Source organism: Mustela lutreola, chromosome 1, assembly GCF_030435805.1.
Source record: "Mustela lutreola isolate mMusLut2 chromosome 1, mMusLut2.pri, whole genome shotgun sequence".
Classification (NCBI taxonomy): domain Eukaryota; kingdom Metazoa; phylum Chordata; class Mammalia; order Carnivora; family Mustelidae; genus Mustela; species Mustela lutreola.
Genome location: NC_081290.1, coordinates 273,941,550 through 274,013,638, shown reverse-complemented (window position 1 = coordinate 274,013,638; position 72,089 = coordinate 273,941,550). Strand labels below are relative to the sequence as shown.

General features: G+C 35.7%; 4 protein-coding genes and 1 pseudogene across 4 annotated transcripts; all 5 read right to left on the bottom strand.

Moving 5' to 3' along the window:
• Positions 1-2,939: 2,939 nt before the first annotated feature.
• LOC131822306 (olfactory receptor 4A16-like) lies at positions 2,940-3,851 on the bottom strand. Its single transcript, XM_059158770.1, has one exon. It carries the CDS (start codon positions 3,849-3,851, stop codon positions 2,940-2,942), a length of 912 nt encoding a protein of 303 aa, XP_059014753.1.
• A 17,303-nt stretch (positions 3,852-21,154) lies between these two features.
• Positions 21,155-22,072, bottom strand: LOC131822290 (olfactory receptor 4A15-like). Its single transcript, XM_059158769.1, has one exon. The coding sequence runs from the start codon at positions 22,070-22,072 to the stop codon at positions 21,155-21,157; it is 918 nt and encodes a 305-aa protein (XP_059014752.1).
• Positions 22,073-33,457: 11,385 nt separating this feature from the next.
• LOC131822274 (olfactory receptor 4A47-like) lies at positions 33,458-34,377 on the bottom strand (annotated as a pseudogene).
• A 17,857-nt stretch (positions 34,378-52,234) lies between these two features.
• Positions 52,235-53,152, bottom strand: LOC131822258 (olfactory receptor 4A15-like). Its single transcript, XM_059158767.1, has one exon. The coding sequence runs from the start codon at positions 53,150-53,152 to the stop codon at positions 52,235-52,237; it is 918 nt and encodes a 305-aa protein (XP_059014750.1).
• Positions 53,153-63,692: 10,540 nt separating this feature from the next.
• LOC131822248 (olfactory receptor 4A47-like) lies at positions 63,693-64,622 on the bottom strand. The gene has a single exon (XM_059158764.1). It carries the CDS (start codon positions 64,620-64,622, stop codon positions 63,693-63,695), a length of 930 nt encoding a protein of 309 aa, XP_059014747.1.
• Positions 64,623-72,089: the final 7,467 nt, after the last annotated feature.

The window sequence follows — 72,089 nt, the reverse complement described above, 5'->3', positions numbered from 1 at the left end:
TGCAATTCAGGAGTAAATACCTCTTGATGCTGGTGAATGACTTTTTTAATGTATTGTTAGATTCAGTTTACTAATATTTTGTTAAGGATTTTTGCCATCTATGTTTATTAGTCATATTGGCCTATAGTTCCCTTTCTTGTGGTATCTCCATCTGGTTTTGGTATGAGGGTAACGCTAGCCTCAGGGAATGAACTGAGAAGTTTTCCTTCATGTTCTATTTTTTTTTTCTATTTTTTAGTTTGAGAAGAATAGACATTAACTCTTCTTTAAATGTTTGGTAGAAAAAAAAATAAATGTTTGGTAGAATTCACCTGTGAAATCATCTGGTTCTGGACTTTTTTGGGAATATTTTTTTTAAAGATTTTATTTATTTATTGGACAGACAGAGATCACAAGTAGGCAGAGAGGCAGGCAGAGAGAGAGGAGGAAGCAGGCTCCTCGCTGAGAAGAGAGCTCAATGTGGGGCTCGATCTCAGGACTCTGGGATCATGACCTGAGACGAAGGCAGAGGCTTTAACCCACTGAGCCACCCAGGCGCCCTTTTGGGAATTTTTTGATTACAGATTCAATTTCATTGCTGATAGCATGTCTGTTCAAATTTTCTATTATTTTCTGATTCAACTTTGAGAGGTTATTTGTTCCCAGGAATTTATCCACTTTTTCTACGTTGTCTAACATATTGACTTGATTTTTCATAATATTCTCTAATCCTCTGTATTTCTGTGGTGCTTGTTGTTATTATCCTCTTTTATTTCTGATTGTGTTTGTATGAATCCTCCCCCCACCTCTCTCTCTCTCCCTCTCTCTCTTTTTATGAGTCTGGCTAAAGGCTTATCAATTTTGTTGAACTTTTCAAAGAATGAGCTCCTGCTTTTACTGATCTGTTTTATTGTTTTTTTATGTGTGTTTATAATAGTTTTTGTTTTTATTAACTTTTTTATTTTAACTCCAATATACTTAACACACACTGTTATATTAGTTCCAGATGTACTATATAGTTATTCAACAATTCTATACATCATTACTCAGTGCTCACGATGACAAGTGTATTCTTAAACTCTTTCACCTACTTCAGCCATTCCCCCAACCACCTTCCTCTGACAAACTTTATTTTAAATGAGTACCCTCAGTTAATTTTATTTTTTTTCAAAAAGAACATTTTGCTTGAAGCATACTTGAGAATACATGGTTCTAAAAGATATATCTATATGTCTGTGTGTGTGTACATATGTATATATATATATATATATATATATATATATATATGTGTGTGTATATGATATACGTTATATAATTAAAATTATATATGTAATTCCTCCCAAGAAAAAATAGAATATATGTACTTCAAGTACATACAGAAAAACTCCTTGGCTAAAACACATAAGGAGGGGCACCTGGGTGGCTCAGTAGGTGAAGCCTCTGCTTCTGGCTCAGGTCATGATCTCAGGGTCCTGGGACTGAGCTGCCCATTGAGCTCTCTGCCCAGCAGGGAACCTGCTTCTCCCTCTCTCTCTGCCTGCCTCTCTGTCTACTTGTGATCTCTCCCACCTCTGTGTCAAGTAAATAAATAAAATCTTTAAAACACATAAAGAGAGACATAATAAATATTACAAATTTAAGAAGACTGAATCATACCATATTTCTGCTCTAATCTTTATTATTTCCTTCCTTCTCCTTGTTTTGGGTTTTGTTTCTTTTTCTTTTTCTAACTCTTCTCAGAGATTATAAAATTTAAAAGTGAATTGCATATATTATTCAGCATGCGTGAAAAAATACTTAACAAAAATTTAAAATAAGAAAAGATCTAAGTCTTTTTTTTTTTTAGTTAGAAAACTCTAATAAGGCATAGATAATGTTCCATATTACAATGAAAGCAATTCCATTTTATTCCTAGGTTGCCATGTTCCAGGGTGGACTGCAGATGGAAAAACCTGTTATTGGTATTTTTACATAACAGTGAAAAACAAAATTTGTTTATATTAAAGCAAATCATTACTAAGTTTGTAAGTACAAAGTATTTCAGTTGAATACAACTTTGGGGGAACACACTATTATGAAAAATAATGCATTTCTTTACCCTGATCTTCAGTATCATGCAGACAAAATAAGCAGTTCTATCTACTCTTTGAAGAATGGTAATAACGTAAAAAAAGCTAATGAGGAATACCATGAAAATGTTTATAACTTGGATTAGTATGGTTTTCTGTGCTCAAGTAAAGAATTAGAATATTTTTATTATTAGCTGTCCCATACATTTTCATCCCAACCTGTGAAAACATCCAAATCCCACTTAACAAAATTATTCATCGACAGTGTCTAAAACAAACACAATATCATCTTCCATATAAATGGTATTGAAGTGCAAAAGCATAAGCATTAACCTGAGGAACAGAAATAATCTTAAAGACAGGATGCATAACACAGCTACAGAAAGTTGCCATGCTGATAGAACATGCTGATAGAATAATGAACATTAAAATTTAGAAGGCACTCCTTTGGCCCTAGTAATTTGTTCTAAGTATTAGCCAAATTGCTTTCTCATTAATTTGGGTGATAGCAAATTTTCAAAGGCAGTTTGTTTTTCACATTTTAAATTAAAAAAAAAAAATCTTGTTTCTGAATTCTCATTTCAGTATGTCAAGATAAATAAGACTACAAAGTGAAATTAATTTTATTTTTACTTACAATAGGACAAATACATGTGCCTTTTTTTATACCTGTGCCTTTTAGTCATCCTCCAGAATTTACTGATTAGATTGATTCTTACCTCAAAAGACAGTTTATTCTACTTTTTGATGTCTTTGTATAAATTTTTAAAAAATATATCTCTAGAGAACCCATTGAATTGCTTAAATGTATTATTAGAATTTATTACCTTTTTCTTGCTTTATAATTAATGTGTGTTCACTGTAGGTGACACATTCTTATTCTTTCTTTGGTTAAATTTTACACCAGAATTTTTTCATAGCATTTTTCATCTCTGAATTTCTTAAAGTGTATATTAAAGGATTTAACATGGGGGTAATCACTGTATAAACCAGAGTTATGGATTTATCAATGGGAAAGTTGGAAACAGGTCTAACATACATGAAAATGCAGGGAACAAAAAAGAGGACAACCACTGTGGTGTGGGAACTGCAAGTAGACAAGGCTTTGCGCCTCCCTTCAAGACTGTGGCTTTTAAGAGAATTGAGAATGACTCCATAGGAGATGAGCAGAAAGATAAAGATGACCATACAGATTGCTCCACCATTGGCAACCACAGTGAGGCCTATCAAATAAGTGTCAGTACAGGCAATTTCTAATAATGGGTACATGTCACAGATGAAGTGATTGATGACATTAGGGCCACAAAATGGGAGGCCATACACAAAAAGAAGCTGAACCATAGAATGCACAAGACCTCCAATCCAGGCTGCCACTAACAGCAGGATGCAAACCTGTCGATTCATAACAGTCAAGTAATGCAGTGGCCTACAGATGGCCACATAGCGATCATAGGCCATCACCACCAGAAGGAAGACCTCAGAACCCCCAAAGAGGTGTTCTAGAAAGAGCTGGCCCATGCAAGCTTGGAAGGAAATGGTTTTTCTGTCCCAGAGTAAGTCTATAATCAATTTGGGTGAGATGACAGTGGAATAAACAGCATCCATAAGTGACAGATAGGCGAGGAAAAAGTACATGGGGGAGTCCAGAGAGGGGCTGCCAAAAACTGTCACCACAATGAGTAGGTTGCCCACCATTGTCACAATGTAGATGAGGAAAATCATGACAAATAATGTTTTTTGTCCCTCAGGATCCTGAGTGAGGCCAAGAAGGACAAATTCTGTCACATTATTATTATTTCCCATGAACTCTTTCTATAAGGCCTGTTTCAGGAATGAGAGCTCAGGAGAACAAGACCTGTAATGAAATCATGAACATGACCATAAATATGTCCATTGTTAAGAGCACATCTTCACTGTTATGTCGTTTTCTATAGCAGTTCACACACAATAAATATTTAATGATATTTATTGCGTTCTTCCTCCAAAAAGTCTTTCCTTGACAACCCGATTTTTCTTCAGATGATATTTTTGGCTGGAAAGTAAGTTCTTTCTCTAAGTTTTAAAGGAGCATCTACAGAAAAGAATAATCAAAAGCCCAAATATAGTAATAGATTTACATTGTATATCTATATTAATTGAATTTATATTTATTTATATTATATTTTTATTTATATTATTTTATGTATAATACATACTATTGAAACTCTGTCAGTTTTCAGCACAGAAATCAGCAGTCAAAACCAAGGACATGATTCCTGCTCTCCAGAAATTTACTTTTGGTAATGGCAATAAACTACACAAATCAGCATAGAGTCAGTCCTTTGAGGCAGTAGTATTTGCAGTAAGTACCTTTAAAATGTGATTTATCTAGCACCAAAAGTAGCATCTTCTTAATAATTCACTTAATACTACAGTATCCCATTACTAGATGTTCAGATTAGACTAGATCCCATTACTAGATGTTCAGACTAGACTTTGACATAACAACTAGACTGAAGTGTATCCAACAACTACAAAATTATTTAGTACATCATTCCCTTTCACAATGACTTGGTCTGATTCTCTATCAGCTTTTTAAGGAGTTGGGAGTTCTCTCCCTTTAATTTTTGCCTACCTCACAATTCTCAACACACATACACTATCTAGATTTTCAGCAAATATATTTGAACTAAGATGAACTGACCTGCAATTTTCACAAATTGTTACATCAGTCCCTGGTATTTTTTTCAAAATCCTTACGGTAAAAATAAGTTAGTGAGGGAGGAAAAACTAATGATGTATTATGTGATGATTAATTGAACATAATAAAATTTGTTTAAAATGTCATATAATAGAAGAGGTGGGACTGCCTGAAAATTATCACAGATAGTTGGACAGGAAAGGATTCTGAGATTACCTAGTTCAATCACTTTATTTTCCATTGAGCAGACTGAGACAGACTTGTAATTACATTTAGAAGTTTTAGTTTTTGATGTAGTGTTCAACAATTCATTAGCTGCGTAAAGCACACAGTGCTCATCACAACACATGTCTTCCTTAATACCCATCACCTTGCTGACATTTTTTTTTCTTTTTTCATATTCTTATAATTAGATAAAAATTTCTGAGCTTATCACTGTTACTTTAAAAATGCTATTCAGTGGCAGATGGGATTTGATCATTGCAAAGACCAGATAATGACTATGAGTCTCTTATTCATATTTAAGACCCAAAACAACCTTATAGAAAGAACATAGCACAGTGACGAATAATGTGGTCACCTAGAACATGCCTGGCACCTGGTAAAAGCTCAGTAAATTATAGTATTATTAATGTTCTTGAATATTTCACTATTAAATTACATCAGAACAAATCATCTGGATTTTTGTCAGTTTGACAAGAATAATAGACAACATACTCTTGATAAAAAGAGAATAGTGCATCCATAAGTCATGAACCCCTTTTTTGTGCATAGGATAAGGTTTTATGCTGTAGGAATTACCTATTTTCTTGCATATGTGTAGTAATAATTATCTATGATGAAATGTATCTTGACTAGATGCAAACATAAATCTAGAGGAAAAAAAGGTAGAAAAGAAGTATCAAATCAGGAAGGAAAAATTATATTTAAGAAATGAATATCCATAGGTTAAAAAAAATATTAATGTGATAATTAAATAACCTTAGTATTCTTTAAAAAATCTTATTCAGAAAGATCTCCTTTAGTGAGAGAATACTAGAAGCCAAACCCCCTGAGGCTTACAGGGTCACTCAGGAGGCCTTTGGGGGAATCATAACAATTCAATGCACAGTACTTCTCAGTAAAGGAGGGAAAAAAGGAAAATTCAAAAAGAATAAAAACACTCTTTTCCCAGAGACCCTACATCTGATGGTAAGGATAAAATTAAAAGAGAAAAGAATTGTACAGCCTCAGATACACCTAAACTTTTAGGTTATTCAATGGTCAGGAAAATTGCAGAATTACTAAACCTCAAATATAGACAAGTTGATTCTATTCCCATGGCCATGTGCTGGAGAAGATTGAGCTTTCCTTAGTAGCCACGTATGATGAATAGTACACATACCTCATTCACATGATTATTCCATTTGGTTTAAGAGTTCTATCACTGTTGAAGCTCTAGATTGACAAAGCCACACCTATTGAAGAATATAAGGTTATAAGGCAGTCTATATCCAGTTATTATTTTTCAGTCCCTACTTTCTTCAGGAAATAGTGTCCTCTTGTTAATACCCGATGTTGGATTTCACCAGGATAAATCTTCTATTAGCCAGTTAAATTATTCACATGTAGAAACTAGGTATTCAAACTATTTTCCACAGTTTAAGTCATTGAAGATTTGATACTATAAAAACTGACAGATGGTGTTCCGGGACTTTAATAACTAAAACCGCTGAGTTAACATGGCTCTATTTTAAAAGCATAATTTACATAGTTTCTTATAGATATGTCTTTAAAAGGTCAATTAAAATCCCATGGTACAAAATAATATAGTACTTTATAATTATAGCTTTATGTCTAAGTGGCCAAAACTTACTTACCTGAACATGAGTTTCTTCATGAATATACACAAATATGGTTTCTATAATAAATTTAAGATTAATACATATCAGCCCACATCAAGCTTCCAGAAGAGAATATTTATTCTTTTATATTCCAACACACTTGATATGATATGCAATTCTTAAATAATCTAATGGTAATTATAAATATTGGCATATTATGTAAAATATAATAGCCCATGAACCAAGGTTATTTATAAATCCATTAGTTCATTTTAAACTAAAATAAAGTCTGTTTGAGGTTCTCTCCCTCTGCCCCCCTACCTGTGTGCTCTCCCTCTCTCTCTCTCTCTCCCTTTCTCTCTCTCTCTCATAATAAATAAAAAAAATTTTTTTTAATGTTTTACCTTTTCCCCTTTGTTATTTGTCAAATTGACAATAAACATTTGTCAGGCTACAATACTAAAACCAAATACATTTATATACACTGGCTAATTTCAGTTTTGCTAGCTTAATTCAGAATTCCTCCAATGAAAATATATGGTATATAAGACACTACCTATAGTTAAGTAAATCACATGAATTTTCGTTGAGTATACCTTGGCTGTTTTAAGGACTTGGGTCTTTTCTTTGGTCTTTAAAATCAGTGCTTCTTTCAGTGTGGATAACTAGATAATTTGCATATCTGTGTGTGACCATAGAACATATAATAATGCTTGGTTAATCAGTACATCTAGAAATGGTTCCAAGTGGTCACATTTTCCACATTTCCATGCAGGCTTCCTATCATCTCAGTCTTTCAGATGAATGCAAAACTATCCATGTGGATGTCTAGAATATAAACACACTTAAATACAATAAATATTTACTGTGCAAAAATAGTTGAACTACTCACTTGCTGGGAAAATGTCATCAGGGAAAGAAAAAGCTGCTATGTTTGAAAACTATGCAAAAATTGGCCTAATTAGTAGAAGTTAACTTGGCCAAACCCTTATCTGCCGATACAAAAACCCTCAATTTTTTAAATAACCTTAAACTAGTTACTTAAATGAATCTCTTATTAGGCAGTTATGATGAGGTAACCCAAAAAGTATTTCATTCATGTGTTTGGACATTAATATGTCTCTGTGCCTAACAAAGTAAATTCTGGAATTTGCTTCCCAGAAGATCAATGACTGAGCAATGTTTCACATAGTAAGAGAATTCTTTATCTATTCAGTCATTCAAAACATATTCCTAAGGCTGCTTCCATAATGAAAATCATGTTTCTACCTTTCCCCAGCTTCATCCCAGAGAACCGGAGTCTCCCATATGTTTGCACAAGCAATGAAGTATATCTATGCACAGGAAAATATATCAAGGAAACATCTAGGGAATGAAGAGAAACTCCGGCCTAGGCAGATATTTGAGTTGTCAGAAATCTCTTGGGCCATTATAACAGGAAAATAGTCCTTCCATTTATATGCACAGAACACAGCCTATAGCTTTACACATCACTACTGTTTTCAATGAAAGAGAATGTAAGACCATTATAGATTAGCTTATTAGAATATTTGGAACAAATTCAAATACAGTAAACTCCTCTGGACAGTTTTCTTCACAGGGAAATCCCTAGAGAAAAAAAAGACTAAGTTTTTGCCAAGAACAATTAGTCAGGTAGTAGTGGTTAAGCAATGGCCTTTGACTCAAGTCATGATCTTGGAGTCACAGGATGGAGTCCTGGCTCCCTGCTTAGCAGGAGTCTGCTTTTCCCTCTGCCCCTCAACCCACTTGTGCTCTCTCTCATTTTTTCTCTCTCAAATGAATAAATGAAATCTTTTTTTAAAAAAGTAGCAGACAGTCAAATATGTGAGAAATCTCTAATTTGAATACAAAAAAAGATTAAAGAAATAATAAATTGTGAGTTTCATATAGCAAAACTAAGTAAGGCAAATCACATTTAAACCAAAGGGAAAGGATAACCAGTGTTGGGTTCAGTAATCCAATCATGTTCTCAGCCAAAGAAGTCCTATCTCTAGCTGTTAGCATCTCTACTAAGAGGCCCTGGTTCAGAGGCAGATGGCCTTCGGATGAGGGAAGCTGCTGAGGTCGAAATTGAAACTAATTAAAAGGGAAGTAGTCACAGTTCTGTAGGTCTGTGTTGGAGTGGATGCAGTTGACCAAGACCTGAATCTATGTCACTGTAATGATTTTCAGTTCATTAATTCAATCCCTTATTTTTAGTCCAATATCCACTGAGTGTTTCTACAATAAACAAATTATTTTCCAACAAGAGCCTGTCTCTACACCAAAACTCCAGGGGCTTCCACTTTTATTTGTTTTCCCACAGCTAACAGTGAGCTCCACTGAGCATCTTCATCTCCACATATCTTGAGTTGTGAACTGTGTTTTCTATTTCATAAGGATCACTGATAATGAGTGATTAAATAACTATATGAATCAGTTGAAGATCTTCCTTACATGCTAAACCACACAAAAAGTTGCTTATTTCAGCTTACCTAAATTTATGTATAGCTTTATACTTATGTTAAAGATTAAAACTTTAAAAGCAACTAAGCTTTTAATTTAAGAAGTTACAAAAAGAAGAATAAATTAAAGCTGGGGAAGGAGGGGGAATGTAATGAAAGAAAGATCAAAAATCAATACAACTCTATGGGCAAATAATCTTCGACAAAACAGGAAAAAATATACAGTGGAGAAAAGGCAGTCTCTTCAATAAATGGTGCTGGGAAAACTGGGCAGCTATATGTAGAAGAATGAAACTCGACCATTTTCTTACACTGTACACAAAGATAAACTCAAAATGGACCTCAACATGAGACAGGAATCCATCAGAATCCTAGAGGAGAACATAGGCAGTAATCTCTTCAATATCAGCCACAACAACTTCTTTCAAGATATGTCTCCAAATGCAAAGGAAACAAAAGCAAAAATAAACTTTTGGGACTTCATCAAAATCAAAAGCTTCTGCACAGCAAAGGAAACAGTCAACAAAACAAAGGGGCAACCCACGGAATGGGAGAAGATATTTACAATTGACAGTACAGACAAAAGGTTGATATCCAGGATCTATAAAGAACTCCTCAAACTCAACATGCACAAAACAGACAATCATATAAAAAAATGGGCAGAAGATATGAACAGACAGTTCTCCAATGAAGACATACAGATGGCTATCAGACACATGAAAAAATGTTCATCATCACTAGTCATCAGGGAGATTCAAATGAAAACCACATTGAGATATCACCTTACATCAGTTAGAATGGCCAAAATTAACAAGACAGGAAACAACATGTGTTGGAGAGGATGAGGAGAAAGGGGAACCCTCTTCCACTGTTGGTGGGAATGCAAGTTGGTGCAGCCACTTTGGAAAACAGTGTGGGGATTCCTCAAGAAATTAAAAATAGAACATCCCTATGACCCTGCCATTGCACTCCTGGGTATTTACCCCAAAGATACAGATGTAGTGAAAAGAAGGGCCATCTGTACCCCAATGTTTATAGCAGCAATGGCCATGGTCGCCAAACTGTGGAAAGAACCAAGATGCCCTTCAATGGACGAATGGATAAGGAAGATGTGGTCCATATACACTATGGAGTATTATGCCTCTATCAGAAAGGATGAATACCCAACTTTTGTAGCAACATGGACGGGACTGGAAGAGATTATGCTGAGTAAAATAAGTCAAGCAGAGAGAGTCAATGACCATATGGTTTCACTTATTTGTGTGTGGAGCATAACAAATAGCATGGAGGTTAATGGGAGATGGAGAGGAGAAGGGATTTGAGGGAAATTGGAAGGGGAGGTGAACAATGAGAGACTATGGACTCTGAAAAACAATCTGAGGTTTTGAGTGGGGGGAGTGGGAGGTTGGGGGAACCAGGTGGTGGGTATTAGAGAGGGCACGTATTGCATGGAGCACTGGGTGTGGTGCAAAAACAATGAATACTCTTACGCTGAAAAAAATAAATAAATTTTAAAAAATCAATACAAAAGAAAACATAAAATAAACAAAATAAGCAAGAATTGATACTTTCATATTACAATGATAAATTTCTAGCAAAAGTGATCAAGAGAAAATTACCAATATCAACAATTAAAAGCAGATGAAATCATACATATGCTTTAGTTTTTGACATGGTAATAAATGGTTCTTATTAAAAACATCATTGTAATAAATTTGATACCTTAAGAAAATAGGTAAAATAAAAAATACAAGCTTCTGAAAAAAGACTAAAAAATAAATCAAAAAGCTAAATACTCCTGTATCTTTCCAAGAAATGGACTGTCCTATTTTTGAAGATTTTATTTATTTATTTGACAGGCAGAGATCACAAGTAGGCAGAGAGGCAGGCAAAGAGATGGAGATGAATACCCAATATGGGGCTCTATCCCAGGACCCTGGGATCATGATCTGAGCCAAAGGCAGAGGCTTTTTAACCCACTGAGCCACCCAGTTGTCCCTGTCCTATTTTTGTAAATGGGATTATGTCATAGAAAACCCTAAGGAATCTACACAGATTACTAGAATTAACAAGTGAATTTAGTCAGTTTTTAGGACACAAGATCAAAATAAAATATTAAATTACATTTCTTTGTATTCATAAAAATTGAAAAATTACAAAATGTTAAAAACCTTTAACATCAGTATCTGAAAACAAATTTACTTAGGAAAATATAAACAACATCCCTCCACTAAAAATTATAAATATTAACAAAACAACATTTTGTGAACATTCCAATAAATTAATACCTTGTATTCAAGAACTAGAAAATTCAGTATTTTTAAGATGTTATGCACTCAAAGTGATCTGTAGATTCAACACAATTTATGTGAAACTCCCAGCATGCCCTTTCAGAGATGTGGACAGTTGTATTTCACAACAATATATAGAATATCTTCCATCCCACATACCCTTCTGTAATATGACTTTGCCATCAATTGTGGACTTCTCCACCAAGGATCATCACCTAATTCTCCATCACCTCAAATCTGGGCAGGTTATGCCCCTTCCATGACCAGTAGAAAATGGTGAAAGTGACATGATGCTCGTTTTGGAGGTAACCTGTAACTGGCTTGACTCCTTTCGCTTTCTACAACTGAGATCTCAGAGCACTTTGTAAAAAGTCTGACTGTCCTACTTGTGGTACTGTTTCTAACTGGATAGGGAGAAGAACTCTGTGAGTTCCTTCTAGTCCTCATTTCCAAGACACTTTGAACATGAGTAAAACTGTGCCAGATCCTGCAGACCACTCCGTTACCAGCTGAATATCACAGAGTGACTTCAGTTCATGACACATAAAGCCAGAAAAAATACACAGCCAACCTCTGCCTGTATTGCTGCTCCACAAAATTTTGAGGGAAATTAAAATAGCTGTTATTTTATGTCATAAAACTTTGGAGTCATACGCCATGTAGCAAAAGATAACCAAAACAAACAGTGGAACCTGAAATTATGGTGCTTCCATAACAAAATGTAAAGCATGTGGTGGTGGTTTTGGCACCAGAAGTGATGGAAGCTGGAAAGGTGTCAAGGCTTCTGTAAGGTAAATCTTAAAACACAGGAAGAATTGTGTTTGGACACTGAAGAAAAAGTGACTTGTGTTACCAAGTGCCACAAAAGGTGACTATCGCTCACCCATAAGAGTGCGGAAAATGGGGGGCGCCTGGGTGGCTCAGTGGATTAAGCCGCTGCCTTCGGCTCAGGTCATGATCTCAGAGTCCTGGGATCGAGCCCCGCATCGGGCTCTCTGCTCAGCAGGGAGCCTGCTTCCCCCTCTGTCTCTGCCTGCCTCTCTGCCTACTTGTGATCTCTCTCTGTCAAATAAAATAAATAAAATCTTTAAAAAAAAAAAAAAAAAAAAAAAAAAAAAAAAAAAAAAAGAGTGCGGAAAATGGGAAATATCCTTGAATAAGCAGGTGGATTTGACTAACATTTCCAAATAGAATACTGAAGTGCCAGCTGTTTTCTCAGCAGCGTATGGTATGTTGAAGAATGGATAAAGAGAGATGAATTAAAAGAGGACCTGTTAAGTTCTCAAGCAGAATTCAGGAAAAACATGAAGGGAGACCAGAACTACTGGATTCAAGTAGTTCTTGAGTCTCATTCCCAGCCTCTCCAAAAAAAACAAAAAGCTTTGAAAGCGAGAAAAGGTACCAAAATAAATATAATCTCAAAGTTGTCGATATAAGACCCTAGTGAACACTTCAGAAAGATTTAAGGTATGTCTAATAGTCTCTTAACTATTAAAAAAATGTCTAATATATAAGGGTGTTATCCCACGGACTTCTTTCAGCCCAAACCTGAGAGGAACCTGTCTCCAAGTATTTCTGGGTGATACCCTTATATAAACTTTAATGAAAACATATAGATATTTTTATGATAATTGCACAAAAGGAAGCATATGGCCTTTCCTTGTAGACCAATACCCTTGGTTACATTGTCCACCCTCAAATTCTATGTAGGGCATATGGAAGAAATAGCATGTTTCTAGTTTATAGAGTTTCTTTTTTAAAGTAATAAAATAAAATTTTATTATTCATTTGTTTATCATTTAGGTGCTTCTTTATTTATGTTTTCTCACCTTTATTAAAATATGATTGATATATAACATTGTATAAGATTATGATGTACAACATAATGATCTGATATATGCATATATTGCAAAATGATTACCACAATAAGGTTGGTTGATACAACAGCACCTCACAACCAAAATTTTTAGGTGGAATGAAAGCACTTAAGATTCACTCTCTCACCCTGGCCCGACTTATCAAAAAGAAAAGAGAAAGGACCCAAATAAATAAAATCATGAATGAAAGAGGAGAGATCACAACTAACACCAAAGAAATACAAACTATTATAAGAACATACTATGAGCAACTCTACGGCAATAAATTTGACAATCTGGAAGAAATGGATGCATTCCTAGAAACATATAAACTACCACTACTGAGCCAGGAAGAAATAGAAAGCCTGAACAGACCCATAACCAGTAAGGAGATTGAAACAGTCATTAAAAATCTCCAAACAAACAAAAGCCCAGGGCCAGACGGCTTCCCGGGGGAATTCTACCAAACATTTAAAGAAGAACTAATTCCTATTCTCCTGAAACTGTTCCAAAAAATAGAAATGGAAGGAAAACTTCCAAACTCATTTTATGAGGCCAGCATCACCTTGATCCCAAAACCAGACAAGGATCCCACCAAAAAAGAGAGCTATAGACCGATATCCTTGATGAACACAGATGCGAAAATACTCAACAAAATACTAGCCAATAGGATTCAACAGTACATTAAAAGGATTATTCACCACGACCAAGTGGGATTTATTCCAGGGCTGCAAGGTTGGTTCAACATCCGCAAATCAGTCAATGTGATACAACACATCAATAAAAGAAAGAACAAGAACCATATGATACTCTCAATAGATGCTGAAAAAGCATTTGACAAAGTACAACATCCCTTCCTGATCAAAACTCTTCAAAGTGTAGGGATAGAGGGCACATACCTCAATATCATCAAAGCCATCTATGAAAAACCCACTGCAAATATCATTCTCAATGGAGAAAAACTGAAAGCTTTTCCGCTAAGGTCAGGAACACGGCAGGGATGTCCATTATCACCACTGCTTTTCAACATCGTACTAGAGGTCCTAGCCTCAGCAATCAGACAACAAAAGGAAATTAAAGGCATCCAAATCAGCAAAGAAGAAGTCAAATTATCACTCTTCGCAGATGATATGATACTATATGTGGAAAACCCAAAAGACTCCACTCCAAAACTGCTAGAACTTATACAGGAATTCAGTAAAGTGTCAGGATATAAAATCAATGCACAGAAATCAGTTGCATTTCTCTACACCAACAGCAAGACAGAAGAAAGAGATATTAAGGAGTCAATCCCATTTACAATTGCATCCAAAACCATAAGATACCTAGGAATAAACCTAACCAAAGAGACACAGAATCTATACTCAGAAAACTATAAAGTACTCATGAAAGAAATTGAGGAAGACACCAAGAAATGGAAAAATGTTCCATGCTCCTGGATTGGAAGAATAAATATTGTGAAAATGTCTATGCTACCTAAAGCAATCTACACATTTAATGCAATTCCTATCAAAGTACCATCCATCTTTTTCAAAGAAATGGAACAAATAATGCTAAAATTTATATGGAACCAGAAAAGACCTCGAATAGCCAAAGGGATATTGAAAAAGAAAGCCAACGTTGGTGGCATCACAATTCCGGACTTCAGGCTCTATTACAAAGCTGTCATCCTCAAGACAGCATGGTACTGGCACAAAAACAGACACATAGATCAATGGAACAGAATAGAGAGCCCAGAAATAGACCCTCAAATCTATGGTCAACTAATCTTCGACAAAGCAGGAAAGAATGTCCAATGGAAAAAAGACAGCCTTTTCAATAAATGGTGCTGGGAAAATTGGACAGCCACATGCAGAAAAATGAAATTGGACCATTCCCTTACACCACACACAAAAATAGACTCAAAATGGATGAAGGACCTCAATGTACGAAAGGAATCCATCAAAATCCTTGAGGAGAACACGGGCAGCAACCTCTTCGACCTCTGCCGCAGCAACATCTTCCTAGGAACAACGCCAAAGGCAAGGGAAGCAAGGGCAAAAATGAACTACTGGGATTTCATCAAGATCAAAAGCTTTTGCACAGCAAAGGAAACAGTTAACAAAATCAAAAGACAACTGACAGAATGGGAGAAGATATTTGCAAACGACATATCAGATAAAGGACTAGTGTCCAGAATCTATAAAGAACTTAGCAAACTCAACACCCAAAGAACAAATAATCCAATCAAGAAATGGGCAGAGGACATGAACAGACATTTCTGCAAAGAAGACATCCAGATGGCCAACAGACACATGAAAAAGTGCTCCATATCACTCGGCATCAGGGAAATACAAATCAAAACCACAATGAGATATCACCTCACACCAGTTAGAATGGCTAAAATCAACAAGTCAGGAAATGACAGATGCTGGCGAGGATGCGGAGAAAGGGGAACCCTCCTACACTGTTGGTGGGAATGCAAGCTGGTGCAGCCACTCTGGAAAACAGCATGGAGGTTCCTCAAAATGTTGAAAATAGAACTGCCCTATGACCCAGCAATTGCACTATTGGGTATTTACCCTAAAGATACAAATGTAGTGATCCAAAGGGGCACATGCACCCTAATGTTTATAGCAGCAATGTCCACAATAGCCAAACTATGGAAAGAACCTAGATGTCCATCAACAGATGAATGGATCAAGAAGATGTGGTATATATACACAATGGAATACTATGCAGCCATCAAAAGAAATGAAATCTTGCCATTTGCAACAACATGGATGGAACTAGAGCGTATCATGCTTAGCGAAATAAGTCAAGCAGAGAAAGACAACTATCATATGATCTCCCTGATATGAGGAAGTGGTGATACAACATGGAGGCTTAAGTGGGTAGAAGAAGAATAAATGAAACAAGATGGGATTGGGAGGGAGACAAACCATAAGTGACTCTTAATCTCACAAAACAAACTGAGGGTTGCCGGGGGGAGGGGGTTTGGGAGAAGGGGGTGGGATTATGGACATTGGGGAGGGTATGTGATTTGGTGAGTGCTGTGAAGTGTGTAAACCTGGTGATTCACAGACCTGTACCCCTGGGGATAAAAATATATGTTTATAAAAAATAAAAAATTAAAAAAAAAAAAAAGATTCACTCTCTCAGCAACTATTTCTATAATAAACTGTTGTTAAGTACTGAACCCCGCTATATGTTAGCTCCCCAGAACTCACTCATCTTATAGCTAGTACTCTTTGACAAATATTTCCCATTTTCCTCTACCCTTCAGTTCTTGCCTCATATACATTGGATTTTTAAATTCCACACATAAATGAGATCATGGAGTATTTGTCTTTCTCTGTCTGACAATTTCACTTCAAGAGAAAGCAAAGAGAAAGAGAGATCTCAATGTCTCTCATGGTGCTGGAGTTGGTAGGACTGTCTTCTTTTTGATAGCTGAATGACTTTCTTTTATATTCTCTTATATATACATTTTCTTTTTCCATTCATCCATCAGTGGATGGTTAGATTGTTCCAATATTGGTTATTGTGAGTAATACTGCCATGAACTAGGAGTGCACATATCTCCTTGAGATGCTGATTTCATATTCTAGGATATACTCATAGAAGGGGCATTTCTAGATCATACTGTAGTTTTATTTCACTTTATTGAGGAATCTCCATGCCATTTTGCACAGTGGATAAAAAATTTTACATACCCAACAACAGTGAACTAGGGTTCCCTTCTCTCTACATCCTCTCCAGCACATTATCTCGTAATTGTTTGTAACATCCATCCTAACAGGTATATCCCACTGTGGTTTTGATTTGCATTTCTCTGATGATTAGTAACATTGAGCACCTTCCCATGTTCCTCTTGACCATTTGTATGTCTTCTTTAAAAAATATATATTCAGGTCCTTTGTCAATTTTTTGACTAGTTTCTTGTTTTGATTTGCTTTTTTCCTATTTAGTTGTATAAATTCCTTATACATTTTGGATATTAACTCCTTATAAAATAAATGACTTGAAAATATTTTCTTCCATTCCACAGATTGCCTTCCTTTTGGTGCAGAAGCAGTGTGGTTTTAGAACTTGAGATCCTGAACTTCAAGATCATGTCAGGATGGGATGAGATCTTAACTGGCCTAATCCCTTCTGTGTCTTCCCTCTGGAAACCCTGAACTGCTATTTTACAAGTCTCACATAACTTACTGGAAAGACAGACTACATGGGGAAAGAGAAGGAGCCAGAATATACCAGCCTTCTCTCCATCCTGCCAAGGCACAGCTAACATGAGTAAAGTCATCTTAAACACTTCCTAACACCCTAATCAGCTGAATACCAGAGAATAACTTCAGTCCATGCTACACAGAACTGAAGAATTGTTCAATCAAGTCCTCAACAAATTCATATCAGTCAGATACAGACCTGTGTGTAAAAATAGCCCTGTGTGTAGATAGATATAGACCTGTGTATGATCATATCAAATAATACACACACACACAGACACATATATAAGACATGTATTCCTATGGGTCGTCAAATACTCCCACTTTTGTTGTTAGATATAGGTCTCTGTATGTTTACATGTAGACACATATATGAAGTGGGATACAGACCTACAGATCATTGACTATGTACCTACATGTGGTTATACAGAGCTACATAAGATCAGATACAGATTTCTGTGGTTGGATACATATTTGTGTATTGGTGAGTGTAGGCTTATGACCATTTGCATACAAACAAACACCAGTGCCTATAAAAACTGTGCTCTAACTCATTCCAGCAAAGACATGGAACCCTTTCTAATTAGCTCATTGAAAATGTGACTCAAATGTAAATAAGACAAGCTCCTTCTTAAATAAGGAAATCAACAGGCAAGATTTATATACTATGGAAATGATTGCAATTTTTATTGAGACATTGATCAAGGCTTCACAATTTATGTCTTATTCTGAATGGGAAAATAAGATATGAAAACATGCCAGTTTCCTTAAAATCAATGCAGAGTGTCATATAAAACTAAATATACCTTTATGGGAGGATCAAACTTCACAAAATAATCCTAAAGTTTATCAGGAAAAATTAATATTTAGAAATTGCAAAAGACTTGAAAAGGCTGAGAAATTAAGGGATATTATCCCTACCCAGTATAATACACGTTAAAATCCTTGGCTATTGACATAGAATGTTAGTCGTAGGAAAACACACCAAAGGAAAAGAAAGAGGAAGAGGAGGAGAGGGAGAGACAGCAGAAGAGGAGGAGAGGAAATGGGCCCCAAATCAAACATACTTATTGTATAAAATTTGACATATTAAATAGAAAAATTTTAAATTATTATGAAATTAATAACTTTGGCAGATTATTTTTCCTGTTAGAGGAAAACAAGCTTAGATATATCCTCATCACAAACCAAAATAAATCCTAGATCATTTGAAAAGAAAACTTTGGGGGGAGTTATTTTTTAAAAAGATATTAAAATTTATAATTTCATTGAATGACAGTAAATGACATTTCCCAAGTGATGTGCTAGAAGAAATCAAAGTAAAAGAATATTAAAAGATGACATCCTTATTTAAAACACCCATAATTATAATAAAACAACATACTGTAGCAAATATCAAAGAAGATGAAATGTTTGTTGCAAATGTATATAATGAAAAAAAAGACTCAAAATTCTCACTCCAGTAGTTCCACAATTTGAGAATGCAAGTAACTGACAAAGTTCATTAGTGGATTCAATGTCCCAGACATTGTGCAAATACAAAGTACAAAGACAATTAAGTAACATTCCCTGCCTTACGGGAACTTACAGACCAATGAACATAGACAGTTAACTAGGATTTTTTATCTCAATACTTGAAATAACACTAAAAATTTGGAAATTAACTAAATGTCTACTTAATTCCATTTGGGTTGCTATAGCAGAATACCATAGACTGGCTTCAGCCTCATTTATTTCTCATGGTTCTGGGGTTTGCAAGTGTCTTGAAGTCCAAGATCAAGACACTTGCAGATTCTACCATCTGGTGAGAGCCTGCTTCCTAGTTCATAGATTACTATCTTTTTTTCTGTTTCCTCACATAGCAAAAAAAAAAAAAAAACAAACAAAAAACAAAAAACAAGTGAAGTCTGTGCTGTCTCTTTTTACTTATTTTTTAAAGATTTTACTTATATGTTTGAGAGAGAAAAAGAGAGAGAATAAGCAGCGAGAACAGCAGGTAGACAGAAAAGGAGGCTCCCCCGCTGAGCAGGGAGCCTGATGTGGGGCTCAAACCCAGCCTGGGATCATGGCCTGGGCCAAAGGCAGAAGATTAACCCACTGAACCACCCAGGCACCCCAGGGTATCTCTTTTTATCCTTTTTTTAAAAGATTTTATTTATTTATTTATGAGAGACAAAGAAAGGGGCAGAGAGAGAAGAAAAGAAGGGAGTCCCATGAGGGACTCAGTCCCAGGGCCCTTAAGTCAGGATCTAAGCTGAAGGCAGACCCTTCACAGACTGAGCCACCCAGGTATCCTGTGGTATCTCTTTTTAAGGAGACACTAGACCCATTCATGAGAGCCTGCCTTCATAGCTTAATCACCTCCCAAACCCTCCATCTCTAAATACCATGTAGTATATAGGATTTGTCTCGTGAATTTTAGGGGGAACACATATATTGAGCCTACAGCAACACCCAAAAGATGATGACTTCATTATATAACTTCTGATAAAATCAAATGTTTACTATCAATAAAGGAATAACGTCATGTTTGGGAAGACTTTGAGATGACATAAAGTATCTCTAGGTAATACTAAGTGGGATAAAAACAGGGATATAGAGTTTTTCATACACTGTGACTTAACAGTGAAAGGCTCCATTCCCCAAAGCCTGAGTACCTCATGAATCCAGACTAAATAAGGGGGCAAAACCAGGAGTTTCATTGTCCACATGCTTCCTACACTTTTAGAAGCTGATAATATTTTCTTTCAAACCTCATTCAGAGATAATGAAGCTTAAGAAAAAGGTATCCATTAAGGAAATGAATATATATTATGGCCTCTTTATTGCCGAATAATCTGCATTCCATCCACAACAGAGGTAAGAATGGTTTGCCATGTTGTCAGCATCTTTCTGACAATGATATCATCCAAAATATCTACTGTCAGGTTCCATATTGCATATTTGAATTATGCATTATGGTAATTCCACATATGAAAGGAAGGGCCTAGTTCCCTAAAAAAGACGATGAAACACTGTAAGCAGAAGAAGAGATGGGGATACTAAAAAAATGACAGAGATATTATCAGATATTCCAAATGATCAGGGAATGTTAATGGGTCATCCCAATGAAAATATAACACCAAACAAAGCTTCTCCACATGAGGAAATAATAGGATTCCCTTCTCAGAAAAATAAGTGAATCTAACTTATTATATCTACGTATTTTGTTCAGATTTTTTCTTCACTTAACTTCTTTATGATTTATATTATAATTTGGAAACAGCTTTCCCTTTCAATCTTATGCACTAAGCAATGAACAAAATTATACAATTAAATATCTTGCAAATACAAAAATAAGACATATACCTCAAGTACTAATGGGAGTTGTCTTTGTAAGGAAGGAGTGAACCAAGTGTTAAGGTCCCATTCTTAAAATGCTTCTCAGAAATATGTAATGAGCACTATTAATTTTGAAAAAGAATAATTGGGCAAAAGAGAAGAAAGTGAAAATTGTCCAGTAATGAAAATAAAGGGATAGTATTAACTATAGCATAACTTATCACATAGAACAGAAACTCATAGTTTCAACAAAGACATTTTATACCCAAAGCTACAGACCTATTTTACTAACAATTTATGAAAATCTTAGAAACCTTTTTTGATCATTACAATATTTACACCTTAAGTGCTTTCATCATACACAAGTTCATTAAATCTGAGGAGAAATTCATTACAAATAAATAATCCTTTCCTGGATGGAGCAACTCTTCATTGAAAAAAGGTGACAATTTCTCTTCAGCATCATTTTCTTCTTCTGGTCCACAGCTTTTTCATGGCATTTTTCATCTCTCCGTTTCTCAGAGTATAGATCAGAGGGTTTAACATAGGGGTGATGACTGTGTAAAACACAGTCAAGAATTTATCAATGGGTAAGGTGAAAGGAGGTCTCACATACATAAAAATGCAAGGGACAAAGAAGAGGACCACCACTGTAATGTGAGAGCCACAAGTGGATAAGGCTTTGTGCCTCCCTTCCTGACTAAGAGTCTTCAGGGAATGCAGAATGACCCCATAGGAAATGAGTAAGACTGTAAAGATGCCCACACAGATTGTTCCATCATTGGCAATCACAGTGAGGCCAATAATGTAGGTGTCAGTGCATGCAAGTTTTAATAATGGATACATGTCACAGACGAAGTGGTCAATGACATTGGGACCACAGAAAGGAAGGTTGTAAACTGAGAGAAGTTTAACGAGAGCATGCAGAAAACCTCCAACCCAGGCCAACAGCAGCAATAGAACACACACCCGTTGATTCATGATTGTCAAATAATGCAAAGGTTTGCAGATGGCCACGTAGCGGTCATAGGCCATGACCACCAGGAGCAAAATCTCAGCACCACCAAATAAGTGCTCTATAAAGAGTTGGGACATGCAACCTTGGAAGGAAATGGTTTTCTTCTCATAGAGTAAGTCTATAATCATATTTGGAGTAACTGTAGTAGAATAAACAGCATCCATAAATGATAAGTAACCAAGGAAGAAGTACATAGGGGTAGCCAGGGATGGGCTGACCACCACAGTCACCACAATGAGTAGGTTGTCCACCATTGTCACAATGTAGATGATCAAGAACACGACAAATAGTATTTTCTGACCTTGAAGGCTCTGGGTGAGCCCCAAGAGGACAAACTCAGTCACATTGTTCCTGTGTTCCATATGTTCTTTTGCATCTCCTTATTTCACAGTTCAAGAAAAAATTAGCTATTAATGTGATAATTACTGGTGACTTCCTGAAATATAACACAATCTGTTTATTCATTTACCTAATAGGCATTGTAGTTTCTTACATTCTAGTACTTCCAGAAATTATAAGAATAAAAGATGGATGAAAACATTTTCCCTAACCTCACCACTCTTGCTGACTCAGGCAGAGATAAGTCACTAAAAACACTGTGGGGAAAGGACACAGTAATAAATAAATGGAGGGGCACAACCAACTTTCCAACTGGAAGCTAGTAAAATTGTACATGTATTGAACTCTTCATATACAAATTTTTAAATGCATTTATTTAATGAAAAACTACAGCAAGGTTTGTATTTACTTCCCAGCTAACACAAGACATGACTTTCTAACTTCTGGAATCCTCTTAACTCATAAATGAAATTGATATATTTTATGATATCAAAACATCTCAAGGTCTTTAAAAAGATACCATGACATCAATAGATAAAAGTAGATGGACTTGCATTTTAGAGGACATACACAGAGTTAATATCAAAATACACACAGAGCTTTAAGCAAATAAAATATAGACGACAAAGAAACCAATGGCAAGTGGGTAAATCATGTAAAGAAGCATTTATAGGAATAGCCAACAGACATATGCTATGATACTGTAAACAAAAAATAGGAAGTGAAGTAAGAGCTTGATTATGAAAGTGTGACCTTGGATTCCTTATAATCACTCATTCAAGTCTGAGCATGCTACACCATCCTCTAAACTTCCACAGATCAGCAAACAATGCTCACAGAACATATCAATTTGGACCACTTATAGAGTTAGAAATATTTGGCCCATTAAAAATATCCCTAAGCCTGAAACGAGTTTCTAAAAATACTGATGTTAGAGAAGTTGGAGAAAGTACATTTATTCTGTATCTTTATATATGAAAATAGCCAAAAGTGGTATTACAGACCTGAGCTAATTCCCATATATTCTAATAATCATAAAGAATCGCTAATTTGGCTGATTATGAGATTCACACAGCAGGAATTTTAAAAGACTGAATCCCAGCACCACCAAGATGTAAAATATAAAGTCTACTTTGGAATCTTACAACTAGTTACACTTCCTGGGTTACCTGCATGCTGAAAATCCTTTCAATTCAAGGTTACAGTCCCTTGTCCCTTCTCTTTTGTGCACTGATATCATCTCTGAGCACACAGACCAAGAAAACACACTCATCATCACAGGATCGTGAATCGTTTCCATGTGAACAATGCTTTCTATGTTTGCAGAAAGTCTTTTCAGTTTTTCAGATAAAGATTACTTCTTAAATTTCTGGGATTTTCAAAATGAATAAAAAGTCCCTGTAATTTAAAAAAGTCTGAACATTGGCTGTGAACAAAGAGAACTAAAATCTTTGTTAGCTTAATTTGCCATAATAACAAATGTTAAACCAACATCTTCATGACCAGAAAAAAAAAAAAAAAAAAAAAAGAAAAGAAAAAAAGAAACAAAAAACAAACAAACACCTTTGTGGGAGAGAAAATTGTGAATTGCTTAAATAAAGATTTTTTTTTCATTGTCAATATAAGTAAAACAGTGAAATAGCCTTTATGACAGTCACTTAATAATTTATACTGGTCTGTCTGCACAAAGCATAGTTAAAGTTTGGATTCCCTGAATGATGGAGAATAAGTTCACCTAGACACTTTACTAAGTTCTGATTCCATCATTTGATTCCTGAAAAAGCCAGTCATATGAACACGGATCCAAATACCCTTTGAGATCAAGATAAAGGTCTGCAAACACTTGATCTTCATTTGAACCACAGCAAGCGCTATTGAGTCGTTCCATTGGTGCATCTCCATGAGTCATTCTTCTCTAATTAAATTCATTGGGACTCTCATCATAATTTTGTGGGTAGACCTGGATCTCCAGAGATGCCACCAGGATAATTACCATGTACAACAGGACTTGAAGAAATATGTCCTCTGGGGGCTGTTTGGGGGGGGGGGGAGATGTAGAATCCCCAAGAACAACTTAAGATTGAATCACCAAAGGAGAAATGTCCAGTGTAGACAAAATATATAAAACCTTTCTTCTTTCAAACATGACTTTCACAATAAGCAAAGTTATTTCAGTTAGGTTTAAGCTATGTTTTTGCACATGGACACCTAGAACTGACTTCCAGAATATCATGAGAGCAAATTTCATACTATCCATTTAAGTGTTGTCTCAAATGTAATAAAGCAAGTTTCTAACCTAAGGGGAAGAATCTTGAATTTGTCACATAGGGACACACAGGCAAGTATATAGAACCTGTGTTAGTATGGGAGTGGGGAGGGTGAAAACACTGTGGGAGGAGTCCACTTACCTCAGAGTGCTAACAGACACCACTTAGCAAAAAACAAAAAAACAAAACAAAACAAAAAAGTTGCAACACATCTCAAAGGACTTAAATCATACAGAATATATATAGTGGAATCCAACACAAATATAACAGTGTTTCCCAATTATTTAAAGGGGTGTGTAGAATGGAATAAGTAGCTTTAATGAAAAGTATTAGGAAACAAGAGATAGTGTAAGAAATGAGTTAACATTTCATCTCAAGAAGTTGAAAACAAGAAAGCAAAATAAACTGAGCGGACACTGTAGAAAGGAAGTAGTAAATAAAAGACAGAAATCATTGAAATTTAATTTTATTGAAAAAAAAGAGAAAATACATAAAGCCAGATTGGCTCTTCGAAAGATTTACAAAATTAATGTTCCTAGCAAAATGAGTGAAGAAAAACTAATAGAAAGAACAAAAGATCAGAATCAAGAATGAAGATGGTGTTATCAATATACTCTACATATCTGAAAAAGATAATAAAAGAATATCAACAATGAATTTATGACAGTATCCTTGCCTGTTTAGAAAGTGGAGCTCTGTTAAGAAAGATGTAGATTTCTGAAGAGACACAGAAAAATAATTAAAACCTAGAATTACCTATACTTTAAAGTAAATAAACAATTTGATACCTTTCTTCTCTCTAAACAAAATTCTACTCCCATATAACATTATCAATGATACTATATAAGAATTAATCAAAATGTAGGATTAATATAAATGGCTCAGGGCTGAGGAGAACGTAAAATTCTTCCTGACTCATTTTGGGCACCCAGCATAACCCTTAAACCAGAATGAAACAAGAGCATCACAGGAACAATAATCAGACCAATCTCTCATGTTAGCAGAAACATAAAATTCTAAACACATTAGATTCTCTTGCATGTTTTCCTTGGAGATTTTTTTCTTTATTCTTACTGTTATGGTTTATTCGACAGGTTTGGAACAGTGCTCAGTTTAGGGACAATTGTGTCCCATTACTGACGCAAGATCTTCCTAAGACCTCAGCCAGTGTCCCGCCCTATGAGCCAGAATCTGCCCAAGTGGTCTCCCTGAGAGACCAGCCTCTGTGACTGACCCAGGGAGCACTGGGCAATCCTCCCTAATGCAGCCAGGTAAATCACCACCCAGCCCCAAGCAGTTTCCTCAAATGCACCTGCACACACTGATAGCTACTCTGATGAACAATCTAGGAGGATCCTTGCAGCTCTCCAGCACTGATTCTTTCCTTTTCTTTTTCTCTCTCCTGTTGTCTCTCACATAGTCTCACTAATCTCTCATGCTCTCTCTCAAGTCCCCTCTCATCTCTCTCAAGTTCCCTCTCATATTCTATCTCTCTTATTCTCTCTCCCCTTTCTCCCTCCTTTTTTCTCCCTCTCCTGTCCTCTCTCTCTCCATTCCTCCTCCTTCCCCTTCCCTCCTCCTCCTTTCCTCTCGCTCTCCCTTTTCCCCCTTCTCTCTCATTCCTCCCTCTCCTTCCCACTCATTCTTCCATTCTCTGTCTCTGTCTCTCTCTGTCTATCTCTCAGTCTCTCTGCCTTGCTAGCTCTATCCTCTCCAGATTATCACCCTCTGCATGCTAGCTCCCTTGGTGCCTTGCTGTAGGACTCTCAGTTCCTTGCCCTCAACTCAAAGGCTGTGCAGGATTTCCTGAATATTCCTGTCTGTACCGCAGCATGAAAACTTTTCAGTGCAAAGCTGGGACAATTCTAGGACTCAACTTGTTTTTTTCTCATCTCTCAGTGATCACTCCTTCTGATGTCTAGTCTTGAAAACCAGTATTTTGCATATTTTCCATCTTGTTTGATGTTTTAGGCAGAAGGGTAAATTTAGACCCTGTTACCCCTTCTTGTGCTGAATGAACCTTCCCAGTACAATGATAATTATATATTTTTAAATTTACCTATATCAGATGAAAATAGGTCAAGGAAAAAAAAAAACATGATTGTGTTTCTAAGCTCTTAAACATAGTTAATTCTATCTCACTTTCAAAAAATGTGGGAATTCATACTGTTTGGCTAGATAATATTTAATAAACCCATGCCTCCCTGGATCAGACTAGTAGAAAAGCAAAGGGGCTTTCCAGGGGCTCTAACTAACCAGATCCTCATTGTGGCTCAATGCACTCATCCAGAGATAAATGCTTGATTTAGGAGAAGCACTTATCTTTGGAAGTCACATGCTCCAGACACTCCCTACATGCATATCCATCAGGAGCACAGCTTGTTCTATTCACACAATGCTCCCAATCACTGTCTGGAGTATTACAGCCTCCCATACCTTCCTTCCTTTCTTATTCCATTGTTGGATTGATAACATTCACAATAAAAGTAGAAGCAGAGCCTGGCCTGGGACCTTTACCCCTAAAGTGTCTGCTTCCAGGCCCTCTCCTTTCTCCTACTAAGGTATTTGGAGCAATATTATTTGCTGCTTCAGGGTTTGCTGGCCAAACCCAGCAAAATGTACTATTATATTATGAGCATAGATGGGTATTTCCTAATATATAATAAAAATGTAAGTCTTAAATCCAAAATCAGTATCATGCTGAATAAAGAAATCCTAAACCACCTCACTTATTTCATGGTGATTTTTTTTTAAGATTTTTATTTATTTATTTGACAGACTACAAGTAGGCAGAGAGGCAGGCAGAGAGAGAGAGGATGAAGCAGGCTCCCCACTGAGCAGAGAGCCTGACGAGGGGCTCGATCGCAGGACCCTAGGATCATGACCTGAGCGGAAGGCAGAGGCTTTAACCCACTGAGCCACCCAGGTGCCCCTCATGGTGATTTTAAAAGCAGAATTTTCCTCTTCTTTATGTAATGCTTTATGGTATAATCGAAATACAACATACAGTGAGAATAAGAATGTTCAAGGCTACCTCTGACCCTTGACGTAGGGACTAGTTGAAAGTAGTGAAGAAAAGACATGAATCCTAGCCAAGAAGCAGAATCGGGAGCACCATGATGGCTCAGTTGGTAGAATGTCCATCTCTTGATATCACGCCAGATCATGATCTCAAGGTCATGGGGTCAAGCATTGTCTCGGGTTTGCTCAGTGTGAAATCTGCTTGGGATTATCTCTTTCCCTCTCCCTCCACCTCTCCCCACACTTGCCCCAAATACATACATACATACATACATCTTTAAAACCAAAATAAGATTATCGGATGAATTCTTGTGACTGTCGGCATGATGTTACTGCTTTCACCGTGGGAGGTGAGGATGGGGCTCATTCTTAATTCCTGCAGGGATCCTGTCTCTTCTCTGGCCAACATCTCTGCCAGAATTTCTAGCACTCACAAAGTGTATGGTACACACAACTGTCTGTCCTGTTATTTTACAGTGCTCAAGAGGACATTTGACTCTTTCGAGGTAAATGTCAGTTGAAACTAGAGAAAGGTAACACCTTGGCTGTCGAAATTTGAAAATCCCTGACCCTTTACAAACTTCCTGTTCAGATTTTGGAATAATCAGGGCTGCATAAGTTTGAAATTATGCTAACTTATACATATCACTACAGCACAGTAAAAAAAAAAAAAAAAAAAAGAATCACCAGATACTAATTACTCAATTTATGCAAATAATGGCAAGAACCTGAATGAAATGGACAATTATCTAAGGAAACATAATTTACTGGAACTAACAATGACAGATAAAGAAATATCAATGGATTGATATCTTTAAGAGAAATCAGTAACATGGATGAAAAACTAACCATCGGTGATGTTTCTAGGAAGAAGTTGCTGTGGCTAAGGTTGAAGAGGTTGCTGCCTGTGTTCTCCTCAAGGATTTTGATGGATTCCCATCTCACAATGAGGTGTTTCATACATTTTGAGACTATTTTTGTGTGTGATATAAAGAAATGGTCCAGTTTCATTCTTCTGCATGTGGCTGTCCAATTTTTCCAACACCATGTGTTGAAGAGACTGTCTTTTTTCCATTGGATAGTCTTTGCTATTTTGTCAAAGGCTAGATGACCATAGAGTTGAAGGTCCATTTCTGGGCTCTCTGTTCTGTTCCGTTTATCTATGTGTCTGTTTTTGTCCCAGTACCATACTGTCTTGATGATTACAGGTTTGTAATAGAGATTAAAGTCTGGAATTGTGATGCCACCGAAGTTGACTTTCTTTTTCAACATTCCTCTGACTATTCAGGGTATTTTCTGGTTCCATATAAATTGTAGGATGATTTTTTCCATTTCTTTGAAAAAATGGATGGGATTTTGATAGAGATTGCATTAAACATGTAGATTGCTTTAGGTAGCATAGACATATTCAAAATATTCATTCTTCCAATCCATAAGCATGAAAGAGTTTTCCATTTCTTAGTGTCTTCCTCAATTTTTTCCATGAGCATTTTATAGTTTTCTGAGTATGTATTCTTTGCTTCTTTGGTGAGGTATATTCCTAGGTATCTTGTGGTTTTCGGTGCAATTATAAATGGGATCAACTCCTTAATTTCTCTTTCTTCTGTCTTGCTATTATTGGTGTATAGAAATGCAACTGATTTCTGTGCATTGATTTTATATCCTGACACTTCACTGAATTCCTGTCTGAGTTCTAGTAGCTTTGGGGTGGAGTATTTTGGATATTCCACATAACATATCGTATAATCTGCAAAGAGTGAGAATTTGATGAGGCTAGGACTCCTAATACTATGTTGAATTGCAGTGGTGATAGTGGACAGTCCTGCCATGTTCCTGACCTTAGGGGAAACACTCAGCTTTTCCCCATTGAAAATGATATTCACTGTGGGTTTTCATAGATGGCTTTGATGATACTGAGGTATGTATGCTCTATCCCTATACTATGAAGAGGCTTAATTAAGAAAGGATGTTGTACTTTGTCAAATGTTTTTTCAGCACCTATTAAGAGTATCATATGGTTCATGTTCTTTCTTTTATTAATGTTTTGTACCATATTGATTGATTTGCAGATGTTGAAACAAAGGCATGGGAAGCAAGGGCAAAAATGAAATATTGGGACTTCATCAAGATCAAAAGCTTTTGCACAGCAAAGGAAACAGTCAACAAAACCAAAGACAACCAACAGAATGGGAGAAGATATTTGCAAATGGCATATCAGATAAAGGGCTACTATCCAAAATCTATAAAAACCTTGTCAAACTCAACATCCAAAGAACAAATAATCCAATCAAGAAGTGGGCAGAAGACATGAACAGACATTTCTGCAAGGAAGCCATCCAAATGGCCAACAGATACATGAAAAAGTGCTCAACATCACTCGACATCAGGGAAATACAAATCAAAACACAGTGAGATACCACCTCATACCAATTAGAATGGCTAAAATTAACAAGTCAGAAAATTACAGCTGTTGGTAAGGATGTGGAGAAAGGGGAACCCTACTACACTGTTGGTGGAAATTAAGCTCATGCAGCCACTCTGGAAAACAGTTGAAAACAACCTCAAAAAGTTGAAAATAGGGGCACATGGGTGGCTCAGTGGGTTAAAGCCTCTGCTTTCAGCTCAGGTCATGATCCCAGGGTCCTGGGATCTAGCCCCACATTGAGCTCTCTGCTCAGCAGGGAGCCTGTTTCCCTCTCTCTCTCTGCCTGCATCTCTGCCTACTTGTGATCTCTGTCTGTAAAATAAATAAATAAAATCTTTTTAAAAAATTTTTAAAAAGAGCAAGTACACTCAATGAAATAATTAAAAATAGAGCTGCCCTATGACCCAGCAATAGCACTACTGAATATTTGCCCTAAAGATACAAATGTAGTTATTTGAAGGGGCATGCACACCCAAATGTTTATAGTGGCAATGCCCACAATAGCCAAACTATGGAAAGAACCTAGATGTCCATCAACAGATAAATGGATAAAGAAGATGTGATATATATATATATATATATATACAATGAAGCCATCAAAAAATGAAATCTTGCCATTTGCAATGACATGGATGGAACTAGAGGATATTATGCTAAGTGAAATAAGTCAATCAGAGAAAGACAATTATCGTATTATCATATGATCTCTCTGATATGAGGAATTTGAGAGGCAGGGCAAGGGGTCTTGGGGTAGAGAGGGGAAAAAATGAAACAGGATGGGATCAGGAAGGAAACAAACCAAAAGAGACTCTTAATCTCAGGAAATAAACTGAGGGTTTCTGGGTCATGGGGTGGGGGAATAGGATGGCTGGGTTATGGACATTGGGGAGGGGATGTGCTACGGTGAGTGCTGTGAATTGTGCAAGACTGATGAAAGACCTGTACCTCTGAAGCAAATGATATATTACATGTTGATAAATAAATAAATAAAATCAGATCAGAAAAACTAACCATCAAGGAAACACCAACCTGAGATGCCTTTGTGGGAGAATTCCATCAACGAAGCAGCTGTAGAGATGTGATTAGTAACATAGACAAGTCTGGGGATTGACTTTGGCATCGACACTCTCACAGGTTGGTGGCCATGGGGAACCTACTTAACTCCAATGAACCTCCATTGTACACCACAAAATGGGTCCAAGTATAGTATCAACCTCATAGTGTCTATAAGGAACAGGAGAATAAACACACATAATGCGTTAACAAAAAATTCCCACAAAAAAGATGAATGATAAATGCCAAGTGCAATTTTACTCACAAGTTTTCAAATAAAATATCACCCCAGTGCTACTTAAACTGATTAAAAATCAGTTTTAAAAATCAGATTCCTAATTCTCTCCATAAACCATTCACTCAATTATTTACCATGCCCAGCACTAACACTGCTGTTAATACATTCTAGTGGGAGAACAGATAATGAAACAAAATTTTTAAAGTGAAATGGATAAAATATTAGCTGGTCAACAGTGCTACCATAAGTATAAAAGAAAACATTAAGTCTAACAGAGAGATGAGAAATGGCTGGGGGTAAGGAGCCATTAGGATGGCTTCTAAAAGATGGCCTCATAAAGCTCTATTTATAAACTGATATCGAACCTAGAAAGTATTACACAAAAACAGAACCTATAGGCTATTTTAATTTATAAAAATAAAGCAGAAATGCTATAACAATCCCATATAATAAAATCCTTCAATGTAGATAATCACATTAATATATTAAGGAAAAAAGAGTGTAAACATCTAAATTACTGCTGGAAAAACAACAACATTCTTGACTTTTTGAAATATCACCAATAACTAAAAACATCAATATTTAAATACTTAAATACAATATTTAAATACTATTTGAACCAAAAACTCATACTTAAAATTTTTCAAAAGAATTTTATCCTAGTTATTGGCTACAACAAAATAAAATTGGGGAAAACATGAAAAGGACTGGAAACATGAATTTTGCTGTATCTTCATAAAGAAGATTTAAGTACATTGAGGAAGCTGAGAATGAGTTATATCTATATAGACTAGTATGTAAAGATCTTCAGAAGACTGAGTGGTAAATGCAAAAGTTATACATTTAGACAAAAACACACATATATTTTATTACCAAAGGTTACTAATTGAACTATCTTAGAATAGAGATTCTGGTGAGGGATGGGTAAAGGTTTATTCTACAATGTTTCTCACTTTGTATAGATTCAATTTTTAGTATTTATTATAATCTATTCTAATTTATTTTTTATTTAAAAGGTAAAATACACTAAGAATTTCATATATCATGCAAACAAAATAAAGATAATGGTCTACATAACATTCAGTATGTTAACTAGTGCAATAAATAGAACAAAAATAAAACAGGGATCTAAAGGGCTAGTATCCAAAATATATAAGAACTTATAAAACTCAACACCCCCCAAAACACAAATAATCCAGTTTTAAAGTGGGCAAACTACATGAATGAACATTTCTCTAAAAAAAACATACAGATGGCCAGCAGGAAAAGATGTTCATTATCACTTACCTTCAGGGAAATGCAAGTCAAAACTACAAATTAGATATCACCTCACACATTGGAATGTCTAAAATCAACAACACAAGAAACAGATTTTGACAAGGATGTAGAGAAATAGGAACACTCATGTACTGCTGCTGGGAAATCAAACTGCTACAGCCATCTTAAAACAGTATGGAGGTCCCTCGAAAACTTAAAAATAAAATTAGGCAACAATCAAACAATAGCGCTACTGGGTATTTACCCAAAGAATACACAAATACACACTAATTTAAAAGGATAAGTCTATCCTGACATTTGTACCATATTTCTTTAAAATCTTCCAGATTATGGAAGCTTCCAAGTGTGTATGTATATGTGTGTGTGAGAGTGTGTGTGTGTGTGTGTGTGTATCCAACATAAAAAAATAGAGAAATCTTGCCATTTGCAACAACATGGAAGAAGCTAGTGAGTATAGTGCCAAGCAAAATAAGTCAGTCAGAGAAAGACAAATACCATATGACTTCACACATATGGAATTTAAGAAACAAAATAAATGAGAAAAGGAAGAGAGAGAGAGATCAAGAAACAGACTCTTAATCATTGAGAACAATCTGATGGCTACCAGAGAAGAAGGGGGGATAGGTTAAATAGGTGATGGAGATAAAGGAGTGCACTTGTTGTTGTAAGCACTTGGTGATGAATAGAACTGTTGAATTATAATATTGCACACATGAAGCTAATAAAGCACTCTATGTTAAAAAAAAAGACAGGAACCCAACTAAATATGAAAATAATAGTGATAAAATAAGTAATAATACTAAACATAACAATTAATTAAATTAAGGTAACTACAAAAATTCATCAATATGCAGCCTATATGGAGATTAGGAGTTTACTCATGGTGACCACTATGTATAGAACTGTTAAATCATGCTATTGTGTATATGACAATAAGAAAACATTATATATTAATTTTACCAGAATGAAAAAATTAAAAATAAATAACAATTCATGCAACTATAAAACTGCATTGACTACTTCATTACAAATTATTGACTCAGAATGTAAAGGCATTTACACTAAAATGGACTTTAACATTTGAGGAGATTGGCTCTAATGATAAACTATGATCTTGATGATGCATTTATTTGCTATTTGATATATTTCTCTTACAGAGCTTCTTCATGGCATTTGCCATCTCAGAATTTCTCAGAGTGTAGACCAGTGGGTTCAACATGGGGGTTATGACTGTATAAAACACAGTCAATGATTTGTCAATAGGAAGGTCTTAGCAGGTCTTGCATACATGAAAATACATGGAACAAAGAAGAAGACCACCACAGTGATGTGGGAACCACAGGTCTGGAGGGCTTTCTGCCTCCCTTCTGCACTAAGGTTCTTTAGAGAGTGCAGGATGATACCATAGGAGATGAGCAAGAACACAAACACAATACTGCAGATCACTCCACCATTGGCCACCACTAACGGGCCGGCCACATACATATCAGCACAGACCAGTTTCAATAGGGGATACATGTCACAGAAAAAATGATCAATGACATTGGGGCCACAGAATGGGAGCCCATAAATTGTGCTAACGTGAATTACTGAATGCAGAAAACCTCCAACCCAGGACACTACCAGCAGCACAACACACACCCATTGCCTCATGATCACCAAATAATGCAAGGGCTTGCAGATGGCCACATAATAGTCATGGGCCATCACTAGCAGAAGAAAGACCTCTGAGCCACCAAAAAGATGATTTATAAAGAGCTGGGTCATACAAGATTGAAAGGATATGGTACTTTTCCCAAAGAAAACACCTGAAATCAATCTGGGGAAAATACAAGAGGAATAAATGACATCCATAAAAGATAGGTTAGCAAGAAAAAAGTACATAGGTGAGCCCCGGGTATTACTTACAGTCACCACAATGAGCAGGTTTCCCACCACAGTCAAAATATAAAAGAGTAAGAACATAACAAAAAGAATCTTCTGTTCCTTTGGATCCTGGGTGAGCCCCAAGAGGACAAAGTAAGTTACGTTGTTTGGTGGTTCCATCTAGTCTGCATAGGAGATGACTTCTCATATTAGAACCAGGCTGATCTATAAAACAAGGGAGAAAACTTTTAAATACATGATAAGATTAACCTTTTATTGATTCATTCAATTAAAAAATGTGGCAGGAGTACCTGTTTTTGTCCGATGTTTCATAGAGGTGATTCCCAAATTGAATTAGCCATGGTTTCCTATATTCAGTGATAGCATACCTAATAATCACCAACGTTAAAAGTGTCAGTATAAAAACAGTTGCACAATGTAAAGTTCAGGGGTAGGAATATGTCAAACTAACAATCAGAGAAGACTCCCCAGAGGAAGAAATGCTTCCACTGAGTTTTAAAGAAAAAGTGGAAAGACAAGAAAAGAGAGCAAGAGAATTCCATGAAAAGGTACACAGTTTATAAAGTCACAAAAGGGAAATACTTGAGACTGATTAAAGGTAACTGACATTTTCAAACTGAGTGGCTCAAATTAGGAGTGAAAGATCACCACCCTGGATTGTCTCTTCCCTCACTGAGACTTCTTTCTTGAGATCTCTGGCTGGATATGCCTCCTTTTCCTGACCAAAAATGTGGAATGTTTCCAATGTTGGGTCTCTCCCTTAATTTTTGAACTTCACATATGTAATATCTCTGACTCTGAACCTCTCTAATTCAATATTAATTCAGAACTAATAAGACTAAATTTTTAATTTTCAGCAACAAACACAGGTGTTTCCCATCTCACTAAATGGTACTACCTTCCAAGTCATTACTCAGACAAGAAATGTCATGATGTCTTTCATGCTTTTCTTGCTCTCATATAACATATTGATACTTTTAACAATTCTGATTAACTCCCATTTAAAATAGTTCACAAACTTGATCATTTTCCTCCAACCACAAATTCTCCAGCCCCCTAAACTAGCTTCCTGCCACATCTCTTCCCTTTCATTCTGGCCTCCATTAATTCATTCTCATAAGGCAGCTCAAATGATCTGTTTATAAGGATGATTAGAATCACTCCACTGCTCACAATGCCTACAGTGGATTCCAATCACACACACACAACTAAATGAATCACATTTCATATGTACAGTAATGAAGAACTGTAATCTTCATTTCATAGTTGAACAAACTGAGGCTCAGAACATCTAATTCTTTTTCCCAGGTCACCCATTTTTAAGTGATTAAACCGGAATGGAAATCTAAGTTCCCTTTATTTCAAAGTAATTTAACTTTTACATGATAAAAAAAAATTCACACACTTGGAAGCCTAGTTCCCATATTTACTGTTAGCCTTATCTTGTGACGGTATGTTCACAAGCTGAAGGAAAACTTTTTAACTCATTCCTGGGACTGGAATTTTTCCTTTATCCAGTATAACAAAAGAAAGTAAAAAGCTTCATTAATGCCTGATAGTATATTTTATTTCACTTGGCTATCAGTCCATTTTCTTCATGGGGTACATTTTATATCATTTGGTTATCAGTCCATTTCCACCCTGATTATTCAGGACATTGCCTTTATTTGCATGGTAGGTTATGTAAAAAGAATTCCCTGGTCCACACAGGAAATAAAACTTTACTACCTTAGGATAATTTATCTAAAAGATAAGTAATCTAATTTTACATAAGAAGATAGCAACCAGCCATTTTCAAGGAGATTGTTCTTGGGTAACTTCTTCCCTACTAACTTCAAAATAGAAAACATTCACTTGGTTCACTCTTTCATTCTATCCTGTTGGTATGACCACACCAATTGAGTTCAAAATTGGAGAAGAGATGTTCTTGTACTTTTTTGGGAAGTGTGCTTTCAGCCTAGCAAAAACCTCCTAAAAATGTGTCACCTCTTAAGAGTGTAACACCTTCTTCCCAATAGGGAAAGAGATCATGAGACATTTCATCCCATCTGACCAAATATGTCATAAAGTCAGAGTTGGAAAGTGTCCCAAGGCTGATTCTTTCTTAATTAAATTCACTGGATATTTCCATAGATTTTTTTTAAATATCTATACATAATAGTACTACTAGACCAAATCACATAATTAAAGTCTAATGGATGTAGCATGAAAAAAAAATAGGTTTGGAAAAATTATATTACTATTGCCAGGCATAAATAAAATATCAGCCAAAGCATTTTATTCCAATGAAGATTAATTTATCATGTATATCCCCATATCCCCACCTGTCATACCAAGGTCTCCTTTCTTTTTATTTAACACTCATTTTATTATCAGCCTTAAAGTGCGAATAGATATATTAAATATTTATTTATCAATATGGGTGTAATAGGTATTAAATTATTAATTATTGTTTTTATATTAGAGAACATATTTAATGCAAGGAACCATGCTATGAGTGAGAGCAAAACAACTAATAAACAAGGGATAAAACACATGTAAAGTCCTTCCTGCATGGATTTTATTTCTCATATAGTCACAGAAAAAAATAAGAGAACAATTTAATAAAATAAGTGTAGTCTTCTTCAGATGACTATTAAGAACTAACCTGATTAGTAGAAACTAACATGGCCAAGTATATTATTTGTCCTAAAAATATGAAAAATAAAACTCAGTAAACTTCGGCAACCACAATGTCCTTTACTTAGAGTACTAGGATACTATTCATGTCCCTGGACATTAACCTTCTCTTTGCCTATTAAGACAAATGCTGGAATTTAACTTCCTGAAAGACCTTGACTGAGTAGTCTCTCAGGTAGTAGAAATCTTTACCTGTTCAGTCATTCAAAATATATCCCCAGTAGTGCAATTTCTGGGTCATAGGGTAGCTCTATTTTTAACTTCTTGAGGAAACTCCATATTGTTTTCCAGAGTGGCTGTACCAGATTGCATTCCCACCAACTTAGTAAGTGGATTACCTTTTCCCCATACCCTCACCAACGTTTGTGGTTTCCTGACTTGTACTACTAGGTATTTACCCAAAGGATACAAACATAGTGCAAAGGGACACATGCATCCCAAAGTTTATAGAAACAATGTCCACCATAGCCAAAGTACAGGAAAACCCCAGATTTCCATTAATAGATGAGTGGGTACAGAAGATGTGGTATATGAATAAATGGAATATTGCACAGCCATCAAAAATGAAATCTTACCATTTATCATGATGTAGATGAAACTAGAGGGTATTATGCTAAGCAAAATGAGTCAGTCAGAGAAAAATAATTGCCATATGACTTCACTAATATGTCGAATATAAGAAACAATATGGAGGAAAACAAAACTGAGGGTTGTTGGAGGGGAAATGGTGGGGGGATGGGGTAACTGGGTCATGGGCATTAAGGAGGGCACCTGATGTAATGAGCACTGGGTGTTATATGCAATGATGAATCACTGAACTCTACCTCAGAAACCAAGAATGCACCTTATGTTAATTAATTGAATTCAAATAAGTAACAAAAATAAAAATTAAATTAAATAGAAAACATATACCTAAGGCCTCTTCCTACCCAGTTGAAGGGATGTTCTACTTTGCACCAACATCATCCCAGAAAATCAGACCATTCCACATGTTTGTACAAGCAATGAGGGATGTCTATATACAGGAAAATTATCAAGGAAACATCTAGGGGATGAAGAGAAACTCTAACGTGAGCAGACATTTGAATTCTCAGAGATCTCTTAGGCCATTGTATCAGGAAAATAAACCTTGTAGTTATATGTGAAGACACAGCCTATGGCTTTCCACATCACTACAAGTTTCACTGAAAGAGAATGTATGGCCATTACAGGTTAGCTTATTATAATATTTTGAATTAATTCAAATAAATTAAACTGTTCTGGACAGTATTCTCCCCTAAAAGAATGACTAGAGAAAAAAAGACTATGTTCTTGCCAAGAAAGAGTGACAGACACCCAAATACGTGTACTAGCACTCCTAGACCAAATCACATTATTAAGGTCTAAAGGATGTAACATGAGGGGAAAAAAATAGGTTTGGATCAATTATGAGGCTATTGCCAGTGAAGAATAAAATACCACCCAAGGCATTTTAGTCAAGTGACGATTGAATCATCATGTATTTGAATCATCATGTATTTCCTCACTTGCCATAACAAGATTTTCTTTTGTTTCATTTTACATTCATTTTATTAATGACCTTGAAATGTGAATAGATATACTAAAAAATTATTTACCAACATAGATGTAATAACTATTCAATTATTAATTATTGTTTTATATTAGAGCACCTATTTAATGCCAAGAACCATACTATGAGTAAGGACACAACAGTTAAGAAAATGGGGGGAAAAAATCATGTGAAAAATCTTTCCCATATGGATCTTATTTCTCATAGAGTCACACAATAAATATGAGGACAGTTGTACAAAGTAAGTATAGTTTCTTCAGATGACTATATAAAAATTAGCCTAATTCATAGAAATTAACTTGGACAAGCTATTATTTGCCCTATTTTTTAAAAATCTCAATTTAGTTATTTCAATGTATCTTTCCTTGGTCCATACAATTAGGCAACCAAAAGTCTTTTACTTATATCATTAGGATAGCATTCCTGTCCCAGGACATTGTCCTAATAAGAAAGTTGGTGAAATTTAACTTCTGGGACAATCAATAACTGAGCAATCTCTCAGATAGTAGGAGAACTTTTCACCTGTTCAGTCATTCAAAATGTATCCTTAAGGCCACTTCTTCTCTAATAGAAGGCAGGTTTCTACCTTTTTCCAGCTTCATCTCAGTGAATTGGGCCCCTCCAGATGATTGCACAAGCAATGAGGGATGTCTATACACAAGAACATATATGAAGGAAACATTTAGGGGGTGAAGAGAAACTCCAGACTCGGCAGACATTTGAATTCTCAGAAATCTCTTGGGCCACTGGATGAGGAAAATAATCCTTCCATTTATATGTACAGACACAGCCTATGGCTTTCCACACCACTACTGTTTTTCAATGAAAGAAATTGTAAGGCCATTACAGACTAGATTAGAATATTTGGAATAGATTCAAATAAAGTATCCTCCTCTGCACAGTGTTATCCCCTAGAAAAATAACTAGAGAAAAAAAAAATACTAGGTTCTTGCCAAGAAATAGTGGCAGACACCCAAATATGTGAAAAGCCTCTAATTTGAACAGGAAAAAAATATATTAAATAATAAACTGTGAGTTTCTTATGGCTAAAACAATTTAAATAAGGCAAATCACATTGATGCCAAAGTGAAAGGATAACCAGTCTCAGTTTCATTTATCAGTCATGTCCTCAGCCAAGGAAGTCCTATCTCTAGCTGTTAGCATCACTACAAAGAGGCCCTGAAGTTCAGATGCAAAAGGCCTTAGGATGAGGGAAGTTACTGAGGTTGAAGTTGCAATTCATAAAAAGATATGTAGTCACAGTTCTGTAGTTCTGTGTTGGGATGGATGCAGTTGACCAAGGCCTGAATCTATGTCAACTGACACCATAATAATTTTCAGTTCATTAATTCAATCCTTAATTTCAGTCCAGTATCAATGAGTGACTGTTTCTACAAGAAACAAATTATTTTCCAACAAGAGCCTGTTTCTAAATCAAGTCTCTGAAGGCTTCCACTCTTACTCATTTTCCCACAGCTTATGATGAGCTCCACTGAGCATCTTCATTTCCACGTTTGGTTGTATATTGTATTTTCTAGGTCATAAGTATCATAGATAAAAATCATTAAGTACCTGTAAGAACCAGCTGAAGATCTTTTTGATGTGCTAAGCCACACAAAAAGCTACTTGTTTTCAATTTTTATAAATGTATGCATAGTTTTATGCTGTGTTAAAAAAAATCCTAAAGAACTAAACTCTTATCTTAAGTTAGACATAGAGGACTAAATCAATGTCAAAGTTAAATAAAAAAAAAGATGTAATGGAAAGATTAAAAAAAATCACTACAATATAAAACATTAAAGACAACAAACTACAACAGTCAAAACTTGTACTATTATTCTACAACTGGTAAATTTCTAGCAATAGTGATCAAGATAAAATACCAATATCAGAAATTAAAGAGGAAATAAACTCATACAGATGCTTCAGACTTTGAAAGGTTAATAAATGATTTTTCTGGAAAAATAATTATTCTAATAAATTTTATACCTTAGATAAAATGGGTATAATTTCTTCACAAACTTCCGAAAAAGACTCAAAAATAACTTGAGGAGGAGAAGCAAGATGGTGGAGGAGTAGGAGACCTAAGTTTCACCTGGTCCCAGGAATTCAGGTAGATGGTTTTCAAACCATTCTGAACACCTACAAACTCAACAAGAGATTAAAGAAAAAACAGCAGCTATTCAATGAACAGAAAAGTGACCACTTTCTGGAAGGTAGGATGTGTGGAAAAGTGAATCCAAGGTGATATTTGGAAAGATAGACTGCAACAAGGGAGGCAGCTGCCAGCAAGTGACAGAGCAGTGGAGAACAAAATTGGAACTTCTACAAGTAGGCTCTGCTGAGGTATGTCATTCCAGTGGCTAAGTATTGGATAGAAACCTCTCTGGGACAGTGTGGTCTCACAACCCTCAGGGTCACAGAACAACTGGAGGTGACTGAGTGTGGTAGAACTCCCAAGTCTTGGAACCCAGAAACTGGCTGCAAGCCCAGGAGGAGGTTCTCAGCTTGGGGATGCCATAAACCATGATCCACAGCACAGTTGGGCGACTACTCTTTGAGCAGAGACCCCAAAAGCAGGCAATCCAGGGAGCCTCCCCTTCCTACCCCAGAGGAATGGCACAGGAGTGCACTGTAGGACTCTGCAGGGTTTGGAGACTCTAAATGGGGACATGTGCCAGAAAGAGAAATGCTTGGTTATAGGCCTAGTGAGCATGCAGTGCAGCTAGAGACCAAAGAGATAGGAGATATTGACTGCTTTTCTTTGCAGGCTAACTGAGGAGTGGTGCACCCAGTTCTTGGGGCCTCCAGGCCCAGAGATTAGGAGGATGCCATTTTTATTCTTGTCCCCCAAAGCCATACAGAGAGATTTCAGGGCACAAAAGCTACAGAGAGCGAACCCAAGAAGAATGAGAATACTTAGCATGGCCCTGGCAAAAGTGGTGCAGTTCCACCTTGGGCAAAGACACTTGAAAGTCACTGCAACAGGCTGCTCATCTATAAGATCAGCAAGAACATCCAGCCAAGACCAAGTTTACCAATCAATGAGAACTGCTAAACTCTAGCAATGTGCTGTAGGGGAATACAGCACATAGAATTCATGACTTTTTTCTCATGATTCTTAAGACCTTCAAAGTAAATTTTTTTTAACTTTTTTTACTTTTTTTCTGTTTCTATTTTTTCTTTTTCTTCTTTCTTATTTTAACCATCTTATCAACTCCTTTTTAAAATATTTTTTTAAATTTTCATTTTTACACTCATCTTCTATCCCTTCATTGTATGTAACTTTATTTTTCATATATAACTATATAAGCAGAGTTTTATACTTACATTTATACAAAAATATAAATATAGAAGTATATATTTTTGTATATAACTTTTTCTTTCTTTAAAATTCTGGCATACAGTATCTTCTAACAGACCAAATATACCCAAAAATACTAGTGTATGGTTTTCTTCTAGTATCCAGCCTGATCACATTCTCTCCTTTTTTTTTCTTTTTTAATTTTTTTCCTTCTTTTTTCAACAAACTTCTTAACTCAACAATTCCTTTTTTTAAAAACTTTTTTAATGTTCATCTTTATAGTCATATTCCATCCCTTTAGCATATTTACCCTTATTTTTGTGTATACATACAAGGTTTATATCTTTAAAATTTTGGGAGGCAGTTATTTCTAACAGACCAATATAAACCCAAGATCTAGTGTGTGGCTCTGTTCTATTCACCAGCCTTATCATTTTTTTTTCCTTTCTTTTTCTCACAGTTGCAGGTCTCTTCTGATTGGTATAATGTATATTTTTCTGGGGTTATTCTTACACTTTTAGCATTTTGTTCTCTCATTCATCTATTCTTCTCTGGACGAAATGATGAAACAGAAAAACTCACCTAAAAAAAAAAAAAAAAAAAAAAAAGACAAAGAGGCCATACTTACTGCCAGGGACCTAATCAATATGGACTTTAATAAGATGTTGGAACTAGGGTTCAGAATGATGACTATAAAAGTACTAGCTGGGCTTTAGAAAAGAATAGAAGATACTAGAGAATCCCTTTTTGGAGAAATAAAAGAACTAAAATCTTAAAAAGTTGAAATCAAAAAGGCTATTAATGAGGTGCAATCAAAAATGGAGGCTCTCATCATTAGGATAAATGAGGCAGAAGAGAGAATTAGTGATATAGAAGACCAAATGATGGAGAAAAAAGAAGCTGAGAAAAAAGAGAGATAAACAACTACTGGGTCACTACAGAATAATTCGAGAGATAAGTAATACCATAAGACAAAACAATATTAAAACAATTGACATCACAGAAGAAAAGAAACAGAGGCAGAAGATACATTGGAGCAGATTATAACAGAGAACTTCCTTAATTTGGGGAAGGAAGCAGGCATCAAAATCCAGGAGGCACAGAGAATCTTCCTCAAAATCAATAAAAATAGGTCAATGCATCATCTAATAGTAAAACTTACAACTCTCAGTGACAAAGAGAAAATACTGAAAATAGATTGGGACAAGAGGTCTGTAAAATACAACAGTACTAATATTAGATTGGCAATAGACCCAATCACAGAGACCTGACAGGCCAGAAAGGACTGGTATGATATATTTAGAGCACTAAATAAGAAAAATATGCAGCTAAGAATACTATACCCAATGAGGCTGTCATTGAAAAGAGATGGAGAGATTTAAAAAAAAAAAAAAAAAAAACCTTCCAAGACAAACAAAATATAAAATAATTTGTAAACACCAAACCAGCCCCACAGGAAATATTGAAAGGGGTTCTTTAAGCAAAGAGACAGCCTAAAAGTAACATAGACCAGAAAGAATATAGACAATATATAATAACAGTCACCTTACTGGATATACAATGGCACTAAATTCATATCTTTCAATAGTTACTCTATATGTAAATGGGCTAAATGACCCCAATCAAAAGTCATATTGTGCCCAAATTTCGAGACCCCCCAAAGACGACCACCAGAGTCCAGAGTCAAAGCCAAACAGCAAGGGTCGTTTATTACGAGTTCAAACCCGGACATCCGCGCTTTCGTTGCCGGTGACGCTAAGAGGTCCCGAGCTCAGGATCACACTTTTAATACACTATTTTTGGGGAGGCAGGGACTTAGCATACATCATAGTATCTTGTAACAAATCGCCACATAATTCGGGAAAATAAAAAAGGAACTCTATAATATGACTGGCGCACTACAGAGCGGGAAAAGGCTGGGAACGGATGATTGGTTAGGGCAAAGGGCTCTTCAAATGAAGGGTCATTCTTCAAACTGCTGAGTTGGCGCCACTAGGATATGTGTCACCTCAGGATTGACCAGGGTCTTCCTGTCAAGCCGCAGGGCACCAGACGGTTGTTAGCTCTCAGCCCAGAGCCAGATCGGGGGGAAGGTCCTTGAGCATTTATTCTGTTACATCCAATTCCGGGTGGGGGTTTCTCTGGTCAGATGGCTGTTATCTCTTGGCCCAGAGTCGGGGGAGGGGTCCGGGCCATCCTATCAGGTTCAATTCTGGGAGGGGGATGTGTGGTTACAGAGTGTCTATAGAAAGTCTGCTGGTATTTTTCCATCTCCTCATGGGTTAGCAAGCAAAGGTACAGAAGCAGAAATAGCGGTAATGGCATCTCAGTCACAGGGTATTGGAAAGCATTAAAAAACAATACCTATTGATATGCTATCTGCAAGAAACTGATTTCAGACCCAAAGACACCTCCAGATTTTAAGTAACACAGTGAAAAACAATTTAAAATCTAGTGGACATCAAAAGAAAGCTGAGGTGATAATCCTTATATCAGCTAAACTAGATTTTAAAATAAAGGCTACAATAAGAGATGAGGAAGGATACTATATCATACTTAAAGGGTCTGTACAACAATTAGACCTAACAAATTTAAATATCTATGTTCCTAATATGGGATCAGCCAAATATATAAACCAACTAATAACCAAATCAAAGAAACACATCGACAATAATACAATAAGAGTAGGGGACTTTAACACACCCCTCACTGAAATGATCAGATCGTCTAAACAAAAGACACACTGGACAAGATGGACAGATATATTGAGAACATTCCATCCCAAAGCAACAGAATACACATTCTTCTCTAGTGCACGTGGAACATTCTCCAGAATAGATCACATCCTGGGTAACAAATCAGGTTTCAACCAGTACCAAAGGATTGGGATCATTCCCTGCATATTTTCAGACCACAGTGCTTTGAAACTAGAACTCAATCACTAGAAGAAAGTTGGAAAGAATTCAAATACATGGAACCTAAAGAGCTACCTATTAAGGAATGAATGGGTCAACCGGGAAACTAAAGAAGAATTTAAAAATATCATGGCAACTAATAAAACTGAAAACACAACTGTTCAAAATCTTTGGGATGAAGCAAAGGCGGCCCTCAGGAAGTATATAGCAATACAAGTCTTTCTCAAAAAACAAGAGAGGTCTCAAATACACAACCTAACTTTACACCTAAAGAGATGGAGAAAGAACAGAGAAGAAAGCCTAAACCCAACAGGAGAAGAGAAATAGGAAAGATCACAGCAGAATTCTGATCTCTGCTCAAAATATGTTCTTAAAACTGTTTATATTTCTTTGGTGTTGGTTGTGATTGCTCCTCTTTCATTCCTGATTTTATTTATTTGGGTCCCTTCTCTTTTCTCCTTGATAAGTCTGGCCAGGGGGTTATCAATATTATTAATTCTTTCAAAGAACTAGTTCCTACTTTTGTTGATCTGTTGTACTGTTCTTTTGATTTCTATTTCCCAGAAGGTTGTCCCCAGGGGGTTGCCGTTTCTCCACTTCCTTGTCAACAATTTTTGTTCCCTCTCTTGTTAATTTTAGCCATTCTGACTGATGTAAGATGGTTTCTCATTGTGGTTTTGATTTGCATTTCCCTTATGATTAGTAATGTTGAGAAACCTTCCATCTGTATGTCTTCTTTAGAAAATATCAATTTAGGCACATTGCTCATTTTTTAATCAATTTTTGTTTTTATTTCCATTTGCTATTTAGTTGTATAAATTCCTCATACATTTTGGATATTAATACCTTATGAGGTATATGACTTGCAAATATTTTACCTCATTGCATAGGTTGCCTTTTCCTTTGGTGCATAAGCAGTCTGGATTTAGAACTTGAAATCCTGAACTTCAAGATCATATCAGGATGGAAGGCGATATTAACTGGCCTACTCCCTTCTGTTTCATCCTTCTGGGAGCCTGGAACTGCCATTTTACAAATCTGACATACTCACTGGAGAGATAGGCTACATGGAGAAGGAGGTAGAAGATTCCAACCTTCTAGCCATCTCTGCCAAGGCACAGCTCACATGAATAAAGTCATCCTAAATACTCCCTAAAAGCCCCTAATCAGCTGAATACCAGAGAGGAACCTCAGTCCATGTCACATGGAACAGAATGGTTCAGTCGTGTGCTCCCAAAATTAGCATATGGTTAGACAAAGACTTCTGTATGGCAAGATATATCCCTGTGTGTAGTCAGATACACTGTGTGTGATATAGCAAATATTTATGTATATACATCTGCATTCATATGTGTAGTCGGATACTTATCCATATGTTTTTGGAAACAGACTTCTCTGTGTTCACATATAGATACATATATGAAATTGGATATATACCTACAGATCACTGAACAATGTACCTATATATAACCTGTAATTATACAGCGCTACATGAGGTCAGATAGAGATATCTGTGGTTGAATACCTACTTGTGTACTGTCAAATGTAGGTCTATGAATTTTGAATGCAAACAAACACACATGCCTCTGAGTATTGTGCAAAAGACACTGAGCCCTTTCTGATCAGCTCATTGGAAATGTGAACAAACTGAGGGTTATGGAAGGGGAGGTCACTGGGGGGATGTGGTAACTGGGAGATGGGCATTAAGGAGGTCATGAATGTGAAAAGCACTGGTGTTATATGCAACTGATAAATACATCTGAAATAAATGATGCACTTTATGTTGACTAATTGAATTTAAATTAAAAAAAAGAAAATATTAATCAAATGTAAATAAGACAAGCTACTATTTAATTAATAAAACCAAAAGCCAAGATTTATGTACATTCTATGGAAATCATTACAAATTTACTGAGACATAGATCAAGCCTTCACAATATATGTCTCATTCTGGATGGGAAAACAAGATATGAAAACATACCATTTTCCTCAAAATCAATGTGGTGAGTCATGAAATTCTAAATATAGAGTTATGGGAAGATTTCAAACTTTACAAAATAATCCTAAGGTTTATTAGGAAAAATAAATATGGAGAAATTTCAAAAGACTTGAAAATGCTGAGTAATTAAAGAAGATTATTCCTACAAGGTATAAACACCTTAAAATCCTTGACTACTGATATAGAATGTTAGTGGTAGGGAAACACACCAAAGGAAAAGGAGGAGGAGGAGGGAGCAGCACAGGAGGAGGGGAAATGGGCCACAAGTTAACACACTAATTGTATAAAATTTTACATATTAAATAGAAAATTTTAAATTATTACTAAAATTAATAATAACCTTGGAAGATTATTTTTCCTGTTTAAGGAAAACAGGCTTAGATTTGTCCTTATTACAAGCAAAAATAAATCCTGTATCACTTAAAAAGAAAACATTTTTGAGAGTTATTTTTATTTTTTAAACAGATGATAAAATTTATAAATTCACTAAATGAAAGTAAATGAAATTTTCCAAGAGTGATGGGATAGAAGAAATCAAAAGTTAAGGAATATGGGAACATCATTATAGAAAAACACACATAATTACAACATAAATAAGGTAAATGTTTTGAGCAAATATCAAAGACTATTGTAGCAAATGTATATATTTAATGTAGAAAGAGTTCATGAAAATTCATCAGTAAAAACTCTTCAAGAGATCAAGAATTCAAGAATGCAAGTACTGACAAAGTTCATGGAGTTGATTCTATGTCACACATTGTGCAAATACAGAGTATAAAGACAGTTAAGTAACTTTTGTGGCTTAAAAGAACTTATAGAATAATTAACATAGACAATTAATCAAGATTTTTATCTCATCACTTGCAATAACAGTACAAATTTGGAAATTAACTAAATGTCTAAATTCATTTGGGCCACTTTAACAGAATACCACAAACTGATTGGCTTCAACAAAAGTCATTTGTTTCTCACAGTTCTGGGGTCTGGGAAGTCCAAGATCAAGACATTTGCAGATTCCATATCTGGTGAGATCTTGCATCCTAGTTCATAGATAACTGTTTTTGCTGTGTATTCACATTACAGAAAGAGCAAGTGAGGTCTATGGTGTCATTTTTTTTTTGTAAGTAATTAATGTTGCTTTTAAATTATCACTCTTCGCAGATGATATGATACTATATGTGGAAAACCCAAAAGACTCCACTCCAAAACTGCTAGAACTTATACAGGAATTCAGTAAAGTGTCAGGATATAAAATCAATGCACAGAAATCAGTTGCATTTCTCTACACCAACAGCAAGACAGAAGAAAGAGAAATTAAGGAGTCAATCCCATTTACAATTGCACCCAAAACCATAAGTTACCTAGGAATAAACCTAACCAAAGAGACACAGAATCTATACTCAGAAAACTATAAAGTACTCATGAAAGAAATTGAGGAAGACACAAAGAAATGGAAAAATGTTCCATGCTCCTGGATTGGAAGAATAAATATTGTGAAAATGTCTATGCTACCTAAAGCAACCTACACATTTAATGCAATTCCTATCAAAGTACCATCCATCTTTTTCAAAGAAATGGAACAAATAATGCTAAAATTTATATGGAACCAGAAAAGACCTCTAATAGCCAAAGGGATATTGAAAAAGAAAGCCAACGTTGGTGGCATCACAATTCCGGACCTCAAGCTCTATTACAAAGCTGTCATCATCAAGACAGCATGGTACTGGCACAAAAACAGACACATAGATCAATGGAACAGAATAGAGAGCCCAGAAATAGACCCTCAAATCTATGGTCAACTAATCTTCGACAAAGCAGGAAAGAATGTCCAATGGAAAAAAGACAGCCTCTTCAATAAATGGTGCTGGGAAAATTGGACAGCCACATGCAGAAAAATGAAATTGGACCATTTCCTTACACCACACACAAAATAGACTCAAAATGGATGAAGGACCTCAATGTGCGAAAGGAATCCATCAAAATCCTTGAGGGGAACACAGGCAGCAACCTCTTCGACCTCTGCCGCAGCAACATCTTCCTAGGAACAACGCCAAAGGCAAGGGAAGCAAGGGCAAAAATGAACTACTGGGATTTCATCAAGATCAAAAGCTTTTGCACAGCAAAGGAAACAGTTAACAAAATCAAAAGACAACTGACAGAATGGGAGAAGATATTTGCAAACGACATATCAGATAAAGGACTAGTGTCCAGAATCTATAAAGAACTTAGCAAACTCAACACCCAAAGAACAAATAATCCAATCAAGAAATGGGCAGAGGACATGAACAGACATTTCTGCAAAGAAGACATCCAGATGGCCAACAGACACATGAAAAAGTGCTCCATATCACTCGGCATCAGGGAAATACAAATCAAAACCACAATGAGATATCACCTCACACCAGTCAGAATGGCTAAAATCAACAAGTCAGGAAATGACAGATGCTGGCGAGGATGCGGAGAAAGGGGAACCCTCCTACACTGTTGGTGGGAATGCAAGCTGGTGCAGCCACTCTGGAAAACAGCATGGAGGTTCCTCAAAATGTTGAAAATAGAACTGCCCTATGACCCAGCAATTGCACTATTGGGTATTTACCCTAAAGATACAAACGTAGTGATCCAAAGGGGCACATGCACCCGAATGTTTATAGCAGCAATGTCCACAATAGCGAAACTATGGAAAGAACCTAGATGTCCATCAACAGATGAATGGATCAAGAAGATGTGGTATATATACACAATGGAATACTATGCAGCTTAAGTGGGTAGGAGAAGAATAAATGAAATAAGATGGGATTGGGAGGGAGACAAACCATAAGTGACTCTTAATCTCACAAAACAAACTGAGGGTTGCTGGGGGGAGGGGGTTTGGGAGAAGGGGGTGGGATTATGGACATTGGGGAGGGTATGTGCTTTGGTGAGTGCTGTGAAGTGTGTAAACCTGGTGATTCACAGACCTGTACCCCTGGGGATAAATATATGTTTATAAAAAATAAAAAATTAATTTAAAAAATAAAAAAGAATGAATCATACAGTTCTTCAACAGTGAATTTGTTTTATCATTCATAGTATATGCTTAAATTGAAATTACTATAGATTTTCTTTTTTTTTTCATTTTATTTTATTTCTTTTCAGTGTTCCAGAATTCATTGTTTATGCACCATACCCAGTGCTCCATGCAATATGTGCCCTCCATAATACCCACCACCAGGCTCACCCAACTCCCCATCCCCCTCCCCTCCAAAACTCTCAGTTTGTTTCTTAGACTCCACAGTGTCTCATGTTCGTCTCCACCGCCAATTTCCCCGAACCCCCTTCACCTCTCCTCGATGTCCTCCATGTTATTCCTCATGTTCCATAAGTAAGCAAAACCATATTATAATTGACTCTTTCTGCTTGACTTATTTCACTCAGCATAATCTCTTCCAATCTTGTCCGTGTTTCTACAAAAGTTGGTACAAGAGACCTCATGGTCTCTGAGGGAGGCAGAATACTCCATTGTCTGTATGGACCATATCTTCCTTATTCGTTCATCTGTTGAAGGGTTTCTTGGCTCCTTCCACAGTCAGGGGACTGTGGCCATTGCTGCTATGAACATTGGGGTACAGATGACCCTTCTATTCACTACATCCGTATCTGTGGGATAAATACCCAGTAGTGCAATTGCAGGGTCATAGGGTAGCTCTATTTTTAGTTTTTTGAAGAATCTCCACACTGTTCTCCAAAGTGGCTGCACCACCGTGCATTCCCACCAACAGTGTAAGAGAGTTCTCCTTCTCCACATCCTCTCCAACACTTGTTGTTTACTCCCTTGTAAATTTTGGCCATTCTAACTGGTATAAGGTGGTATCTCAATGGGTCTTGATTCGAATCTCTCTGATGGCTAATGATGACAAACATTTTCTTCATGTATCTGTTAGCCATTTGTATGTCTTCTTTGGAGAAGTGTCTGTTCATGTCTTCTGCCCATTATTGGATGGGACATCAGCCCCATCTTGGATCTTGGATATCAGCCCTTTGTCTGTAGTGTCATTTGTGAATATCTTATCCCATTCCAAGGATTGCCTCTTTGATTTGTTGACTGGTATCTCTTTTTAAAGAGACAGTACCACATGACCTAATCAGCTCCCAAACACCCCACCTCCAAATATCATGTATTATAAAGAATTTAATGAATTTTGGAGGGAACACAAATATTCAGTCTATAGCCACATCTAAAACTGATGACTTGATGATAAAACTTCTGTTTACTATTATTTGATGATAGTGTCTTATTTGGGAAGAATTTGAGATGACATAAGAAATCTCCATGTAATAATAATTGATATAAGTTGGGATATAAGTTTCTCATACAATGTGACTTATGAGTGAAAAGGCTCTATTCCCCATAGCCAGAGCACCCCATAAATTCAGACTAAATAAGGGAGGCAGAAACATGAGTTTCTTTGATTACATGCTTCCTACACTATTAGAGGCAGATAACATCTTCTTTCAAACTTCATTCAGAGAGAGGGAGACTTATGAAAGGGATCACTGTTAAAGAAATCAATACATATTATGAACTCTTTATTACTCAATAATCTGCATTCCATAAAGAGAAGAGGTAAAAGTGACATGCCATATTGTCAACATCTTTCTTACAAATGATATCACCCAAAATATCTGGTGTCAGGGTCTGTATTGCATACCCAAAGCTCATGAACTTTGGATTATGTTAATTCCATATATGAAAGAAAGGGCCAAGGTCCCTAAAGAAGGCAATGAAATGCTGTAAGCGAAAGTACAGATGGTGATACTGAAAAATAGCAGAGATATTATCAAATATTCTAAACTACAAGGGAAGATTAATGGATCATCTCAATGAAAATATAACACCGAACAAAGGTGCTCCACATGAGGAGATAATAGGATTTGCCACTTAGAAAAATAAGTAAATCTTACTCATAATATCTAGATCTTTTGTTTGGGTTTTTTCCTTGCCATAACTTCTTTATGAGTAATATTATAACACGGAAGAAGAATTCCTTTTCAATCCTATCAGTTAAGTAATATGAACAAAATTATATACTTAACCATCTTGCAGTTACAAAAATAAGATATATACTTCAAGTATTAACTATTAGTTGTCTTTGTATGGGAGGAATGACCAAATGTTTATGCCCCAATTCTTAAAATCTTTCTCTGAAATATATAATGAGCACTATTAATTCTGAAAAAGAACAATTGGATAAAAGAGAAGCATGTGAAAATTGCCCAGTAATGAAAATAAAGGTACAGTATTTATTATAGCAAAACTCATCACATAGAACACAAAACTATAGTTTCAATAGAAACATTTTATGCCCAAAGGCTACAGATCTACTTTCCTAACAATTTATGAAAATCTTAGAAATCTTTTTTGATCGTTACAATATTTACACCTTAAATGCTTTCATAATACACAAGTTCATTAAACCTGAGGAGAAATTCATTACAAATAAATAATTAAATAATTCTTTCCTAGAAGGAATAACTCTTCATTGAAAAAAGGTGAAAATTTCTCTTCAGCATCATTTTCTTCTTCTGGTCCACAGCTTTTTCATGGCATTTTTCATTTCTCCATTTCTCAGAGTATAGATCAGAGGGTTTAACATAGGGGTGATAACTGTGTAAAACACAGTCAAGGATTTATCAATGGGTAAAGTAGAAGGAGGTCTCACATACATAAAAATGCAAGGGACAAAGAAGAGGACCACCACTGTAATGTGAGAGCCACAAGTGGATAAGGCTTTGTGCCTCCCTTCCTGACTATGGGTCTTCAGGGAGTGCAGAATGACCCCATACGAAATGAGTAAGACTGTAAAGATGACCACACAGATTGCTCCATCATTGGCAACTACAGTGAGACCAATAAGATAGGTGTCAGTGCAGGCAAGTTTTAATAAGGGATACATGTCACAGATAAAGTGGTCGATGACATTGGGACCACAGAAGGGAAGGTTGTAAACAAAGAGAAGCTGAACAACAGCATGCAGAAAACCTCCAACCCAGGCCAAGAGCAGCAATAGAACACACACCCGTTGATTCATGATTGTCAAATAATGCAAAGGTTTGCAGATGGCCACGTAGCGGTCATAGGCCATGACCACCAGGAGCAAAATCTCAGCACCACCAAATAAGTGCCCTATAAAGAGCTGGGACATGCAACCTTGGAAGGAAATGGTTTTCTTCTCATAGAGTAAGTCTATAATCATATTTGGAGTAACTGTAGTAGAATAAACAGCATCCATAAATGATAAATAACCAAGGAAGAAGTACATAGGGGCATCCAGGGATGGGCTGACCACCACAGTCACCACAATGAGTAGGTTGCCCACCATTGTCACAATGTAGATGATCAAGAACACGACAAATAGTATTTTCTGACCTTGAAGGCTCTGGGTGAGCCCCAACAGGACAAACTCAGTCACATTGTTCCTGTGTTCCATATGTTCTTTTGCATCTCCTTATTTCACAGTTCAAGAAAAAATTAGCTATAAATGTGATAATTACTGTTGACTTCCTGAAATCTAACACAATCTGTTTATTCATTTACCTAATAGGCATTGCAGTTTCTTATGCTCCAGTACTTTCAGAAATTATAAGAATACAAGGCGGATGAAAACATTCTCCCTAACCTCACCAGTCTTGCTGATTCAAGCAGAGATAAGTCACTAAAAACATTGTGGAGAAAGGACACAGTAATAAATAAATGGAGGAGCACAACCAATTTTCCAACTGGAAGCTAGTAAAATTGTACATGTAGTGAATTCTTCATATACAAATTTTTAAATGCATTTATTTAATGAAAAACTACAGCAAGATTTGTATTTACTTCCCAGCTAACACAAGAGATGACTTTCTAACTTCTGGAATCTTCTTAACTCATAAATGAAATTGATACATTTTATGATATCAGAACATCTCAAGGACTTTAAAGATACCATGACATCAATAGATAAAAGTAGATGGGAGAAAAGACTTGCATTTCAGAGGATATACACAGAGTTAATATCAAAATACACACATAGATTTAAGCAAATAAAATATAGAAGACAAAGAAACTAATGGCAAGTGGGTAAATCATTTAAAGAAGTATTTATAGGAATAACCAACAAGTATATCCTATATGCTGAAACATATCTGTAAACAGAAACATAGGAACTGAAATAAGAGCTTGATTATGAAAGTGTGACCTGGGATTCTTCAAAATCACTCATTCAAGTTTGTGGATGCTACACCACCCTCTAACTTCCACAGATCAGCAAACAATGCTCAGAGAACATATCAATTGAAAGCATCTGTAGAGTTAGAAATATCTTGCCCATTAAAATATCCCTAGGCCTGAAACTAGTTTCTAAAAATACTGTTTGAGAAAATACATTTATCCTGTATCTTTATATATAAAAATAGCCAAAAAAGAGTATTACAGAACTGAGCTAATTCCCACATATTCTAATAACCATAAAGAATCGCTAATATAGCTGTTATCAGATTCACTCAGCAGAACTTTTAAAAGACTGAATCCCAACACCACCAAGATGTAAAATATAAAGTCTATTTTGGAGTCTTACATCTAATTACACTTCCTAGGATACCTGCATGCTGAAACACCTTTCAATTCAAGGTTGCATCCCTTCTCCCTTCTCTTTTGTGCATTGATACCATCTCTGTGCACACAGATCAAGAAAACACATGCATCATCACAGGATCTTGAACTGTTTCCATGTGAACAATGCTTTCTATGTTTGCAGAAAGTCTTATTCACTTCAGTCTTTCAGAAAAACGTTACCTCAAATTTCTGGGGTTTTCAAATGAATACAAAGGCCGTATAATCTAAACAAGTCTGAATACTGGTTGTGAACAAAAAGACCCCAAATCTTCATTGATAGCAGATTTGTCTCAATAACAAAAGAATGTTAAACCAAATTTTTAAGTTGAAGAAGAAGAAGAAGAAGAAGAAGAAAAGAAGAAGAAGAAAGAAGGAAGAAGGAAGAAGGAAGAAGGAAGAAGGAAGAAGGAAGAAGGAAGAAGGAAGAAGGAAGAAGGAAGAAGAAGAAGAAGAAGAAGGTGGTCAAGTGGGCACCTGGGCGGCTCAGTCACTTACATGTCTTTCTTCTGCTCAAGTCATTATCCCATGGTCCTGGGATGAAGTCCTAAGTAGGGCTCCTGGTTCAAAAAGTTGTGAATTGTTAGAAAAGTTTATGTGGTTATGTGGTCAGTTATACTGGTCTGTCTTCACAAAGCATAGTTAAACCTTGGATTCCCTGTATGGAGAATAATTGCATATACATACTTCATTGTGTTTTGAGTCCTTCCTTTCAATTCCTGATAAAGCTGGTCATTGAACACTGATCCAAAGACTCCTAGATCAAGACAATGGTGTGTAGACACGTTACCTGCATTTGAACTACTACACAGATTGTTCAGTCATTGAACTGGTACATCTCCAAGACTGATTCTTCCCTAATTAAATTCATTGGGACCTTCATCATAATTGTGAGTGTAGACCTGCATCTCCAGAGATGCCACCAGGATAATAACCATGTACAACAGGACTTAAACTTTTCCTCTTGGGGAGAAATCACAAAAGAACAACTTGAGATTGAAACACCAAAAGAGAAATGTCCAGTGTGGACGGAAATAAAAAGTAAAAAGTAAAAACTCTCTTCTTTCTTTCATTTTTTTAAAAGATTTTTATTTATTTATTGGACAGACAGAGATCACAAGTGGGCAGAGAGGCAGGCAGAGAGAGAGGAGGGAGCAGCCTCCCCACTGAGCAGGGAGCCCGATGTGGGACTCGATCCCAGGACCCTGGGATCATGACCTGAGCCAAAGGCAGAGGCTTTAATGCACTGAGCCACCCAGGCGCCCAAAACTCTCTTCTTTCAAGCATGACTTTCAAAATAGGCATAGCTCTTCTGGTTACACTTAAGCGATGTCTTTGTACACAGATACCTAAACTGACTTCTATGGCATCACAAAAGTAAATTGTGTCTAACCCGTTTAAAAGTTGTCTAAAATGTGGATAAAGCAAGATTCTCCCCTAAGGGGAAGAGTTTTGAGTTTGTCACATAAGGGCACATAGACAAGTTGATAGAACCTGTGTTACTATAGGAGTGGGGAGGGAGAAAACACTGTGAGAGGTTTCCACTTACCTCAGAGTGCTCAGAGAATGTTCACCAAAATACACACTACACTTGGCCGAAAAACAAATTGCAATGCATTTTAAAGGACTTAAATCATACAGAATATATATAATGAAATTCAACAGAAATATAACAGTTTCCCAATTATTTACAAATTAAACAACATAAATTTAAATTACCATGAATTAAAGAAGATATATCAGTGAATAGTTTTTATTTATTTTTATATTTGTAAGATTTTATTTATTTATTTGCCAGAGAGAGAGAGCATGAGGGAGCAGCAGGTAGAGGTAGAAGCAGAATCCCCACTGAACAAGGAGCCCAGTGAGGGACTAGATCCCAGCACCCTGAGATCATGACCTGAACCAAAGGCAGGTGCTTAACTGACTGAGGAACCCTGACATCTCAGTGAATAGTTTTTAAAATGAAGTTTCAACAGAATGATAACGAAATGTGTGTGTGTGTGAGTGTGTACACCGGGTGCAGTTAAAGGAGTGCTTAGAAAGAAATGGATAGGGGTAAATAGAAGTATTAGGAACCAAGAGACATGAAATGAAGTCAAGCCTCTATCTTAAGAACCTGAGCAAAGGAAAATCAAAATAAACCCAGAGAACACTGGGTAGAATGGAAAAACTAAATAAAATATAGAAACCATAGAAAGAGAAATTAGTTGAATAGAAACTGGAATACAACATAGAATATATAAAATATATAAATCCAGGAAGTTGTTCTTTCAAAGATTCATAAAACTGATACATTCCTAGCAAAATGGATAGAACCATATTGCTAGGATTGAACTATAACCAAAGGATAAGAATCAAGAATTAAGAAAGCTCCATCCCTCTATTCTGCTGATCTGAAAATGACAACAACAGAGCATCATAAATGAATTTATGCCATCTAAGAAAGTGAAGCTCTGTTATGAAAGATACAACTTTCTAAATAGACACAGAAAAATAATTAAAAACTAAAATAAACTGGGGTTTCTGGCTGGCTCATCAGTAGAGCATGTGATTCTTGATCTTAGGGTCATGAGTTCAAGCCTCATGTTGGGTATAGAGATTACTTAAAAAATAATAATAATAATAATATTTCTGAACTGGAATAATCTAATGTTGTTAAATAAATAAATAAATAAATTCTTTAAAATCCTTCCCCTCCTAAAACAAAAATTTCACCCCCATACAAATTTATCAATTATCCTATATAAAAATTTATCAAAGTGTAGTACCAATCTTACATAAATATGTTCATGAATAAGGAGATATTAAAATACTCCCTGACTCATTTTATTCATCCAGCATAACCCTTACACCTGGAAACAAGAACATCACAAGAAAAATGATCAGACTAATCTTTTAAATTTCCCTATTCAAAGACAAAATAATCTCATACCTAGAAAATCTCAAAGGATCTACAAAGAGAGTTACTAGAATTAATTAGTGAGTTTAGTAAGGTCATAAGATACATACATGATCCAAAAACTTAATCACGTATCTATAAACTAACAAAAAACATTTGAAACTTTTTAATGTGTCGCTTTAATAATAAAAATCATGACATCCTTAGGCATAAAATACATAAATATATGCTGTTATATGCTTAAATTACAAAATATTAATGAAAAATATCAAAGGAAAAGTATTTGGAGAGATATACCACAGTCAGGAATTGGAAGGCTATTTACTGCTAAAATATCATATCCCCTCTAAATGATCTATAGATTCAACACAACTCTCAACAAAATCCCACTAATTGTTTATACATTATAAAAATATGTTGATTCAAAAATTTATCTAAAAAGGTAAAATAACAGGATTCCTGTGTGGCTGTTTGCTTAAGCATCTGCTTTCAGCTCAGGTCATGATCCCAAGGTCCTGGAATTAAGTCCAGATTCAGGTCCCTTGCTCAGTGGGAAGACTGCTTCTCCCTCTGCCTGTCCCTCCTCACACACCCCAGCTTGTGATCTCTCTCCCTCCCTCTCTCTCAAAAATAAACAAGCAAATAAAATGTTTTTAAAAGAAAGGTAAAATAATAGAATAGCCAAATTTAATTTTGAAAAGAACAAGTTGAAGAAGTTAGACTACCTGCTTTCTACACTTACTATTTAGTATTGGAGAAAGGATACATATGTAGGTCAATGAAATCAAATAGTCTAGAGACAGACCCTCATATTTGATGACTTATGATAAGTGCATGGAGGCAATTCAATAGAGAAATGATAGCCTTTTCAACAAGTGGTGCTGCAACAAAAGGGTATCTATTTGAGAAGAGTGAACCTTGATCAATACCTCAAGTCATAAATAAAAGTTAATCCAAAATGGTTCATAGAGCTAAATGTAAACCTAAAACTATAAAACCTCTCCATGAGAACATAAGAGAAGATCTTTGTGACCTTGAATTAGACAAAGATTGTCTAGGTATAACAATAAAGGCATAGTCAATTTAAAAAGTGATATCTTGAACTCCATAACACAAAAATGATTCTCTTTAAAGGACATTTTTATTAAATGAAATATAACACACTGATGGTGAGAAAATATTTGCAAATTATATATCTGATAAAGGACTTTTCTTCAGAATACACTAACTCTCAACTTTCAATAATAATAAACAACTCAGTATACAATGGTCAAAAGAACTGAACAGATATTTCACCAGAACAGATACATCAATTGGCAAAAAATGCACATGAAAATTGTTCAACATCATTAACTATTTGGGAAATGCAAATTAAAACCACAAGAAGATAACACTACTGACTATTCAAAAGGCAAAATTAAAAACTTGATAATGTCACATTCTGACAGAGAGAAAACCTAGAAATGTTATTTGATGCTGGTAATATGCTATGCTTTAGAAAAATAGTTTAAAGCTGTTTTATGAAATCATACAGCTACCATAAAATCCATCTCTTCTACTCCTAAGAATTTACCTAATTGTAATGGGAACTTATGTTCATGCAAAAAAACCCTTTAACTGAATGTATATAGTGGTTTTGCTCATTATTTCAAGTATCTGGAAACAACCAAACTACCTATTAATTGAAAAAGGGATAAATAAACCTCTCATATAGCCATAGGATGGAATAATACTCAGCAATAAAAATGAATGAACTATTGATAAACACATTACGCATAAGTCTCCAATGCATTATAGTAAAAGAAAGAAGCCAGATTTAAAATACTACATACTAGACATGATCTTATAAATAAATAACCCTAAAATCTCCACCAAAAATTGCTAGAATTAATTTTTTAAAAACTCAGCAAACTTACAAAATACAAAATGAACATACAAAAACCAGTTGCATTTATACATAATAAAGACAAACTATCCAGAAAAGAGGTTAAGAAAATAATTTCAATTACAATGCCATCAAAAAGAATAAAATATGTAGGAATAAGTTTAACCAAGGAAATAAAAGATTTTCACCCTTAAAATGAAATGACATTGATGAATGATATTAAAGATATGAATAAAGGGAAAGATAACCTGTGTTCATGGATTGAAAGAATAAAGTTGTTAAAGTTTCCATACTATCCAAAGTATCTACAGCTTCAATAAAATCCCTATCAAAACTTTAATGGCACTGAAAAAAAAATTCATATGGAACCACAAAGACCGCAAATAGCCAAAACAATCTTGAAAAAGAATAAAGCTAGCAATATCACAAAATACGTTTCAAAAGTAGACTAATCAAAAGGTTATGATTCTGACATAAAAACAGGTGTGCAGACCAATGGAAGAGACTAGAAATCTCAGAAATAATCCCATGTATATGCAGTCAACTAATCTCTGAAAAGGGGAACCAAGAATACACTATGGAGAAAGGAAAGTCACTTTGTTGATTAGATCATGAGGGCATGAAATAAATGCCCTTATAAAAGAAGTGTTTTGGTGAAGACAGAGAAGTTTACCCTTGTATGCTTTTGGTGGGAACATAAACTGGTGTGACCACTAGGAAAAACAGTGTGGAAATTCCTAAAATAGTTAAAAGTAAAACTATCCTATGAAACAGCAATCCTACATCTAGGCATATATCGAAAGGAATGGCAATATTTTGAAGAGATATCTGCACCCAATGTTCTTTGAGTATTTTTCAGAATAGGGGTGCTGGGTGGTTCAGTGGGTTAAGCCTCTGCCTTCAGCTCAGGTCACAGTCTCAGGGTCCTGGGATTGAGCTCCACATTGGGCAATAGACAAATTACAAATAAATAAATAAATAAAAATAACAAAAAAAAACCCTCTATTGATGGATGAATGGACCAAAAAATGGGGCATTAATAAGTAATGAAATATTATTTGGCTATAAAAAAAAGAAAATTTTGCTTTCTGAGACATCAGTGAAGGAGAATGTTAAATGAAATAAGCCAGATACAGAAAGGCAAATACTACATGATCTCAGTTATATGTGGTAGTTTTTAAAAAAAGTCAAATTCATAGAAGCAGGGAAGAGAATGATTATTACCAGTTACTGGAGGTTGGAAAAATGTTCAAAAACTACCAACATTCAGTTATAAGACAAATAAATTCTGAGGCACCTGGGTGGCTGTCAGTTAAGCCTCTGCCTTTGGCTCAGATCATAATCCCAGGGTCCTGGGATCAAGCCCCTCATCAGCTCCCTGCTCAGTGTGAAGTCTGCATCTCCCTCTCACTCTGCCCCTACCTACCCCCTGCTCATGCTCTCTCTCTCTCTCGTGTTCACTATCTCAAATAAATAATTTTTTTTAAAGATGAAAAAGTTCTAAGGCTCTAATATACAGCATGTTGGCTCTCCTTAATAATACTGTATTGTTTACTTGAAATTTGCTAAGAGTACATTTTAAGTGGCCTTCATGAAGAAAAAAAAATTATGTGAGGTAATAGATGTTCTCATTAGCTGGTAATGGTAACCACTTCACAATGAATACATATATCAAATCATCACATATTGCATCTTAAATATATACAATTTCGATTAGTCAATTATACCTCAAAAAGCTAGAATAAAAAAGAATTTTATACTGTATGATTCAATTTATATAACATTTTGGAAAAGATAGAATGATAGGAATAGAAAGGGATCAGCATTTGTCAGCATAGGGTTAGAGCCTAGGGTAGAAGGGGAGTACAATGATGCATGGGGAATTATTTGGGGTGATGAAAAGTTTGTACATTGGTTGTGATGTGGTTACATAACTGTATGTCTCAAAATGTACAGAACTTAGACTAAAAAGGATGAATGATGTACTGTGAAGATTACATCTTATATAATAGTGAAAAAAGGCAGATTTTCCACATTGAAACAACAGACACTTGGAAAGTAGAAGATAAGATTCTATTTGCAAACAACATAAAATAAGTTTACTCAAAAAGACTAAATTTACAAAGAAACATACTGGGTCTATATGAACACCAAAGAAATCTTGTTAGATGAAAAGAACTGCCCAGTTTTTGGATGAGAATTTTTAATTCTCTAAAGCTAGTAACTATTCCTAAATGAACTCATACTGAAAACAAACTAAACATAACTTTTACTAGAGTGTCCTATTAAAATTTTATTTTCAAACATAAATATGTTTAAAGAATAAATATGGCTCTGATAAGGAATGGTAAGAAGGAGTACTAAGCTTATCAGATATCTAAGTGCCTTCCAAATTAAGTGTAATTACATTATGTCTTAAATGGCAGGATAAAATAAGTATATATCTCTACAAATGCCCACCTAGAAAAATAAGGAAAATTTAATCCCTAATTGAGAACTTACATCAAAGTGTAGATGGATCAAAAATTCAGCATATAACACCACAAAACAATTGAACAATTAAATGTTGAAAATCATGTGGAAGAATATTTTTTAACATTGAAATAGGGAAGTCTTTCTGAGAAAGATACAAGGTCAAAGAAAGTATTAATAGATTTGATTATGTATATATAAAAGTATTTCTACATGGCTAAAGATATTCTGTACAATATAATAACATCCAAATTAAATCATAGACTAGAAAAATACTTATACAATGGTGAAAGGGATAATGTCTTTAGTGCATGATTAAGTCATAAAAATTCATATAGAAAAGAGCAGCAAACAAAACATGTAAATGTCAATAATAGATAATTCACAAAGATGAATACAAGTAATTTTAAATACATGAATCAAATTCAATTATATTTACTGAATTTCAATTACAGTAAACAAATGAAATACAATTTTTTTAGCAACCATAATCTCAAATACTAAAAATATTCATCAAGAACTTGTTGTTGAGAATGTGCACAAACTCTAAACTGAGGGAAGTAGCATAGTTTGGTATAAGCTTATGGATGGCACTTTGGCAATAACTATGAACAACAGCAATTTTAAATATATCTACCAATTGATCAAACAATTGCACTGCTAAAAACTCATAATTAGAAAATCTCTAAAAGACTTCACTGCAAAGCTTTTTATCATAGGAAAAGATTCAGGAAAACAGGACAAGTACTGGAAACACTAATGTAGCTATATCTTTATTAAGAATTTTTAGGCAGTAGAAGGAATCTAATAATGAGTTCTATCTGTGCACTGGTATGGAAAGATCTTCAGGAGGCCAAGTAATAATTACAAAGGTTAGACACAAAGACAAACACATACATGAAAATGTGATTTTTTATTAGCAAAGATTATTAATTGGATAATCTTAGGAACAATAACAATCTTAGTACAATGATGCATATGGAAGAACAGGGAGACTGGTGAGGGACAGATAAAATGTTCATTCCATACCATTTCCTCTTTGTAAGGATTCTATTTTTAATATTTATTTTATCTATTTTTTGCTCAGGTATATCTTAAAAGTAAAATGTTACACAAAAACTTCATATGAAAAGAAATTAAATAGAGAAGATAGTCTCTATAAAAGAAATATTTTAACAATGAAAAGAAAGAAGATAAAAGACAAGATACTGACCAGAAATTGAATTATGAATGAGACAAAAAGTAACAAAAGTAAACATAGTAATTAATTATGAATTAGTAAAACTCTATAAATATTTGACTCTTTCACTGCACATTATCTGTTGACTATGACTGTAAATGCATTTACAGTAAAATGGACTTTAACATTTGTGGAGATTGACACTAACGTTAAAATGCTTCATTCATGATAGATGATGCACTTACTTACTTCACAGCATTTGTCATCTCATAATTTCTCAGTGTTAGATCAGTGAGTTCAGCATTGGGGTTATGACTCTAAAATATACACTTGTCGATGAGGAAGGTCTTAGCAGGTCTTACATACATGAAAATACATGGAACAAAGAATAAGACCACCACAATGATGTGGGAACCACAGGTCTGGAGGACTTTCTGCCTCCCTTCTGAACTAAAGTTCTTTAGAGAATGCAGGATGACACCGTAAGAGATGAGCAAGAACACAAACAAGAGATGAGCAAGAACACAAACAAAATAGTGCAAATCGTCCCTCCATTGGCCACCACTAATGGGTCAATGACATATGTGCCAGTACAAACCAATTTCATTAAGGGATACATGTCACAGGCATATTAAAAATACAGACTTATTAAAACTTAATATAACCATATAAAAACTTCCTCACTAATTCATTACCTATTGTTGAATCCCTGCTATAAAGGCATTACACCCTTAAATGAAGTCTTACAAGGTATTACGAGCCTGACATTCTAGCAGGAAGGAAAATTTATTATAACACAATAATCCAGTTCAATCTTTAATTATAAATAACTTAATTACTTTGAAAAAAAAAAGGGAATTCAGAATTATTTTGGGAATACTTCAGCATTCTCAGAAAATGGACCCAATGTAAAGAGATTCTTCTTGTGGTAGATAATATACTTATCTACTAAAAGATATAACATTTCTACTCCAGAGCTTCTTCATAGCATTTGTCATCTCAGAATTTCTCAGAGTGTAGATGAGTGGGTTCAGCATGGGGGTTATGACTGTAAAAAACACACTCAATGACTTGTCAATGGGGAAAGTCTTAGCAGGTCGTACATACATGAAAATGCATGGAACAAAGAAGAAGACCACCACAGTGATGTGAGAACCACAGGTCTGGAGGGCTTTTCGCCTCCCTTCTGAACTAAGATTCTTTAGAGAGTACAATATAAAACCATAAGAGATGAGCAAGAACATAAACACAATAGTGCAGATCATCCCTCCATTGGCCACCACTAACAGGCCAATGACATATGTGTCAGTACAGATGAGTTCCAGTAAGGGATACATTTCACAGATGAAATGATCAATGACATTGGGACCACAGAATGGGAGCCCATAAACAGTGCTAACCTGAATTACTGAATGCAGAAAACCTCCAACCCAGGACACTACTAGCAGCACAACACACACCCATTGCCTCATGATCACCAAATAATGCAAGGGCTTGCAGATGGCCACATAACGGTCATAGGCCATCACTAGTAGAAGAAAGACCTCTGAGCCACCAAAAAGGTGTTCAGTAAATAGTTGAGTCATACAAGATTGGAAGGATATGGTATTTTCTGCAAACAACAAACCTGAAATCAATCTGGGGCAAATGCAAGAGGAATAAGTGACATCCATAAAAGACAAATTAGCAAGAAACAAGTACATAGGAGAGCCCAGGGTCTTACTGACTGCTATAGTCACCACAATGAGCACATTTCCCACCACAGTCAAAATATAGAAGAGCAAGAACATAACAAAAAGGACCTTCTGTTCCTTTGGATCCTGGGTGAGACCCAAGAGGACAAAGTAAGTTACATTGTTTCTTGGGTCCATCTAGTCTGGATGGGAGTGACTTCTTGTATTAGAATCAGGTGATCTACAAAACAGGGGAGAAAGCCTTTAAATGTGTTATAAGGTTAATCTTTTATTGATTCATTCAGTTAAAAGATTGTGTAAAAGATTGTAAAAAAAAAAAAATAGTCAGGAGTACCTATTTGTGTCGCAGACAGTGTGATTTCCAAGTTGAACAAGTCATGGTTTCCTACACTCAATGATAGCATATATAATAATATTCAATGAAATAAGTGCTAATATAAAGGTAGTCACACAGTGCAAAGGTCAAGGGTAAGAATATATCAACAAAACAGCAATCAAAGATGGCTTCCAAGAGGAAGCACGCCTTCCTGAGATTTAAAGGAGAAGTGGAAGGATAAGAGGACAATGGATCCATGCAAGAGTGCACAGTTTATAAAGTCACAAAAGTGAAATACTTGAAACCCATTCAGGGTAACTGACATATTCAAAGTGAGTGGAACAAATTAGGAATAGAAGTTGCTGCCCTGAATTTTTTCTTCCCTCACTGAGACTTCTTTCTTAGACTTCTTCTTTGGTTGGATATGCCCTCTTTCCTTGACCAGTAAATGTGGAATCTTTCCAATGTTGGGTCTCTCCTTTAATTTTTAAACTTCATATATGCAGCATCTCCAACTCTGAACATCTCCAATTGGATATTAATTCAGAAATTATATATATATATTTTTTGACCTGGGAATCATCTAAACTTCTAATTTTCAGTCACAAATGTAGGTGTTTACCATCTGACTAAATGGTAAACAAATCATTTTCCAAACAAGAAATATCACCATGCATTTCATGCCTTTCTTGCTCTCATATCACATATTGATAACTTTAACAAATCTTATTAGACCCATTGAAATAGATCACCAAGTTGGTTATTTCCCTTTTCTTCCCACTTCTGGCCACTGCACTAGACATCTGCATTTCATTCTGGCCTCCACCAATTTTTTTTTTTTTTTCCTAACACAGCCCAAGTGATCCTGTTTAAATCTGATACTGATCTGATCAGTCCACTACTCACAACATCGGCAGTGGATTCTACTCACTCACTCACTCACAATTTAATGAATCACATTTCATATTTACAGTAACAGAAACTGTAATCCCCATTCCACAGTTGAACAAACTATTCTGAACATCTATTTTTCCCAAGTTCACCCATTTTGAAGTGGTGAAACTAGAGTTAGAACCCAATTGTGCTTTATCTCAAAGTGATCTAACTTTTACATAATAAAGGTACTCACACAATTGCAAACCCTGGTTTCCACTTTACTGTTAGTCTTACCTTAGGAAGACAAGTCCACAATCTGAAGGTACACTTTTTACTCATTCACAAGAAACTAGAAATCTTTTGTCATCCAGTTTAACAAGAGTGGACAGAAAGCTGCATTGTTACTTGAGGACCTATTTTATTTCATTCAATTGTCTGTCCATTCTCTCCGTGGAATCTTCCGGTTATACAGAAGATTGCTTTTATTTATATTGTAGATTACTTCCTAAGAATTCCAGGTTCCACAGAGAAAAACAAAAATTTAGCACAAAAATTTTGGATGATTTATCTAAAAGACAAGGAAATCCTATCCTTACATAAAAAGATAGCAACCAGACATTTCCAACGGAGATTTTTCTCAAGTAATTTCTTTCGTACTAATTTCTAAATAGGAAAATATCATTCAAATCTTTATTCATCTTTACTCTGTCCTTTTGCTTTAGCTCAGATTGGTAGACCTGGTATTTTTAAGAAACATTCTTGTGTTTTTCATTAGATAATGCTTTAAACCTAACAGAAACCTCCTCAAAAATGTGTACCAGTTTTTAGGAGTATAGCATATTCTTCCCAATATGAGCAAAGAACACTGGGCATATTATCCCTTCTAACCACATTCCTCGTTAGTCCTAGAATTGGAAAGTGTCCAAGACTGATTCTTCCTTAATTAAATTCACTGGGAATTTCCAGAAAAACTCTAAAAAATATCTCTATAAAAATACTAGGAGGCCAAATCACATAATTAGGGTCAGAAAGATGTAACATAAAAATATAGCTTTAGAACGATTGTAAGACGACTGCCAGTCAAGAATAAAATTTTAACCCAGTCATACTGTGTTAGGGAAAAAATTTTTCATATATTTTCCCACTTGTCATAGTAAGTTTTTCTTTTCTTTCATTTAATAGTAAATTTATCCTGCCCTAAATTGTGGTTAGATGTTCTAGATATGTGTTTATATATAAAATAACCATTAAACTATTAATTTCTTTAATTTGGAGCTCCAATCTACTGCCAGAAACCGTGCTATGAATGGTAACTAAAGAAATAGGAAAATTATGTAAAAGTTCCTTCATGCACGGACCTTATATTCTTATAATAGAGTCAGACAGTAAATATGGGGACAATTTACTAAACTAAATATAGTCTTCACTATGGCTAATAACAGAGCAAACAAAGTATACTCAGGGAGATTACTGCTATGGAAAAGGTGACCAGGGAAGGCCTTTCTTCAAAGGTCATGTTAAAGCTGAGATGTAAAGTTAGTAGCTACCATCAGAAACACTATTTTAGGTAGTAAAATTAAGTGAACATTCTAAGTAATGTGTTCTCACTTCACTGATGGCACGACCTATATGTAGAAAAGGCTAAAAATTTCATAGGGATTTTATTCCAATGTTATTGTAAAATGGAGTGGTGAACAGGGACACTCTTATCTTTTCCTTGATTATAGTGGAAAAGCTGTCAACCTTTCCTTGCTGAGTGTGATGTTAGTTGTGGTTCTGTCATATATTACCATTATTGTATTGAAGTACATTCCTTCCATACCCAATTTTTTGAGTTTTTTTTTTTTTAATCAAGAAAATAAATTGAATTTCTCTGCGACCATTTAATAATCCATAGAGGATTAAGAAAACAATTTCTTTTACTAGAACATCAAAAAGAACAAAATACTTAAGAATAAGCTTAAACAAGGACCCAAAATTCTTCTACACTGAAAAACTGCATAGTGTTGTTGAAAGATATTCTAGAAGACACAAATTAAAGGGAGGAAAGACACTCATGAATTTATATGGTTCATGGTACTAAGTTGTAGTGTTAGATAAGGCAATCTACAGATTCAAAGAAATTCCTACTAAAATAAAAAAGAAATGTTTTTGCATAAATAGAAAAATCTATCCTAAAATTCAGGTGGAAACTCAAGGCATGCCAAGCAACCAAATAACCATGGGGTAACAAACAAACAATTGGAAGGCTTCCTGGTTCTAAAACTAACTACAAAGGTATGGGAATCAAAAAGCAGATACAACAATGGAATAAAATACAGATCCTAGAAATAAACCTTTGCCTGTGTGTCCAAATGATTTTCACAAGTGACAGAGCATTCATTGGGAAAGGACAGATGATTCCAAAAATAGTACCATGAAACTGGATATCCACCTGCAAAAGAATGAAGTTCAACCCTTAATCACATACATCATACACAAAAATTGAATCAAAATGGATCAGAGACCTAAACTACTACCTAGAACTATGAAACTCTTAGAAGAAAACTTCATAACTTTGGATTTGATAATGATTTCTTGGGTAGGACACCAAAACCACAGACAAAAAAAGAAAAAAACACATGAATTACACTTTATCACATTTAAGAACTTTTGTACATCAAAACACACTATCAACAGAGAGAAAAGACATCCCACAAATGAGATAAGATATCTGAAATTGATTTATTTGATAATATGCTGGTATCCAGAATATATAACAAACACACATCTCAAAAACACACATAAAAAAGAAAAAAAAAACACCCTGATTAAAAATGAGCAAAGGACTTCAATAGGCATTTCTCCAAATAAGATATGTGATGCCATATAAGCACATAAAAAGATGTTCAATGTCACTAATCATGAGGGAAATGCATTTCAAAACCATAATGTAATACTATTTCACACCCAACAGGAGAGTTATGACTACAAAATGTAAAAATTGTAACACACGTAAGACAGTGGAGAGATCAGAACAACTCTCCATCGCTGGTGGGAATGCAAAATGATGTAGCAGCTATGGAAAATGCTATTGTACTTCCTGAAAAGATAAGAAAAAAAAAATCATATGATCCACAATTCCACTTTGGGGTATATACACAAAATAATGGACATCATAGTCTCAAATAGGTATTTCTATACCCATTTTCATGGCAGTATTTTTCATGATAGCCAGAAAGTAGAAGCAGTCAAAGTGTGTACAAAGTGTGATAAATGTATGAACAGAATGAGGTATATTTACAGAATGGATTATTATTCATTCTTAAAAATGAAGGAAATTCTGACACATATTAAGACATTGATATCCTGCAATTCACTCTGCCAAGTGAAATGAGACAGTCACAAAAAGACAAATATTGTATGATTCCATACACACAGGTACTTAAAGTAGCCAAATTCATAAGAAATAAGAAAACAGAACAGTGGCTGCCTAAAGCCCAGAGAGAGGGATTGGGGAGTTAATGTTTAATGAGTGTGGAATTTCAGTTTGGGAAAATGAAAAGGCTCTGGAGGTGGGTGGTACTGGTGCTTGCATTACAAATGTCAATTAAATTAAATTAAAGTAATAACCATCATGATGATGTAAATTGACTCAATGTCACTAAACTATGCTCTTACAAATGGTTAAAACTGTAAGTTGGAGTACCTGGTGTGGCAGAATAGTAGGAGAACCCTAAATTCGCTTCATCCATGGAACACATCCATATAACCTTCAAATCATTCTGAATGCCCAAGAATTGACCTGAGGACTGATAGAAGAAATTATACACAGCTGAAGGGAGAAAAGAAGCCATATAAAGGAAGGCAGGAAGTGTGAAGACATGTTTCATGCTGAAAATGATCCCAGGTGCTGCAGAGGGGAGGGAGTGCTAGTTGCAGGGAATGGTGAGAGAGAGCAGAGCACACAGGAATACACACACTTCCCCAAAGCCACTGGTAAGGAAAATGAGAGTGGCTGATTTTGGTAAGTTTTGGCAACCAATGGGCCTCAAATGCTGGAGTTTCAGAGGTCCTTGGGCTTGGCTAGGACAGTATCTGAGTATGTTGGCCAACTCCTGGAGAAGAGGCAGGCAGGTAACCAGGCGAGACAGCACAATCTGAGGATCATCTACGGGCATGGGGAGAGACTATTTTTACTTTTTAGTGCACATCTCTGAGAGGTTGCATTGCTTTTCTGGGAACAAAAGACTCTGCAGCCTCCATTTCCTTACTCCACCCATCAGCAAAGGCACAGAGACCTGCTAGATGTGGCTACACTGGACATTGGCTCTTTAGCCTGCATTTCTCCAAGTCCCATGCCCATGCATTCTGTCACGATTGCCCTTCTGGATCAAACCTGCAAGAGTCCCAGCACACTGACACCATCCTCCAGAAAACAAGTGAAGGTTCTCACTCCAGGTTCTAAAAGTTTAGAGTTTTAAAAGATGCGAAAGCTTGGCTGGGCTAGAGCCGAAGGTGAATTTTGCTGCTCAAGGCAGGCAAGCAACCCAGAGACAGTGTGAAATGAGAGATCTAGAAAACACTGGGACACATGAGGGAAAATTATTTGCTCTTTTTAATGTGCTTTTGTGAGAGCAGCAAGCATGGACTCCCCTCTCTAGGCACAAAGAGCTTGCTAGTGCCATTTCCCTCCCCCACCTCTCAGCATTGACCAGCTTCAGTAAATAGCACATTGCCAGCACTGACTGCCTAAACTGCTTACACCAAGTCTCCCTCTTCTGTACTTGCCAGTAATACTTTTCCTGGATAAGTGTACCTAAGGACTAGTGCAGCAGGACCATTCCCCAGAAGACCCTTAGAAACCCCTGCATTCACCATGTCTACTGACCACAGAGTTCTTCAAAGCTTCACTTATAGTGAAAATATAATCAGGTCTCCTTTAACAAGCAGACCAAATCTTATCTAGTTAAAACTCACCAAACTCTGAACAAGGACCAAACAGTCCCCTCTGCAGGCAAATAGAACCTTTACATACAATTGACCTGAGAAACAGAGCAGCCAAAACACAGTAGCAGAGTACATGCAGCACACATCAAAAATACTTTCTGAAGCACTAGACCCTGGCCGTTATTTGACCTCTTCTACTTAAAGCCATTACTCTCAGGAACAGGAAACATAACAGACTTTCCTAACACAGAGAAGAAGCAGAGACCTACTCAAAATGCCAAGATGGGGAAATTCATCCCAAAAGAAAGAACAAGAAAAGATCACAACTGTGAATCTAATCAAAACAGATATAAGTAATAGGCCTGATGGAGAGTTTAAAGCAATAATCATAAGTATACTAGCTGGGCTTGGAGAAAAGCATAGGAGACATCAGGGAGACCCTTACCACAGAGATAAAAGAGCTAATTAACCATCTGGCTGAAATGAAAAATACAGTAACTGAGATTCACAACAGACTGCATGTAATGGCCACAAGAATGGAAGAAGCGGAGACATGAATAAATGATATAGAAGACAGAACTATGGAAGATAATGAAACAATAAAAGAAAGAAAAAGAAAAATGTTTGGATCATGAGCATAGACAAGGAATTCAGAGACTCCATCAAACATAGCATTCATATCATATGAGTCCCAGAAGAAGAAGAGAAAGAAAGGAAACAGAAGGTTTATTTGAGAAGGTTATGGCTGAAAAGTTCCCAAATCTAGAGAACAAAACAGACAGCCAAAGTCAGAAGGCACAGAGAACCTCCATCTAAACAAAAGCAAGCCAATACCAAGATATTGCAGTTATATTTGCAAAATATTGAGATAAAGAATAATCCTAAAAGCAATGAGACAAAAGAGGTCCCTTACTGACAATTGGAGGGGCAATAAGGTTAACAGCAGTGCTCTCCACAGAAAGTTGGCAAGACTGAAGAGATGGAAATGTTATATTCACCATGCTGAATGGGGAAAATCTGCAGCCATGAATACTCTATCCAGCAAGGTAGTCATTTAAAACAGAAAAAGAGATAAAGAGTTTCCCAGACAAACACCAAAGCAGTTAATGACCACTAAACCAGCATGTGAGAAATATTAAAGGAGATACTTTGACTGGGAAAGAAAGACCAAAAGAGACAAAAACTAGAGAAATGAAGAAATTCCATAAACAATGACAAAATAAGAAATAAAATAGCATAATACATATGTATCAAAAATTACTCTGAAGGTAAATGGAGTAAATGCTCCAAACAAAAGATATAAGGTGTTAGATAGATTAAAAACAAAATAAAACAAACAAACAAAAAAACACCCCATAAGACCCATATATATACTGTTTATAAGAGACTCATCTTAGACCAAAAGTCACCTCCAGATTCAAAGTGAAGAGGCAGAGAACTATTTACATACTAATGGACATCAAAAGAAAGCTGAAGTGACCACCTTTATATAAGGCAAATAGATTTTAAACCAAAGACTGTAA

Coding starts and splice junctions, on each gene's coding strand:
- LOC131822306 (XM_059158770.1), bottom strand. CDS start 3,851: ATGGGAAATAATAATAATGTGACAGAATTTGTCCTTCTTGGCCTCACT.
- LOC131822248 (XM_059158764.1), bottom strand. CDS start 64,622: ATGGACCCAAGAAACAATGTAACTTACTTTGTCCTCTTGGGTCTCACC.
- LOC131822258 (XM_059158767.1), bottom strand. CDS start 53,152: ATGGAACACAGGAACAATGTGACTGAGTTTGTCCTGTTGGGGCTCACC.
- LOC131822290 (XM_059158769.1), bottom strand. CDS start 22,072: ATGGAACACAGGAACAATGTGACTGAGTTTGTCCTCTTGGGGCTCACC.